Below are 64,481 nucleotides of genomic sequence, written 5' to 3' on the forward strand. Positions count from 1 at the left end.
CTGACTTTTTTTAAATGTGGACATATCGATCCCCCATATTCACTTGGGTCTGTCAGACTCAACAAAAAAAATTAAATGTGACTCCCATTGTATTAACTTAGTTGATACGGATGCACACATGTGAGAGTTTTTAAAATTGGACAAATTAGACTCAGGAATTGATATGTCCAGATTTTAAAGAGGTTAGGGACTTAAATGTATTTTTAAATTATAAGAGACTTAGATGTCTCAGAGATCGATTTTAACTATTTATTTTTAATTGATTATTTTGAGGTTGGGAATATGATTAATTATTATGACACGTGAATAGGGCTGAAATCATAAAAGCACAAAATGGTGGAGAGCAAATTAAAGTGGAAACAGAACAGATCAGAACCAAGAATATTTTTACCAGGCCTCTCCTTTTTCTTATTTTTATGCTCATTTACGTAGAAACAAAGTTGCCGCATAAGTCATAACATTCCCCCCGTCGTCAGTCAATTTTTTTATTATTTATCTTTTAACTAAATCATTAATTATTTGTACATATGCATGTATTGTATATATTTCATAAAATTGAACTGAGATGTTAGTTGAATATGCCAGCTATCCCAGTATGGCTTAAATTAAATTAAACCAGCTAGGTAGCCATAGCTTTAAGATTTAAAAGAAAATTTACTGCTTTTATATAACTATGGATTTATTATTCTATTGATCTAAATTTTACATAAATCAGGATTTGAAAGCTGTTTCCTTAGGTTTATTACGTGTCATTAGAAATGTTGATTGCTAGAAAGAACAACTTAAGTTGCAAGCATTACTCCTTAAGCTTGCTTTTATTATTATGATGAGGAGTAACACTAGTTAAGCTCGGTTTACTTGGCACGCAAGGAACCAGAGTGTTTGCATGAAATTTTGTTGTTGAAAGAGATGGATCGATATCTCTGCTGAGGACAAACACCATTCTCTGGGTTAGAGTTGTGCAATTCACAGCCACAGTTTTTATGGTATGGCCTGCGCTCAACATTCCTGTCCTTCGTTGATATGCTTCCTTCCATAACCCCCCGAACCATCATCATTTCAGACGCTCCACTCGCCATTCCTCTCAAACTTGTATTACTTGGAACAATGTCACTGACTAGTAAACCCCCTCCTAAAATCAGAATTGAAGGAGAGCATTGCCCTGGTGCGGTGGTGGAATGGTACCAACGTTCTGCATCAAAGGATCAAAGACACGATTTTGACCTGAGCTTGAAGGCGAAGAAACACCTCGTTTCGTTGGGTTGGACCTTTTCTTATTGCGACAAGAAAACTCGCTGGGAACTTCGTTACAAATCCCCTTCTGGTAAGACCTATATTTCTCTCAGAACTGCATGCAAAGCCTGCATTGAAGAGAAAAAGAAAGATTCTTCATCTAGTTCCAATTAATTGCAAGGATCACAGCAATCTCAATCCAAGGTAACCGGTGGTAGGCCTCGGAGACGCAAGAAACCGAGTGACGATGAAGATTGGACTCTTCCGGAGACGCAAGTATCCAATTTAGTAAGTCCTCGTTCTGGTGAAAGTCCTGATGCCGCAAGAAAAGTAAGGAGACGGAGTTCTTCTGATAATCGGAATCCAAGAACGATTCTTTCTTGGCTGATGGACAACAATGTGGTGGCGCAGGAGGCGTGGGTTTTCTGCCGTGGAGAATTGGTGAAGAGAGGGAAGCTGTTTCGTTCTGGTATTTTCTGCCATTGTTGTGATTCTTTATGGACACTCTCTCAATTCCAGGCTCATGCCGGTTGCAAAGGTCAACCTCCCTCTGCTAGTATCTTCTTGGAACAAGATAAAAGGTCTTTGCTGGATTGCCAGAAACAAGCATTGATGATGATCAAGGCTAACAACAATGGGGATAATGATCATCATCATGAAAATGATTCCATTTGTTCAATTTGTCTCCAGGGGGGTTTCATTCTTCTCTGTGATCACTGTCCGGCGTCATTCCACGCCGAATGTATTGGCCTTGATCATGTTCCCCCTGGTGATTGGTTCTGCCCTTCATGCTCTTGCAGACTTTGCAACCGTCCCAAATGCAGAGAGGAAAGTCATTTGGCTAACAATTTTATAGCTTGTTATCAGTGTCAACGCAGATTCCACATTGGATGTTTAGCTTCTAGAGGCTTTGCTTTTCTGAACATGGAAACCGATTGGTTTTGCAATGAAGATTGTCACAAGATATTTTTGACACTGAATAACATGTTGGGAAAACCAATTCCTGTGGGTGATGGTAATCTAACTTGGACATTGTTGACGAGCCTCAAGAAAAGCACTAATGACAATGATGACGATGGAACCATTACTGAAATGGAGAGCAAGCTAAATGTCGCACTTGGAATAATTCATGAGTGTTTTGTGCCCATCATAGATCCTGTATTTGGAAGAGACATTGCTGCAGATATTATGTTCAGCAGATATTCACGGCTGCCACGTATGAACTTTACAGGGTTCTACACTGTGATTCTAGAGAGGAATGATGAGGTGTTCTCTGTTGCAAACACAAGGATTTATGGCCAAAAGCTTGCAGAAGTGCCGCTTGTCGCGACGAGGGACCAGTATCGAAACCGGGGAATGTGTCGAATTCTGATGGATCAGCTTGAGAAGCTGTTGGTTAAGTTGGGTGTTGAGAGGTTGCTATTGCCTGCCGCTCCTTATTTAGTAGAAACTTGGACAAACTCATTTGGATTTGCAAAAATGACACACTCAGATCAGTATTACTGTGTAGGTTATCCTCTTGCAAATTTTCCAGACACAACATTGTGCCACAAATCATTGAAGCAACCTTTGATGCTGTATTGAGGTCTAAAACGATTGCATGGAGTTGGAAGTAGTGACCATGGTGTATGTTTAGTATTGCTTGTTGCATTCACTTTTTATATCTGATTTGCAGTGTGTTTTGTCAAATCCATTTGCTATTATATATGCTGTTTTTGCTTATTAGTAAACAACTTTTATAATGTTTGATTTATTTGCAATGTGTATTTAATTTCAACATGTATTTTATACTAGTAGTTGATTTTAGTGTACATGTAACAATTAAAAAAACTAATAATAGAGACTAATTACATTACTAGAGACAAATATGGTTTACTTTTGTCAATTTTAGATATGTAGTTAATATAATTGAAATCTCAGAAACTATTTTAAAATATGTTATCAATCTCAAAAGATTACTTTAGGACTTACTGATGGAATATGTAGCCTCTAATAACTATAGATTATGGGTATGTAACTCACAACATGATATTATACATGGAAAGGGTAAAAATAACTCTATCTTGATTTCAGTTTGGTACAAAACAAGTTGACGCACAATGTAATAATGTTTGCTCATGTCTCTCTTTAAATTTTAAATATGGTTTTGGAAAACGATATATGGGTGGTTCTCTTTATTGAGATTTGAGATATAACATATTGTAGCAATATCATTTTGTATTAGAATCAAGTGGTAAAGTAAGTTGGCGAAGAATTACAATTTTCAGATATATCTAAATTAAATGTACAAGTCATTTAAAATGTAGGTAGAAATAAAGACCTCGTGTGCATATACTCCTTGATTTTATATATTACTGTAAGGAGACAGGAGTAATGTAATCATCACAAACTTAATAAGAATACAAGTAAAAAGACAGCGTATTAGTATCTTTTAAATATTGTTCTTTATTCAATTTTTAAAAAAGAGAAAAAATAAAAAATAAATAACTTTTTTAATTTTTTAAATAATTGATACATAAAAATGTGTATTTAAATTAATTAAATAATAATAAATCTTTAAAAAAGTTAACTAAAAGCTAAATTTTAAAGGATAAGTAGTATTTTTCTATACTTGTCTCTTCTTAACATTTGTCCAAAGGAACTCTATATGCTTTATGGTTTATGCTACATAGCCATAATGGCCTAAGCGTACAATGTGTACAATGGACTAAATCATGGAATCTTTGGTCCATGAATAAAATGAACATCACCCATACTATCCAGAATAACCATCCGGATACCAGGGATAATAAATATCTCATGTCATAAAACCACTCATCCCAAAAGCTTAAGCTGATTTTGGGATTCACCAAGGATCGAACTCTTAACCTTTCGGATCTAGAACTCTAATACCATGTCATGAACCCACTCATCCCAAAAGTGTAACCTGACAGGACAATGTAACACTAATGGTCATATCTCTAATACTTCCTAAACCTCTATTGTACACATTGTACACTTAGGCCATTGGCTCCCTATACTTTCTCAATTATTTAAACGGATCATGAATATCATTCCTAATTTCTATCAATGTCTTGTCTTTGGAAGACTTAGCGCGCAAGGAACAATGATTCCATGAAATTTTCTTGTTGAAGGAGATGCATCTGTGGTGAGGGCAAGCATTGGAGCAAACACCGTGCAATGCACAGCCACAGTTTTTATGGTATGGCCTTCGTTCGACATCCATGTCTTGCATCGACATGCTTCCTTCATAGACACCCCCAAACATCATTTGAGAAGCTCCAGTTGCCATTACTATTCTTCCTTCCTATCTAACTTGTATCACAAGCAATACTGTGAAAAGAGTTAGTTAGGTGATGCTTCCATCTTTGTGTGTGTGTATAACTGTATATATAGATGAAGAAGAAATCAAGAGAATGAAAATGAAAATAATATTCTAGTGGTTAGGCCTATGTTCTTTTTATTGTAAACATTCGCTTTTTGTTACTTTTTATTATTATGACCTTAGCAGGGTATTGTTTTCTTTGAAGGCATAGTATTTTCCGAAGTTAGAAAAAATACTATAATATTGAGCCAGGGGCGGCATCTTCTGTGTGGCAATTGAACACTTTCTAAGTCAATATAATGTGTTAATTAGCAGTAACTTGGTTAATTTCAAACCTTATGCTTGATCCTCCCCTAATCAATTCCATGTGTCCAAAAAGGGGAATGAATGACAGATCATGATCTTGATGAGTTAGAAATAGGGATCTTCGAGATTGTGTTTGTATATAGGTTGAGTTATGCTGGTGTACACCAAATATCAGTCTTCAAAATCAACTACTAATATAAAATACATGTACAATAAAAATAAATTAAACTATATATATATATTTATACACAAATATATTGATTGTTGATTTTAGTGGCTGATTTTAGTGTACAAATAGCATTTTTGATATAGGTTTAAAATACTGAAATAAAATATAGAAATATAAAATTATATTTAATAAATGATATACAAATATAAATATTATACTTTTTTTTTTTTAACCAAAGATAGGAGACTCGAACCCGCAACCTCTTAATTGAGTATGGGGAGACTATGCCATTTGAGCTATTACTCATTGGCTAAAAATATTATACTTAGAGACACTAGAAAGACTACAAAAAATATAATTTATTTTTTTTATTATTTATATCAAATTTTTATCATTATATATTTTTTTATTTTTTTTATAAAATATAAAATAAATTAAAATTTTATAATTTATTTTTTTATATATTCAATTTATCATTAAATAAAATATAAAAATAATAATTTATATATATTTTTTTGTATTTTATTTTCAATATCATATCTTATCTTATTTTTAAAATTAAACGCATCCTTAAGTTATGCTCCATGGGCCATGGCTGTACATACGTGAACATGGAAGCATCTTAATTGAAAAGAGAGAGCATGAGAAAAGGGAGAGCATCAGAGTAATAATATTATATGAAGTTTAATTTTGATACATTGATAGTATAAAACGAATCATGCAATTATAACTGTTCTTTTGAATGACCATTTACACTATTAATATAAAAAATTATTAATATAACCTTATGTGATTAAATATATGTATGTGTAAACAATTTTACACTCAAAGTGCTTTAAAATTAAATTTTATTATATATACCTGAGAACTTTCTAAAAGAGCTTTTTTCGTTTTGTTCCTTTGTTTTATAATAATTGAAAAAGAATGAACATATAATATATGCATGCAGCATGCAAGCTAAGGGAGTTAAAATATGTTTAACTACACATAAACCAGAATTAATGCATCGAAGTTCATAGGTATCGTTTTCTGTCTTACTGTAAACTTCTATATATCCACATATAGTGTTCCCTTTACTACAAAATGGTAACGGTTTCACAACCTTCTTTGTATTTCAAAGTGTCTTCTAAACTCTATCCGTTTCCAAGTAAACGGACTTCACCACGTTAAACTTGTCAAATATTTTGTGATCTTGTGTGTTATTTCATGCAAGCTAAGGAATGATATGCTTGAAACTTGTTTAATCTTTTTGTGCAAATACAAGTATTCGTTGGAATAACTTTTTTTTTACTATAGTATTTTTTACTTCGAGAGATTAATAATTAATCTATTACGGATCTAAAATCTATTTAAAAATTTGTTACTGAACAATAATAAATTGGTAAATGAACAAAGTGACATTCCACGCTTATTATTTTTTATGTGTGAGAGAGGGAAGTGTATAATAAGAAGCTGTGAGCAGAAGTGTGTTTCACATTGGTATGGGATGTATAAATCGGATGCACCGATTTGTTTGTTTTATTTTTTTTTTTAAACAAACAATCACAAATCGGACGGTCCGATTTGTGATTTCGAAAATAAAAAAATTTTTAATGTTGAAATCGGACCGTCCGATTCTTATTTTCAAAAATAAAAAAAAATAAAAAATACAAAACGGACCCTCCGATTTGTAGTTTATTTTTTTTCCAAACAAATCGGACCCTCCGATTTGTAGTTTATTTTTTTCTTCAAACAAATCGGACCGTCCGATTTAAATAAAACACCGTATAAAAAAAAACACCTAATCTTCCAATAATAATGTATTACACATATATTTAATCAATATAAAAAAAAATTAGCCGACATTCCATCTCCAATACTTATTTAATTAAACTAATAAATTAACTCCTAAAATAGCTTAAGTTGATTAGTATTTGGAATTACTTATTATTATTGCAATCTGCCCTCCCTTCTCTGATCCTTTTTGACATCTGTGTTTGATTCTATTTTGACTTGGCAGCCAAGTTCTATAGCCAGCTGCCATCTGTTTATTCTGTGATCTCAACCTAAATTCTAAAATCATTATTAATAAATTTGTGTGGCCATAAAGCATGTTGGGGAAAGAATCGCCAGCAAGATATAACTATGATTTTTAGTCCTAAAATTGTTCCTCCAATTTAATTAGGAAGTAGGAACGATCGAAGGATTTTGTTTTGTTAGTATACTCAAAATTAAAGTAAAATTAAAGTAGTATTTTCAAGAATAATAAATTTATGGCAAATGTTAGTGTAATGTGGAGAAAGTATAAAATGTAATATATTTTAAAAAATAATTTATTATTAGACTCAATAAATAAATTAATTGATTATTATTTTAAATATGAATTATTGATATAAAAATATAATAAATTAAAAATTAAAATTTATTTAATTAATAAAAAAAATGTTTAAAGATGAACTTAAAATTATATTAGAAAATGATTTTTAAAATATAAATGAAAAAAATATTTGTTAGTTTCATTGTAGAAATATCCTCATTCATTGTTCCAACTTGGAAAGTGATCCAAAGCCACCATGCATGTGACATCCCATGTGGTCAATGTTCTGACAGAGTGATGATTCTTTCAAAGTTCAAACTCTAAATATATATAATGCCAGATTGCCAGCCATTTTGAATTCTCATCAATAACTAGAATAAACTAAGTAGCTAACTCATGTCTTGTACAATAAACAATTTATCAAGTTTGGGAATTGAATGAGTAGGTCCATTAATTCTATTTGCATAAATAAAGTATTCATGATTAGGTTTGATGCAGTTGGCCTGAGAAGACTACCAATAAATATGGAAGACTTGGATCAACCTCCTTGAATCATTCTTAATTTATAATTTTTATCGTATATAAATTTTATTATTTTGATTTAAAATATAATTAAAATATTTTATTATTTTACTAATTTCCTTTTGTTAGAGAATGTCTTTCTTAAAAAAAATTATTTTCTGAATTTTAATCACAATATTAATGATAGAAATATATGAAGGATTGAACTCTTAACCTTTCGAATTTAAAATTCTAATACCATATTATAATACCACTCATCCCAAAAACTTACACTAATAAAAAAAGGTAACACTAATGATTATATCTCTAATACTCCCTAAACCTCCATTATACGTACAAATATTCCATTCACTCCCGATACTTTCCCTTAAAAATATCATGCAAACTAATATCTACATGACAAAAATTGCTATACATATATAGAATATAAAATTTTAACATATAATTAATTTTTCAATGTGTTCATGCTATTTATTTGTTTTTGTATGCATAATCAAACTGATAAGAGTCCAGAGTATGAATTCCAACTTCCAACATTTTTTCTTCTTGAATCATGACTTCAAACGCATGCAGATTTGGGTGATGGTGATTGATAAAAAATCTAAAACTTGTAAGCATTATTACAAATATCTTAATTCGTTCTGGGTTTATGGATGTTCCATAGCTATTCATTAACTATATATATGCCATGATTCTGAGCTCAAGGGAACTTAAAAATGAAAATAAATACACACATATACATATACTAAAAAGGTTATACACAAAAGAAATTTGATTAATTAGCATAATTACAACTAACAATAATAAATAAATAAATAAATGGATCCATCTATTGTACAGAGACTATAGAGCATGATGAAAATCAAAATGGCCTATGTTACACACAAAGAATTGAAGATGAAAATCTTATCAAAAACCAACTAAGAGAACCAAAATTATTAACACAGACCTCTGAATAAAAGAAAAATCTTAGGATAGTAAATTAATGGGTCTCTTACCTTATAAACTCCTCACTCTTTCTTATTTTCTTTGATGTGGGACTAATTTCATACACTACTCACCCTCGCAACAGAAACTTTAATCAAACACAACACTACTAGTTTAGCTTCTATTCTTCTTCCTCATCCTCCTTAAATAAACTGAGTCGAGGCATGTCCCCAGAAGAAGAATGACTGGAAGAAGGAGAAGAAGAAGAAGGTGGAGTTGCCATGACCAAATTGCCTTCACTCCATGCCCTCCTCATAGGGTATGAAACTTTGTGACACCTTTGTAACACGTGGCTGCAGTGTTTTGTATTGTTATTGTTATGAAGAGCACAACCACAGTTACGGTGGTAAGGCCTCCTCTGAACGCAGTTGTCATACCCTGATATACAACCTTCATACACTGCCCTGAATACACCATCTGCTCCAGTAGTAGCCATTGATGATGGCGATGATAACAACGTGCACCCTGGCCTCCTTGTATTTCAAGTGCTTGGTTTATTATCCCTTAAATACAAGACCTATATATATATATATATATATATATGCCACACAATTTAAGTAGTGCAAGCCAGAATGGCAAATTAAAGTTAGTTGTGGGAACCGTGTATTGTGGGTCACTAGCCACACTTTTTGTTCTTCTTTATTTGGTTTTTCTTCTCTCTGTGATAAGAATTAAGAATCTACTTCACAGTTAACAGTTAGCAGACATCATTAAAACTCTCCACTCTTAAACCATACGTCTTAAAAGTATCAAGGATTTTTTTTTTTTTTATCTACCCTTTTTCTAGTATAAATTATAAGGGGTTAATTTTAATACATTTATATTACGAGAAATTATAAGGAGCAATACATATTCAGTACAATATAATGTATACAATGGGATTAATTTTAAATTAAAATTAAAGTATCGGATGTTTATTTAAAGCGATTTAATAGTAGGATATCAGATGTTTATTATCCCTGGTATTCGGATGGTTATTCCGGATAATATAGGTGTATTGTGTTTGATAAATTAGTAGTATTTTATTTTGGATGTTCGAAACTGTACGATAGCATATGGTTACTTCTTTTATTTGGGCCAAAGAATCAGCCAATTGTACACATTATATACTTATTCTATTTATTCTATTGGCTCCCAGCGATATTTTTATATTATATTTAGCTCATTTTTTAAATAATAAATTTGATATTATATAATTAAATATTTATATAAAAAATTATTTTATATTTTCAATATATGAAAATTAATTTATGTTTTATTTTTTAAAATAATGCGTAAATAAAGGAATTTTTTTTAAAAGTATTTTAAGATTTGATTTTAAAAAAATGAATTTTACAATAGAAAATAATGAGTTGACAAAAGTATTATTAGAACAATTAGTAATATTATGAGCAAGACGCACGTAATCTTAGGTTACCGGTTGCCTTCTTACATTTTGCCTTCCCCAAATAAAAACAATTTTTCATTAATTTGGAGATTTTGTTGTAATTTGGTTAACAAAAAATGAATTTGATCTCTTTCTGGCTATTGGCATGTGGAATTAGTGGATGGTCCGAGAAACAATGTTTGTTCTCATTCTCCAAGTAGCTGTGTTTGTGTTATACACGTTACGATCTTGGTTGCACTTTCAATGGCCGTAGTTTTAATTTTCTAATCCCCTTGTGTCTATGAATTTTGGCAACGCATGTCGGCACGTGGTTGTCACTATTTACTGACTCGTACTCAATTTTCTACACCTTGGTATTATCATAGGATTTTGTATGCTAGTTTAAGGGTGCAAAATATGATGCATGTCATACAACTGAGATTTGTTTGTTTGGAGGTACTATATTTTCTTATGCCAAAGCATATTAGAATTTATTATTTTTGTTATTATTTAATTATTAATTTAATTTTGTTAGTTTAATAATTTAATAATGTATTTCATTCTATATTTTTAAATAATAATAATTAATTAATAACCAACAAGTCAAAAACAATAAATAGTAATACTAAAGATTAATATATTTTGTGATTTATAGTTATCAATTAATTATTATTAATATTTTAAAAAGTGTGAAATTATATCTAATAGTATGGAATTACACATTTTTTTAACTAAATTTTAATAAAAATACTAGTCTCTAAAACTTTTTCAATAATAAATTCTAATGACTTTTAATATTTCTCTTCTGTTACTGATCATTGCTTCGTAACAAATAAATTAAAAAACCATGTTCTAAATCTTATGGGCATGTTAGGACCAAAGCACAAAGAATGTAATATATATATATAGTTGAAGTACAAATTTGAAATGGTAGAAAAACAATACCGTATAAAGTAGCACCCATGATTTTGGAGTCAATAGCCTTTAATTTACTCAAGTTTATTGTTATTGCTTCTTGTTGAGGAAGTAAAGAAGATTGGTTTGAATTATAATTTGTAGCCTTTTAGGGTAATACACGTTAAGTTAAAATGAAGAAAAATGGAGGGAATGCACTACTTGTAGCTAAAATATATGAATTTTGTCCCCTAATTCAACAACTTTCACCTGAAAAATTGGATGGCTTAATGGAATAAGGAAGAAGCGCATTGCACATGGCAGCTAAATGTGATAACTTATCAAGCTGGTGATAGACTCATAGACATAACTAAATATGGAGGATTTAGAAGAAGGCAGGAAAATTTGTGGCACGTTGTGTAATTATTTTCTTAGAGATTAATAATCTAAATGGCATGAGAATCTGTCACACCTACCAACCATTTACAAGTCACAATTGTTTGTAACATAGAGAGCATTCCAGCTATTAGTATTATTTTATATAGAAATGCTATATACATTTATATAGTTGTTTTATATATATATATCATGAAAATTTATTGTGTACTCTAAGAAACAAATGAGTATTCTTAGTTTATATTATTTACGTTATCAGTTTGCGATTACTTTCTATTTTATTAATATTTTTAAATTTTAAATTAAAAATAATACTAAATCTATAATATTGATATAAAAGACAATTAAACAAAAACACTGACTTGCACTTGCTCTCATAAAACTTAAGAATTTTTCCTTTTTTTTTTTTGGGTATATTACTTAAGAATTTCTTCTTTTTTTTTAAGAATTTCTGTATATGTATAATTTTTTTTTTAAGTAATACCAAAAAAAAAAGGGAAATTTTTTTCTTTTTTTTTGTTTATAATTTTGTTTTTGGTCATGCTCTATAGCTCGACTGGGCCTTCTTTTGTTTTCTTTTCTTAGTTGACTGGGCCTTCTTTTGTTTCAGTTATTATAATATGGGCCTCTGATAGGTCTATTTCTAAAATTGGGCCTCGCATCCAAGTAAAACTGGGCCTAGGTATTGAACTTGGATGAAATCTATCATGTGAGAGCCGAGAGGGCATATCTAATTGTGGATAGGAATATCCTTTCCGGTCGGGTCGGGTCAAATGGGAAAATTTGGGTGGGTAGATCTCACGTCCCGAGACGTATTCAACCACGTTTACTCCTCTTGCTTTCTTGATTCTTCACCGCCATTCACAGCCCCTAAACACAATCCTAACATTTCGTTTTTTGCACTCAAAGCATAGCAAAACAAATCAAAGCTGAAAGAAGAAGAAGAAGAAGGCATGGGAGGTGGAAGCAGAAATGGTGGTGGCGGTGGAAGGAGAAGATCCAACAACAACAATAGCGGCAGCAACACCAAGCACAAAAGCCATAAAAGAGGTTCAGCTGTTAAAGCTTCACTCTTTATCGAAGGGGGTTTCTTGTCCGATTGGAGTTCCCCACCTTCTTCTGCCCGCAATTCAGGTTCCCTCTTTACTCGAAAGTTTGAACGAAAACAAACAGCAGTGTCATTCCTTATTTATTTATTTATTTATTGGAGTTATTAACATATTAACATGAGCAATTACGCCGATTGATGGATAACTGATATGTGGAACCCTCTGTTGTGGGTGAAGAGGAATGATTTTGGGTGGAATCGGTTGCAGGTAGAAATGGTGGCTCCAACACCAAATCTGGGAGCCGAAATAGAACAGAAGCTTCCTCTGCTTCCAAAACTGGATCTGCAAACTATGCGGGAGCTGCTATTGGCTACAATTATCCTTCATCTGATGTTCAGGTTTGTCATGCTCTACAAAGCTCTTGCCTTTATGCTACATTAAATGTTTATTAGCCACGCTTATCATCTTTAATCTTTCAAGAGTTTAAATGTCAAAAAGTGCAGGAATAACAACTGATGTGAATTTAGTCAGCATACATTACTGTTTGATCTTTAATTTTTATTTTTTTTTCTTTATCAAATCCATGGTAGAAAACAATCTATATGTTGCCAGCTGAATAGGAATTTTATTGTTTACAAGTACCTTAGGTAGATGGGCTTTTGTGGAGCCATTTGCATTTCCACTTCTGCAATTATGTTTTTAGCTGTCACCCACCTTCAATCTAACTATGCATGCCGGCAGGACACTAATTAAGGTTTTGAATAGTTTTCCTCATATCATGTTACTCAAAGCTTTAATAGTTCTTCACAATCATCTGACGTAGGCAATAAAGTGAATTTTCTTTGATACAGTAAGAAAGCAAGCTGATTTACTCTACTTAATCAGATAGCTAATTCAAGCACTGAAGTATCCTGGAAAAAGTTAATCTCTGAATATACAAGTTGATAAATGGTTGCAAATTATATTACTTATCTATGTATGGCACATGTCTCATGTTAAATATGAATGTAATTTTCAAAGATCTGATGAAAATGTCAATAGTTTCCTGAAAGTAACTTTCATTTGTTGGTATACTACCAGGAGGTATCAGATGATGAGAATGGCACTGAAGATAGTAATTTACATCAGCTACAATCATTTACCTTTGTGGATGCCAATCAGAATCAAGTTATTGCTCATCTAGACCAAACACCTCCTTCAAAACCCCAGAATGTGGAATATGCTTATAGCTATGGTGCAGATTTTGTTTTGGGTGACACCTCTCATAGGGGGTTAGGGTTCCCCGCTCAGAATTCCAAAACTCCAACTGATGTTGGCACATCCTCCAAACAAATGCCAGCTTCAGTTTTAAATTCGTCATCCTTTGGTTCTGACGATGTTATTTACCATGAGCTAAATACTCAGATGACAGAAAACTCTCCATCAAAAGCTTCTGCTGAGAGAAATTCTGGATTTCTGTCAATTGGAGGCCTTAAGTTATACACTGAGGACATCTCTGACAATGGAAGTGATGAAGATAATGATGAAGAGTTATCAGACCAGGACAGCTCTGAATCTTCTGAGATGGAAGAATTAGTTGAATCCTCTGAAAGCAGTGATTCTGAGGACTCTTCTGATAATAATTCAGACATTGATGAAGAGGTTGCAGAAGATTATTTGGAAGGAGTTGGCGGCAGCGACAACATCCTGGATGCCAAATGGTTGCTTAAACCTGTTTTGGATGGATCTGAGGATGATAGTTCTTCTAGCAGTTGCTATGATGAGGCTTTGCAGAAGATGGGTGGAATTGCCCTTCAAGAAGCTTCTATAGAGTATGGAATGCAGGTCAAACCATGGAAGAAAAGATCTGCACGTCATGGGCCTGTAGATTTGGACAACTTAATGCTGATAAAGGATCCAAGAACAGCTTCTGGTGGAAAGAAACATGCTTCTCGGCTACCCCACTCTTGGCCTTCACAGGCCCAAAAGAGTAAAGCTTCCAAGAGAATCCATGGTATCACTTTTCTGCGCCACCTCTATCAAGTTTCAGATGATATTCTTTTAATTTAAGCTTTTAATGTAAAGTAAATCTCTTCTATTGTTGCATTTACATTCTAGTTTTTCAACCTCTAAAACATTGGATTTCTCGGTCATATTGTTGTACTCCTGAATCTCATTGCATTAGTATGTTGAATTACCTGTTCTTTTTAAATCAGTGATTTGAATTTTGGAATATATGATGGGATTGTTGATTAACAAATCTGAAACTTGTGTGCTTGACATACATATACATTGTCGTATTTGAGTTTGATGCTTGAGCTATGGAATTTTATTAATACTATGACAAATTGCTTGGAGGTGGTTTTTTATTTTTTATTTTTTTTAATAGCTAAGTTAGTGGAAGAACTTTCAGTATGATGACATATTGATTTATTACAGCCATTTTCTTTTGCTAATGCACATTCGTTACAGGTGAGAAAAAGAAACTTCGCAAAGAAAGGATTGCTGCCAAGCGTAGGAGCAGAATGCTGCTCCGTGGGGTTGACCTTGAGAAAATTAATTCGGTATGGAATAAAAAAAATTAAATTATTTTCATGTTAAATCATATCTTAGTATATCAGTGTGATAACCCTTTTTTTTGGTGTGTGGATTCCAGAAATTAGAACAGATTGTGTTGGAGGAAGTGGATATGTTCTCTTTTCAACCTATGCATTCTCGGGATTGTGCACAGGTAATGCACCTTTCCTGTTGGTTTCCTTATACTGGTCTTTCCAATGCGTGTCCTAAATTATATGACCTAAAAGCACCTAAAAGCATTGTTATTAAGATGAATACCATGAATTATGGATCACTAGAGAAGGATGCACGGGTATGATAAGTTTAATGAAAAATATTTAATATTAAAATATTATTAGATTAAGTAGTTAATATAAACTTTTTATATTAAATTAAATTATAAGAATAAAAATGTTATTTTACTTTTTAGAAAAATGGCAAGAATATATAAAGTAAAATAAAAAATATGATTTAATTACAATAAATACATTATAGTATAATTATATAATGAAGTTGTGAACAAAATAATTTAATATTAAAGTCCCATATAAAAAAAAGTTTATGAATCAACAACACAAACACTAAAAAATCTAAAGCTAAGATACAATCCAGTTTGCATTACAATAATAAACTTGATTTTTATTGCCAATGAGTAATAGCTCAAATGGCATAGTCTCCCCATACTCAATTAAGAGGTTGCGGGTTCGAATCTCCTATCTTTGGTAAAAAAAAAAAACTTAGATTTTTATTTTTTTCAAATCTTGAAAACTATACAAAATAATTCCATAATTTTCATTATTTTTTAATTTTCACATTTGTTCCAAAACTCTTATGTACCAAATTCATTGTTCTTTTTTAATTTTTCTCCTTTTTAAGGGAAAAAAATACTTTTGAAAGCTTCAATATCAAAAACTAAAATGCTGAAAAACAGTTGCAAGTAAAAAATGAATAAAAATAAACAATTAGATTCAACCAAACAAAATTGCTATAACATAAAAATGATTATCCTTCCTTGATCCTCAATATGACTACTTGGACATAAAAATATGAGATTAATTTTCATCAATTTTTTCCTTCAAAAATTTCTCACACATCAAGACAACATTATTATCAAGGCCAATGATTTTTCATAATGAGAATGGTTAAGTCAAAACTTAATATGATATAAACCAAAATTGAATCATATGAGAAGTTGAGAAATATTCCATCCATAATGCAACACTATCCGATTTTTGTCTTCTCTCACCCTATGTCAATCAAGCTAATAGGGTCTGTTTTTTCCGAAAATTAACTTCCTATTATTAGTTACTATTTTTTTTCATTGAAAAAAGGTCTAAAACCATGGATTCAAAGCACTTGCCAAAAGGTACGCAGAGAGTGAAAAGTAATTTCACAAACTGATATGTGCATAACAACTTTCATTCAAAAAGCCGCAAGATACCAAAATTATTATAAAAGATTGACATGAGTATCATACCAGAAGGAAGGTGAGAATGAAATTTGAGTTTGTGATTTATATAAGAACATATAAATTATGTTTACCAACTACCGTATTCCATAAAGAAAAGGATTTAACCATCGGGCTTCATTACTTCAAAGAAACATGTTTATAGTTTGCCCAATGGCCACAACAAAAAATCGTTTCATTGGTGTCTACTACTGCAAAAAAAACTCTTAACAGTAAATTGAAAATTAGTTTAAATAAATTAGCAACTGAAAATATAAATTAATAGCTAACAATAACCAGAATATTGTGCACTTAAAAAGCCTGTTTCTTCTGTTAACCTTCCACTCTTAGGGTTTGTGGTGCTTCAGTCATAAATTACCAAGATATGTCATATTTACTTCCCATCAAAAGCATAAGAAAAAGAAAAATTTGTAAGTTGTTGAGAGGATCTGCTTTCCCAGATATTACCTTGATAACCTCCTGTGATTGCAAGAATACTCAAATTAGTCATATTATGGAAACCTGAAAGAAATATGGTTGAATAACATACTGCTCAAGGATTTCCCCAATAATAGAAGTCTAGAGGCTGAGCCCAAATGAGCATCACAGAAATTGAAGGAAGTCCGAAGACTCTGAAAAATGTAAATCTGCAAGAGAGGTTATGAAGTCATTGACTCCTCAAGTTGTATTCTGCTAATAGTTTCCTCCATATTTTATATTCTATTGTAACAACATTAATTCAAAATAAGATGCACTCAATATTAAGCACAGAAAGAAGAACATAATCATATAGTTAATTAAACAAAAAGCTCTAAATAGAGCAGAATCTAATTCAAAGGTAGAAAACAAAAGCTCTAAATAGAGCAGTTAATTAAACACGCTTGAAAACCAAATTTAAAGGCAATTCAAAACAGAATTAAATAGGTAAAATGTACATAATTACAAACCACCTTGAAAACTGAAAATATTTTAGGGTGAATGCCTGACCCATGATACCAAGTAACAGCTTTCATCTAAACTTAATATATTTCCCTAAATAAATAAATAAATAACATTCTAAGCATTGATGGGGAAATGTCAAGACCAATATGTGATGTCCATTCTTTGAAAGTGTCTCACTATTAATAATAGAACCACATCAGTGAGAGAATAGAAGAAGGAACTACTAACAGAAATATGAAATTTTTAAAGTAAGCTTTGAAGGTAACAAAGCTTAAATCTTGGTGGTATCCCATAATTTGTTCCACAATTTTTTTCAAATGGATCGTGGGGAAAAAAAGAAATTAACCCTATTTTAGAACGGAAAAGACTCAAAAATCGAGAATTGAAACTACCAGCCTGAAGACTGAAGAACATAGCTAAACTTGAGAGGAAGGAAGAGAGATAAGGTAATAATAAGCAGAAGAATAATAATAAGCAAAAGCAAAGAACAAATTTAAGCAATTGAACAAAAAGAGAACTAATAAAAACACAATAGAGTGGGTGGATGCAAACCTTCCACAGTAGCTACACAGCAACAACTTCTTTTGCCTTAGTTCTTAAATTACTCTGAAAATACAAAAGCCAGGACATCAAATGCTAAAGGAAAAATGAATACTTCATGCTGCATTACTTTGAAATCTGATTTGGTTTTGTATATTGGATGTAAATTGAATATAAGAGGGAAAGAGGTTAATGAAGTTTAAGCAAAATGCAAATAGAATCCCGGCAAAAACAATGAGGTTCTGGATTTTCTGCATCAACAGCTCCACACCAGACAAAGACGCCTCTGCACAACAACAATAACATTTCAAATCTTCCTGAAATTAGAAGGTGAAGAAGGTGAAGGAGAAGAACCGAAGAAGAGGAGGAAGAGATAAAACTGAAAACAAAGAATGGAGAGAATTCCCTTTTTTTATTTTGATTTTGAATTCAAAATTTGAATGTTGAAATTTCAGGTTGTGTACATGTAAAGCAATCGGAAAAAAAGAGGATAAAAAACTCAGGCACAATGTTCAGAAGGGTAGTGAAAATGTGGAATGAGGATGGTCTGATAATGGGGTGTTATTGTAATAAAGATCATATATAAAAAGTTTGAAAAAAATCTTGAGGATGGCATGTGGGAATTCCACTAACGCATAAACCTTCTTTTAAAGGATTGTTATAGGATTATATCTTGTGTGACTTTCTTGTAGTGCTTGGTACATCTCAGCTGGAATTTTTCGTTAAAAGATTTGGGGACTGTAAGAAGAATAATTAAGTGGTTCCACGCTTGAATCATGATTATTGTTACTGCTTTTGGGAATTCATTATAGTGACATAAGAAGTTTGGAACTTTCGATTAGTTAGGAGTTTGGCATGGAAAAATTGATGAAGTCATGATCTCCTGTCAAATACAAATATTTCTGCCTTTTAAGGATTCATTTGTTACTTTGCCACACTGATGGTTGTCTGAGAATGGTATTCTTGCTTGAATAAAACATGTATAGTTCTTGATTTTTAAATCCATATGTTTGCAATGGACCTACAGTTGGCCTTTATTGTTGTGTGATATGACTTTTCATTGTTTCTCTTGATACTTATTGCTCCTGACTCCCGTGTTGCTCTATTTTCTCAATGATTAAAGGTGCAACGGTTAGCATCAATCTATCAGCTGCGGAGTAGCAGCCAGGGTTCTGGGAAAAAAAGGTGACAGTGATGTTCCCATATTTATACAATGAAATCTGCATATTAACATAAATATTCTGGATTTGTGGTTTCAGATTTGTGACGGTGATGCGAACACAGTCGACATCCATGCCATCTTCAACTGGAAGACAGCGCCTGGAAAAGGTTCTGTAATGTTACTGATTTTATCATGAAATTTATTATATATGCATTGTATATCCCAATGTGGGACTTACGCTGTTTCTCCTCCTTTCAAGCCTGTCATTAAGATGCAGAGTGGCCCATCCTCCTCTCATTTTTCTGCTACTCTTGCTGCATAATAGGATTGATACTTAGAAAGATTAGAGACGAAGCTTTTGATCTTTTCAATCATTGGACAGAATTTTCAAGAAAAGCATATTTTTTAATTCACAATATTACATATTTGGAATTAATTTTGATTTCTTTAGTTGAGATTGACTTCTGTATGTACTTCAGCTGATGGGAGTTGATGACGAAGATGCTGATTTTGCTGTCACTGACTATACAAATAACAAGTCTGCAAGTGGAGATAGAAGACTAGGAAAGAAAAATGCTAAAAGGAATGATATCAGATTGCAAGGACTTCAATCTGCTCAGAACAACTCATCCAAGTCCTCTGCCAACCGAGGAAGCGGAAAAATGAAGGACAAGAAGGGCAGTAGAGAAAGGGGTTCCTATGCTAATCAACCTGTCTCGTTTGTGTCGAGTGGTGCAATCCATTCAGAAGCGATGCAGGTTACAGCTGTTAGCTCCGAAGAGACTGATGGTACTTTCAAGAAGGGCGTCATCACCAGCTCTGTTAACGTAGGTTCTTTCGAGGCTCACACTACCGGTTTTGGTTCCAAAATGATGGCGAAAATGGGATATACTGAGGGTGGCGGATTGGGTAAAAATGGTCAAGGTGTGGCACAACCCATAGAGGTTATCCAAAGGCCTAAATCACTCGGTTTGGGTGTGGAGTTCTCCAGCAAACCCGCCGAGGTGGCAGCCGCTGCTGAGCCATCTAGGAGCAAGTCTTCAAGAATCGGCACCAAGCCATCAAGGAACAAGTCTTCAAGCATTGGTGTCTTTGAGAAGCATACCAAAGGCTTTGGGTCAAAAATGATGGCAAAGATGGGCTTCATTGAAGGCATGGGATTAGGTAGAGAATCACAAGGTATTACTGCCCCACTGGGTGCTGTTAGGCTACCAAAGTCCCGAGGGCTAGGTGCCACCAAAACTTAATTTTTATTTTTTATTGTCATTTGTTTTCTATGTTCCTATCTAAATTGTATATTAGCCTTAAACTTATGATTTAAAAGCTTTACTATTTTCTGGAACGGAATGGAATAACGATTATAAATTAGAACCTGGTTATACATTGATGGATTAGTTTCTTCATTCATTTAATTTAATCCTTTTTCTATCCATTTGATGAGGACATATTTCTTTATTCAGTTGAGATAAATAACATCATAAATCATAATCATCAGACCCATTGAGATCCTGAAATAGGAAGAATCTAGGATCCAACTCGAGGAAAATGTGAGTTGGTGAGATCACATCGTTTCTCGATTCATGAAAGCTATGAGTCACCAAGAAAATTATATGCCAATTAAGACATTCTCTTACAAACCTTTAATTCATTGATGATTTGGTTAATCTCTCATTATCATACAGCCTGTAATGTCCTGCAACAACTCCACTCAAACCTCTCTGATTATACGAGTGACTAATTTTTAGTGTACATGTAGCATGATCGATATTTTAAATCACTTTAATAATCTTAGCAAACATTTTTAAAATATTCATGCACAAAATCTTTATTTTATACTAGTAAATTGGTCAATAAGAAAAGGGTAGATTAGATCTGAATTGGTTCTCCTTTTATTGGTGTAGAAGCAATATATAAGTATATATTATATCACATTTTCGCATATGCCAAAGTCAAAACTCGCACTTATTTCCATGTTCATGTTCTGGTATTATGCCATTTAGATCTAAAACTCTAAACTAAAACAGTTACCGGCATGCCGAAGAATGCCAACCCTTTAAAAGTTACATATAATTTACTGTTACTTCAGCGTCACTTTAGAAATGAAATTCAATTTGCATGCTCTAAATGAGAATTCAAAACTTCATAAACTACACTTAATTACATGATTAGCCATTGAAAACCGTTGACATAATAAAACTAACATGGCGAAAATGAATGATTAAATATCAAGTCACTTGGGGTGTTTGCTTTTATGGTCAAACATACATTAAAAAAGGAAGTACAAATAACTTAACTTTGTGGAAAAGTACACTAAATAACTCACTTTATTCGCGGTGAAATAAATGTGGACCAAACAAGCTACTACTAAATAATAATTCCTAGCGATGGTTGAGGTTGAAGCAGTAAGGCATGAAGGTTAAAGAAAAAAGTAGTATTAAATAACGTCGGTGACAAAAATATACAGTTTTTGCAATCAAGTCTGGCTAACATGCATTGGAACGACAACGAGAAAAATGTCGTTTTGTAAGTGAAATGGACTCAATGTTTTGGTTTTTTCCCTTCTACTAAGTGAACTATCAACTATGTGTTATTTTTAATTTTTGTTTTTTATATATGACCATGTGATAAAAAAAATAAACCGACAAAACCGTGATAAGAGTCACTAGTCACTACTCTAGAGCAATGGAATATTCTCGTATATGAAAATTCCACAAAATTTTACTACACGTTGAAAAAAAAATTTATAAAAATAGAATGACTGGAATTTAATTATGAATTTAAATTTATCTTAATAATAATATTATTTTATTGCTTACTTCATTACAAAATCAGTTATATTGACCAAAAGAAACAAATTAAATTAATAACCAACTTGGGTTGATCGAGTGGTCAGCTCACTCGTCCGCTTAAACAAGTGTTGGGAGTTCAAATCCCACCTTGTGCATGCAACAACTCATTGGCCAACAGCAGACCCGAGCTCAGATTCGTGACGAATTAATCTTTAACTTGTCAAGTTGGGGGATACCGTTTGAGTAAACAAAAAAAAAAGAAACAAATTAAATTAAATTTAAAGACTTCAATTTCAATCACACCAAAACTTCTAAAATAAATAAAGAAAGGATAGAATGGTCATTTTGAGAGGACCATGAGTCCTGATGAGAGAGCAGTGAAACTGTGAAAGAGAAGCTCCCTGGAAATGAGAAGCAACCATATAAATGTGCAGAGTCGCCAACTTCAACGCCTTCCTAACATCGTCTCGCGTTTCTTCCTCGCTCCAATTTCTAGATTCTCTTCGTCTCGAAGATCTCGTTTCATGTTTTGAAACTCAGATCTTCTCGTTACCTATCAGGTGAGTGAGAAATTCTCATTACACCTTGCGCTTATTCCATTTATTTCCATTTACATTTCGTCTTTTGGATTGTGTAGCTAGTATATATGCTTTGCATCTGCATTTGCATTCACACTGTACTGAGAATCTAGTTAGAAAATACAACTTGATATTTTGTGTTTTTTTATTTTGGTTTTTCAATTGACATTTCCCCCATGGGGTCTTTCAGATCTGACACAAATTTCTAATGAGTCGTCCAAAAATGGAGTCTTTTCGTGAATTTAGTTTGTGGGTATTGGCTTTCTGCTTGGTATTCCAATTGGGGTATGGATTCTACCTCCCTGGGAGTTATCCACACAAGTATGGTGTAGGTGATGAGTTGTCGGTTAAGGTGAATTCTCTTACTTCAATTGACACAGAGATGCCCTTTAGCTATTACAGCTTGCCATTTTGCAAGCCTGAGGGTGGTGTCAAGGATAGTGCTGAGAATCTCGGTGAGCTCCTCATGGGGGATCGGATCGAAAACTCACCTTATAAGTTCAAGATGTACACCAATGAGTCTGAGATTTTCCTGTGTCAGGTTGATAAGTTGTCTGATGAACAGTTCAAGATCTTGACAAAGAGGATTGATGAAATGTATCAGGTGAATCTGATACTTGATAACTTGCCTGCTATCAGGTTTACAAAGAAGGATGAGTACTTTTTGAGGTGGACTGGATACCCTGTTGGTATCAAGATTCAGGATGTGTATTATCTGTTTAACCATCTCAAGTTCAATGTTCTTGTCCATAAGTATGAGGAACCTAATGTCGCTCGTGTCATGGGGACGGGCGATGCGGCCGAGATGATCCCGCCAGTGGGTAAGGAGGGATCTGACAAGCCTGGATACATGGTTGTTGGGTTTGAGGTGATACCTTGCAGCATTATGCATAATGCTGATTCAGTTAAGAACTTGAAGATGTATGGCAAGTATCCATCACCTGTCAAGTGTGATCCAGCCACTGTGGGTATGCCTATCAAGGAAGGGCAGCCAGTTGCGTTTACTTATGAGGTTACCTTTGAGGAGAGTGACATCAAGTGGCCGTCTAGATGGGATGCCTACTTGAAGATGGAGGGAGCCAAAGTGCACTGGTTCTCTATCCTCAATTCGCTTATGGTGATCACTTTCCTTGCTGGTATTGTTCTTGTGATCTTCCTGAGGACTGTTAGGAGGGATCTGACCCGATATGAGGAGTTGGATAAGGAGGCTCAAGCACAGATGAATGAGGAGTTATCTGGTTGGAAGCTTGTTGTGGGGGATGTGTTTCGTGCTCCGTCAAATCCTGCTTTGTTGTGTATAATGGTTGGGGATGGAGTTCAGATTCTTGGGATGGCTGTTGTGACAATATTGTTTGCTGCACTTGGATTCATGTCACCAGCTTCTCGTGGAACACTTATCACAGGTATGATATTTTTCTACCTGATACTTGGTATTGCTGCTGGTTATGTTGCAGTTCGGCTATGGAGGACAATTGGCTGCGGCGATCAGAAGGGCTGGGCTTCAGTTGCTTTTAAGGCCGCATGTTTCTTCCCCGGTATTGCGTTTTTTATCCTCACAATCTTGAACTTCCTGTTGTGGGGAAGCCACAGCACTGGAGCCATTCCATTTTCACTATATGTTATACTGCTCTTGCTTTGGTTTTGCATTTCTGTCCCCCTCAGCCTTGTTGGTGGGTACTTTGGGGCAAGGGCACCTCACCTTGAGTACCCGGTTCGAACCAATCAAATTCCACGAGAAATTCCCCAGCAGAGGTACCCATCATGGCTTTTGGTTCTCGGCGCGGGCACCCTTCCATTTGGCACCCTCTTTATTGAGCTATTCTTCATCATGTCCAGTATCTGGATGGGACGCGTTTACTATGTCTTTGGCTTCCTCTTCATTGTTTTGATCCTTTTGGTGGTGGTTTGTGCTGAGGTTTCACTTGTTCTAACCTACATGCACCTCTGTGTGGAGGACTGGAAGTGGTGGTGGAAGTCATTCTTCGCCTCTGGTTCCGTTGCCATTTACATCTTTTTGTACTCCATAAACTATCTCGTATTTGATCTAAAGAGTTTGAGTGGACCTGTATCAGCAACCCTTTACTTGGGGTATTCACTCCTCATGGTTCTGGCAATCATGTTCACCACAGGAACAGTTGGGTTCCTCTCTTCATTCTGGTTTGTGTATTACTTGTTCTCTTCGGTCAAGTTGGATTGAAGACCTTAACACAAGGTTCAAAGTTTAGCCCTGCAGAGAGGAGTTATCCTTGAAAATGTTCAGTTTATATGTTACTTTATTTCAGTTCATTTTGTTAGGGAAATTAGTATATTTTTACAACGGAATAATTTTATCAAGTTTTGCCTAATTCATTGTTAGATATTATATCAATGCATGATAAGTTTCTTTCCATTCAGAAGTATATACTACTATACTTTGATTGTTGAGGTTGGGGATGTAATTCTGATTTTTCACTTTTTATTTTTGATATTGGGCTGACAATAGTGTTTTTTCGGATTATGTGCTGTTGGGATGTAATTTCAAATGTGGTACCATTTGATTTGAGATTGAGAAATCGGACTCCCAGAGTCTAGGAGGTGCAGAAATCGGACCCGATCTTTTTATGTCTGAGATATAGAAATAGGAGAGATGTCTGAAATTGGACTTTTCGATTTCTGTTTCAAAAAAAATAAAAAATTTGAAATACAGAAATCAGATTTTCAGATTTTGGTTTTTCTCGCAATTTTAAAAAAATACAAAAAATTACAATGTTAGAGTAAGCATATCTCACTTCCATAAAAAGGAAAAATTAGCCTCTTCATGTCTAGCATGCAAAATTACAATACTGTTTTATTCACTTGATTTTGGTTTGCATTTACATTACTGCTCTCGTTAACCGTTGAGTTTGACAGTTTATAATAAGTCTACTTTATTAAATCGTTGAGTTTGACAGTTTATAATAAGTCTACCTTATTAAATCATTCATCAACACGTCAGCAATACTATATTTTGGCCTAATTTTGATTTCCTATTGCCTTCAATACGGTGTGCTCATAAAGTCTTGTATCACATTTAATGCTTGCTGTACTCTTTAGTTCTTGACTTCTTGGAGTCTACTGGGCATTGCTTATTAATGTTGTTTCTAATGGCATAAGTTTTGTTTTGTATGCTCTCACGCCTCTCAGTGCATAAAATGCATTGGTTGGTAGGTTTAGAATGTGTTGTTTTCCTATCAAAAGTTTTCATTTTTGGAAATCTTAACCCACCAGAATAAAAAGGATGTGATAAACCTACCACGAAAAACTGTTATGCACATGCTAACCTTGTCACCGCCAATCTAGGAACATACGAATTTAATTTGGGAGCCAGATAAAGACGTCTAAAATTTATATTTTTTAGTAATTAAAATTTAACATATATAATCGATTAAATCATGTTATTTTTGTCAAAATTAGGTCAGATAAATTAATTTAACCGAAAAAATAGTAAATTAAATCTTAAATTGATCTAAATTAATATTATTTTTTTATAGAAAATAATTACAATATCCTTATTATAAGAAATGACTAAAATACTCCTATTATATATATTAATTTTGAGAATTTTAAATTCTAACTCTTTATTTTTCTGCCATCATAGGATTAGGATTTAGAATTTTCAAAATTAATATATATATATATATATATATATATATATTTAGTCATTTTCTGTATTATAGTTATGTTTTATAAAAAATAATATTAATTTAGACTGAAATCACCATTTTTTTTGTCAAATTAATTTGTCTAGCCTAATTTTGACAAAAATAACATGATTTAATTGATTATATGTGTTAAATTTTAATTACTAAAAAATATTTTTAAAAAAAATATTTTAGATGTCTTTATCTAAATAATTCCATCTAATTTAGATAGTTGTTACTAAAAAAACAGAAGCAGGTACAATGACCTGTTAAAAAAGAAAAACCGTATATTCCTAATTCTATTTTGGGTTCAGCGCTATCCCTTGCATCCTCAACAAACTTAGAAATTAGAATCTATACAAAGCTACTGTTCTAGTATATGCACATAAGAAAAGTGGCCTTTGGATTAATAGATTCTGATACATATTAAAAGTAGCCAAATTGAAAACGTTATCAAAATGAGAATTTGATACGTGCAGGGGAAAATGAGAGAATTCATCAGGAAAGTCCATAAATTTAATATTTGATGACTAGATGTATTGATGAACTTGTTGAATACAAAAGGAAAAAGAGAAATGGAATCTTTTAGAATTCTTAAAATAAGAAAATACATGAACAATAAAAAATATTTCCTTAAAATAAAAACCAAATAACTAAGCATAAAATTATGCTATCTTGTTTTTTACCTTAAAAACAGACATTTTTTTGAAGAATATTACACACATAAGTTTGTTCAAAGCATTTTATTATTTTGCTCAATATAAATTAAATAAAACATTAGAAAGTTATTTTTCAAGTAACTTTTTTGTTTGAATTTAAAATTTTCAATTGAAAATAATAACGTTTTGAATATTATTTACTATAACAGCCTAACAGGACAGTTTTTTTTGGCTTCAACCACTTAATTAAAGAAGATTTTATTACAACAAAATATCGGTCATCGAAAGCACAGCATCTTTTCACACAAGTCAACGAGTTAATAACTTACATAATAACTCAATTAATGATTTCGCAATCAAAATAGTTGTCTTTGTTGGATAAAACTCTTTGGTTCTTATCTACAGGAATTTCCTTATTTTATAAAATTCAAGCAGCATGAGTATGAAAGACCTTCATTCATTGAAAAAAAGTATTGTTCATTTCTCTCTGAGAGAAGAAGACTCTCAAGAGAGGTGAAGAAATGGCAGGTGGATCTTTTGCAACAGATTCTGTGGCTAAGGAGAGGGCACAACAATATAAGGGAAGGGTCACACTTTATGTCATCATAACATGCATTGTTGCTGCCACTGGAGGCTCTCTCTTTGGCTATGATATTGGAATTTCAGGTTCTTCCATAATCAAAATCTAAATAATAGTTCTCATCATTTCATAGTTTTAATTGCCCTTAGGTTCAGTTTCTTCTAGAATCCATTATCTAAATCAAAATTTAGATACTTTTTCTTGTTTCAACACATGGGGACATCAAATTTATGCTGCAGAAATGAGATTGTGACTTGCAGACTCAGGATTGCAAAAAATTTCATGTGGTTCCCTATCTGCACTCTTGATTATTATTAATTTTCTAATCTGCAGCATGTGAAGCTCCTCTCATTCCAATAATTATCTAGGTTAGTGTATCAAAGCATTAACTATCATCCAATATTTTCAAAAGACTAGATTTGTTTGACAAATTAATTCAATCATCAATTAGGCTCCGTTTCTATTTGACATGTAAGCAATTCTGTCAACTTCTATTATCCAATTGAGAGAGGCAGAGAGAAAAAAATGTATGAAGAATTCTAACTAATGCATCTGAACAAATCAAGGCTTATGTAGAAATCATGACAGGCCAACACTGTTATGCTATTTCTTTGATAGCCATTTGGATTTTGGACCTGTAAAATATTCTCTTTCCCTCTTGAATGGTTCATATTCTTCTTCATTTTATAAATTAGATTATGTAAATAAGCATGATTTTCAGTCACATAAAGAAGACTTCTCTGATGCATGCTGGTTAACAGGAGGAGTTACTTCTATGGATGACTTTCTTCAGAAATTCTTCCCTGATGTATACAAGCAGAAAATGCACGCACACGAAAACAACTACTGCAAGTTTAACAGTCAGGCGCTTGCTGCATTTACCTCTTCTCTGTACATTGCTGGTTTAGTTGCATCCTTGATAGCATCTCCGGTTACTAGGAAGTATGGACGCCGTATGAGTATCATTTGTGGCGGTATGAGCTTTCTTGTTGGATCAGCTTTAAATGCGGCAGCTGCTAATCTGGTAATGCTTATCATAGGCCGGATTATGCTCGGTGTTGGCATTGGATTTGGAAATCAGGTAGTAAAATTATTCAACTTGTGAATTGTGATTGATTCTTGATTTCTTGTGCAAATACTAGCTTTGTTGAATTACATCATTGGGGTGCTTAGAAAACAGCAACCATATGATTCCAATTCAAAGCAAGATTTAGCCAATACCAACATAAAATGGCTTTGAAAAGTGGGTAAGTTCAAATATTAATTATCTTAATCTCTATGAAAGTCCATGAAAGTTCATGGAAGAGAGTTAGTGTGATGGAACATGAGTAATGACATAACATTCTAAACATGTTCCTAACACCCTCTTAAGTACTTCGAGTGTCATCAAATCTTAAATCAATCAATTCTTCCACTGTTTAGTAATTAGGAGGATGTTTAAGAGAATAAACCATTTACTAATAGAACATATAATGGTTATCGAAATTGTTTCTGAATTAGAAGATAATATTGTATCTTAGGGCTTACATTGTCTATCTTCCTGGTATTTCGAAGGCTGTTCCACTTTATTTGTCAGAGATGGCGCCAACCCATCTTCGAGGAGGCCTTAACATGATGTTTCAAGTAGCAACCACTTTTGGGATTTTCACAGCCAATATGGTCAATTATGGAACACAGAATATTAAACCATGGGGGTGGAGGCTATCTCTTGGCCTGGCTGCAGTACCAGCAATTTTGATGACTGGGGGAGGTATATGTCTTCCTGACACTCCAAACAGCTTAGTAAATAGAGGATTGACAGAAAAAGCAAGGAAGCTACTTGAAAAGATCAGAGGAACAGATGATGTTGATGCAGAGTTCCAAGATATGGTCGATGCTAGCGAGTTGGCCAGCTCAATAAAGCACCCCTTCAGGAACATCCTTGAAAAGAGATACAGGCCAGAGTTGGTAATGGCAATCTTCATGCCTACATTCCAGATCCTAACTGGCATTAACTCCATTCTATTTTATGCTCCAGTGCTATTTCAAACCATGGGGTTTGGCAGAACAGCATCTCTCTACTCCTCAGCCTTGACAGGAGGAGTTCTTGCTTCCTCAACATTCATATCAATAGCAACAGTGGATAGACTTGGGAGGAGACCCCTACTCATCAGTGGTGGAATACAAATGATTACATGTCAGGTAATCAAATATCTGGCAAATATCTGTCTAGTCTAAATTCCCATTATGCTCTCAATGAAACTAGGATACAGTCCGCTAAAGTGCAGGTTGCAGTCTATATAACAAAGTGCAATATCTAAATTCTAAACCATCAATGAAAAGATCAATAGTTGCAAATTCTATTGGTAGTTATAAATGTAGTTTTATTACATGATCCAGAGAACTAACAATAGCAGCTGAAACAATGCATTATTCAAGTAGTTAAGATAGCAGCATATACTTGATAACGGTATCGCCAAGTGATGATCATAACAAATGTTTTACTTGAGTATACTTTGATTTTTCACATGAGCAGGTTATAGTTGCCATAATCTTGGGGGTCAAGTTTGGAGACAACAGAGAACTGTCCAAAGGCTTCTCAATATTAGTTGTAGTTGTGATCTGCTTGTTTGTTCTGGCATTCGGATGGTCATGGGGCCCACTTGGGTGGACAGTCCCAAGCGAGATATTTCCATTGGAGATCCGATCAGCAGGGCAGAGCATCACAGTTTCTGTGAACCTCCTCTTCACATTCATAATTGCTCAGGCATTTCTGTCCCTCCTCTGTTCATTCAAGTTCGGGATCTTCCTGTTCTTTGCTGCCTGGATTACCATTATGACCTTATTTGTCTCTGTTTTCCTACCTGAAACCAAGGGCATCCCCATTGAAGAGATGACATTCATGTGGAGAAGACACTGGTTCTGGAAAAGGGTCCTGCCTGCTGCAGCGTAAATATGACCATTTCTTTCAAACCAACGAAGCTTAAATTTATAGTGATGTAAACAAGTAAAGCGCAAAACTAGAGCGCTATTTAGTTGAACATAAAAGGCGAAATCGCGAAGTGGTAGATTGGTGAACATCGAAGTAAAAGGAGAATTCTGAATAGGCTGTTGAAAGTGCTTGATTTCTTGGCCGAGTCACAAAATAAACATTCGAATTCTACCATAAAAATTGGAATCAGAATAACAACAATCTGCAGAATGCAAGGAGATTTTATTGAATTACACTATGAAATTCTATAGCTACATAGGTAATAATAGAAGGAGAACACCACAATACAACCAACCTCCTAACATTTTTGAAGAAGAGAAAAAAGAAATTAAACGAACACACAGGTAGGGACAACCTAAATCCAAATTCTAGATCAGACGCACATTACGATACTATAGGAATGTACAAGAGAATCATACTTTCGCTCAACCCTTGCAAATTCAACTTGTAGAACTAACACTAGCTAATTGACTAATCACCTATTGAGTATCATCATCGAACATTACATTTCGTTTCCATCCCTATGATAGGTAACCTTCGCTTTGCTTTGCTTTTAACACTTTCTTCATTTCCTCGCCCTCAACGGCTTGTCCTCTTGAAAAAATAAAGGAAGCGCGTCGAGACATCTACGCAGGAAGAAAAGTAAAGTCAAACTGCAAACAAACAACTAATCCACCGAATACAGCACCGCATCGCAGATCCTATCTTTGATTATTCCAGATCAAGGCCAAGTAACCGCCTTAGATCGCTCGTGGCAGCACCGTTCTTCCCTAAAAATGCGGGAACCGGAACGGAGCTCGGAGGCGGAGACGCAACAAACGCCGATCCGGCGTAGATCACATCCTTCGGAACCGGAACCATAATCTGCCTCTGCACCATAACCGGATCCGGACCTAACCGATTTGTGGATCCCAACAACAGATCCAAATTATCAACGCTCTTAGCCCGAGCCTCTATGTGTCTATTCTCCGGGATCCATTTCTCGCCTCTCTTGAGGATCTTGACTTGGCCAGATACAAGGCTCGCGGCGGCCGGAACTTTCTTTGCCGGTCGATCGCCAGACCGGTGGCGAATGGTGTGATGGTTGTTCACCGGACTTCGCTTCCGGCGGCGGTTCTGGTGAGAGGAGAAATTGACGTTAGGGTTAGGGTTGTTAGAACATCTTGGAGATCTAACGTGTGAGGTGGCAAGGGCCAAAGCGTCGTTGCGAAATCGCCCTTGAAGGCAATCGTGGGAACGAAGAATTGCTGTTCCCATTTCCAACAGAATGGAGAGAGAAAGAATGAAAAGAAAATGAAAATGAAAATGAAAATAGTTCGTACGGAATTAGTTAGGGATAGCAAAACGGGAGTTTCTATTATGAGTAGGGTGGAAACGGACTTCGGAGAATTTATAGTGGAGATAACGAAACTGTTTATTCGCGTTTGCATGAACCGAGGCAACCGACCTTGCTGGCGGGGTGTGGTGGGTTTGCTTGGGTGTTTGGCAATTTGACAGGTTCAATGTTTTATTAACGGGCTTGTTCTTTAACTCAAATTACTATCCTACCCTGTTCTTGACCCAATTTATGGACACGTGTCAAGAATATGACCAAGGACGGTTAGGCGGTTCGGGTATAGGGTTATCCTTTGCGTGGGAACGTGGACAAACAGCTGTGTTTATCTTCTTTTACGTTTTTTTTTATTGGGCCTCTTAATCCTTTTCTTTACAGTGTCAAAAATCTACCGAAGCCCATTGCTCATTCATTTGGGCTGCTTAAAAAAAAATCCCGTCCAAAAAATAATAATAATAATAATAATAATAAACAATTCCCAGTCCAAAAATAAATAAATAAATAAACAATTTGTTAAAAAAGGAGAGACAAGTTTGTCTTCCTCTATCTTTTTCTTTTTGTCTTTAATTTTAAACCACCACAAATTTTTTTATTTTGTGAAAGTTGCTTTACATAAAATCCTTTGAATTTGATGTAATTATATTATCAAAAATTCTATTTAATTACCCAAATCCTACACAAACAAAATAACTACACTCATTACCTATTTATTATTATTATTATTATTTTCTTTTTTTAATTATCTCCAATTCTCTCTCTATATATATTAATATCACTTAGTAGTATACTTTTTTAGTAGAAGTTGTCTAAGTAACCAATCTCATTAAGTAATTAATTGCACTGGATTCGCTCCATACATTAAAGAAAAGTAATGGATTGATTGAGACATATGGTTCATTTGCAAAATGAGTCGTCTGTGTATAGTGTATATACTTAAGGAAATAACTTCCGTAGGAACTAAGAAGATTGCTTAAGAACGAAGATTTGATTATATATATAGACATAGGATATAAATTGACCGATCACATATAATGCAGGAAGTCTTAATAGCTTTAAAAAAGAAGGGGAAAAAATAACTTGGACGAGAAATATACCTGTACATTTTTTTTATCAAATGGATTAGATAATTTTTAATTTTAATCATTATAAATTTATCCATATTATATACACATACAATATTTAAGAATTTCATTCACTACTTAGCCTAGCTAAATTTTAAATCCAAATATATACATCTCTTTATTATTCAATAATATAATAATTAGGAGATTAGCAATAGTAAAAATAGAATTAATTAGAACAATAAATATTCATATCTTAACTTACATAATATAAGTTTAATCTGCTTCATTTTTGTCATGTAAACTACGTTTAATATTGAGTCTGTTAAGATCGGTCTAATAGCATCAAATCCTAAAATATAAATGAACTTTTAAATTTAGCATATCAAGCCATATATGCCTCCCGCTTATGTATTTGGTAATTTATTAGATAGTTTGCTATTTTGGATTTGACGAAATAGCATTTATGAAATGACATAGACAATTTTTGACTAACAAACTTTACTTGTTTAACTTTGACTAATAAATTTCAATTTTGTACAGTTAAATGATTAAATAATTACAAATCATCAAATAAAAATTAAAAGAAAATAAGTTAACAGTTTAGTTACTAATTTAATGTATGAATAAATTGTGAATTTATTGCTAGCAAACTATAATTTAAATGACATATAACCACTTACAAATTGTGAATTCAAATCAAACTTCTATCTTAAAAAAAACTGTCAACTTATTATTTTTAAAAATTATTTTTTCTATAAAATGATCTATGAAAGAAAGAAATCACATTTTGAATCTCGAAAACATATTTTTCTTAAAGATAGTAATTGGGTTATGGTACGTGTACACTAAAATTAGCCACCAAAATTAACCATCAGTATAAAATACATACTAAAATATAAATATATATTAAAAATAAATTAAATCACATATATATTTATATACAAATACATTAGTGACTGATTTTAATGTACAAAGAATATTTCTCATAGTAATTTTAAAAAGTTGCACAAAATATAAAGAGACATTCAAATAATAGTGACTTTATATATAGATCCATTTTTAATGAGATTTTTGTGTTTATTAAAAATAAGATACTTTTAATCTTTAAAATTTTAGTAATTTTTACTTTAAGTGACTTTTTTTTTGTGGCAATTTAGCTTTAATCGAGTGACAAAAATAAAAAAAATAATCTAGAAATTAATATTTTTTAACCTTCTAAATAATTTTTTAAACGTTTCAATAAAAAGTTTGCTTAAATGCCATTCGTCACTTGTATAAAGAGTGGTACACTTTGATCTATTATGGTTATAAAGCCATTTGTATAAATTAAGTTTTTGCTTTATTATTTTTAATTATTGTTATTTTTTTTAAAGTTACTAGTGAAATTCGAATTGAAGACTTTTAAATAAGTACGAAAAAATTATGTCATTTAAGTTATAGTCTACTATTTTTAATTATTGTCATTATTATTATTATTATTAATTCCTGCAATGCATTGACTAACCCAAAGTACCAAAATATAAATATTTATATGAGGAGGAGAAAAAGACAGGAAAGAAGCATAAGGAGTCACCGTCCAAATGTCCAAGTAGAAAGAACAATGGAGAGAGAATCATGGAGCATGGCGTGTCCAGCGCATTGACCATGCGATTACTGAGTAGTAGATGAGAAGATATGACAAACCATCTTCGACTTTGACGCTCTGCTCAACTGTGGGACCCAACCTTGCTGCGTGTGCCAACAAGGTTCTTCAACGGAAAAAAAATAAAGGCTGATTAATTTTCAGAAGAAAAAAAAAAAAACAATTAATCGAAGTTGAAATCAGTGCCAAAGATCTGTTGTTGTAGGAGTTGGTTCTATACAGTCACCGCTGCTGGATTTGATGGAGGCAGCTGCTTCGGCGTTGAACAAGTCCGGTAGCGGAGGTTCGGAGCGGAGCAGCAGCGATGAGAAAGGGATGTTCGAGTATTTCGGTTGGGTTTATCACCTTGGAGTTAATTCCATTGGTCACGAGTACTGTCACCTCCGATTCCTTTTCATTAGGGGCAAGAATGTCTTCATGTACAAGCGTGATCCTCACGATAACCCTGGCATTGTAATGCTCCCGCTCCCTTTTCTGCTGCTTATGCTTTGTTTTCTTTTGTGTACTCTGTACTTCCTTGTTGAGACTTTGTAATCTTTAGTCAATGCTGCTGCTCATTTTTGGATGGAGAAATTGAAAATTCATGGTGTTTAATTATGCTGATTGTGTATTGCAAAATGTTTAACAACTCTTGAAGCTTATGATTGATTTGTGTATTTAGCTAAAAGAAACTTGCAAGAGTCACTTGAAATAGATTACAACTAGGATCAGCACCGGCTTTTGGCATTAGAGGGTGTGGAACTTTCGTAGCTTGAATTTGTGAGTGAAATTCTAGAGTTGACTCGTGTGCTGGATTACAAGGATAAATGGAGCATGTTTGACTAGTTAAGAATTTGAGCTTCTGTCATCAATTGCACATTTTCATGGGAACACCCAACTGACTAGGTGAACCATATGCTAGTAATTCGTAGACCACTTAACTACAATGAACCTACTCAGGTTCCCATGTCTTTTTGTTGATGTTGTTTAATCCTACCAGTTGAGCCAGCCCTTGTTGCTCCTCACATTTTTATTTGCTAATGAAATTTCGTTTTGTTTGATAGATTACAACGAATTAGTGATTTCAGTTGAACATGCATATAGGTTGGTTTCAATGATCTTTTATGAATTTATATAGATTAGTATTTTCACACGCACCCAATTTCATTGCCTACTTTCCACCTTTCTTCAATTTCGTCCCCCATTTTTTGCCTGTTTCTTGATGTTGAAATTATTCTTTGTCCAGAAACCCATCAGGCAGGGAGTTGTTGGGCCCACACTAATGGTGGAGGAGCTAGGCCGTCGGAAGGTCAACAATGGGGTAAGTTCATATGCATTTGTTTGCTTAAGCTGATTTGACATTGGTTCTGAAGGAACATACTCTGTGAGGTTCATTTTACTACGATTTTATTATGTGGTTTTCATGGATATGAATTACTACCTTGTAAATTTGGTAGAAGCTAAATACTTTTTGTTTTTTCCCCAGGATGTTTACGTTTTAAGGTTTTACAACAGATTAGATGAGGCCAAAAAGGGAGAAGTAAGTTGTAATTTTGAATTCTAGTAATTGTTGGTCCTACTTGCTATGGAACATATGTTTTAACAAGTATAGCAGCTTTTTGTAACAATTTTTTTTGGGGGCTAAGTTATACGATTTGGAGAAAACATGATTTAGTTGCTTTCATACTATTATATAAAAAAAGTAGACACCACCCGTACCAAAGCTCTATGTATCATAACTTATTTCACCTATAACTGGTGTAAATTACTTTACTCCCAGTTTTTTCAGGTGGACTGCTACTCAGCTAGTGTAATTTGTTAATATCCTGGAAAAAATAAGTGCCTGATCCATTGTAAATTTGTAATAAGCTTGATGTAGGCTTCAGGGATTCAAAACCCATTGGAATTTCATTAAGACAAAGAAGAAAATACAAGAAAAAAGGAGAATAAGCGATCCTCCTCACAGTATAGAAATAAGATTATATAATGTATATCTTTTGTAGATTGCTTGTGCTTCAGCTGGCGAAGCTCGGGGATGGATAGAAGCATTTGATCATGCCAAACAACAGGTATAAGAAAGAAACAAGACGGTTACAGTTTTAACCCAAAGATTTCATTGACAACCCAAGTCTAATGGAGGCAGGAAATTATTTCTGTGGCAGGGTTTGTATAAGAGTTCCTCTTATGAACTTTTCAAACATATAAATTTTCCTTGCCTATGAAGGTTTTGGGAGTGTCTGCCTTGCTAGTTAAAAGAATTTATATATCAAGCAACTATGTTGGTATTTACCATATTTTTCATGTGTTTTGAATTTACTGGAGATATGCCCTCTGCAGGCTGAGTATGAGCTGTCAAAAGGAGGCAGTGCTAGGGACAAACTAAACATGGAGGCCGAGTATGATTTTTCCTCACTTGAAATTCACTCTACTGATATTTGATAGAATTAACAGTTGTTGAATTTTCTATTCAGCAAGCTGTATTAATGATTAATAATGAATTTGTATCATAAATATTAGCATAGGATTCCTTTTGCTTCTTTGATCTTTCAATGTCTGACCTTTTCAGTTTTTGTTATAAAATATTGGAATTATGATGGTTATAAATACTTTCAAGTTTCAAGTCATTCAGTTAGGCATACAGTTCAAGTTAACATATTCATGGTCATCAATTATGCTTAATGAAATATCTGCATGTTGGGATCATTATTTGGTGGCATGTCTTAAAGGTTTCCTTGTATTGGATGATTTACCATAAAAACTGAGTTACTGATTATTTCACTGCTCTTTATGTTGTGAAGGATCAACCTTGAAGGACATCGGCCTAGAGTGAGGCGGTATGCCCGTGGATTGAGAAAGCTTATAAGAATTGGCCAAGGTAAAAAAAGATGCACGGTTTTGTGAATAATATTCACGATGTGTGCTTCTGAATCACTAGCTACATAATTGAATTGATAAGTTTTGTATTGCATGGCATATTACATGTTTTGAAGGTTATCATAGTGTAATAGGGCATCTATTTTTGTTTCTTATTTCAAAAAGAGAGACATCTTTTTCAGTGTTGATATGCACCAGAAGTTTTGCAATTGTGAAAGTATGATTCAAGACTAATAGTGGTTGTATATTTTACTCGGAATCCATGTGCTTCTCTCGTTTCTCTTCATATACAGTTAAAATGACACTTGCTCTTTCATTCTGAAAGGCCCGGAGACATTGTTACGCCAATCATCGAAGTTGGCAGTTAGGCCAGATGCTTTTGAAGGAGATAGTGGAGATGCATTGGAAGCACACAAGTGGAAATGTGTGCTTACCACAGCTGGTACTTTTTCTTGTCCCTCAAACTTCTAGTAAGGCATACTTTGGCTGCTCTAATACTGATTTCTTCCTTCAGTGATCTATTAATATTGATCAAATTCTTTAATTGGAAGACATCCAGAAGCTGTAAGAAAGTTCTCATTTGAACAAGTATAAATTGTTGTAATTAAAGGCCCTCTATAATCTATAATGGTAACACCAACTTTGGGGTTTGAGCGGAGGATGATTTGGATGCCAGGGTCCTCTGGATTACAATCCAGCAATTAATTCAATGAGTAAATTAGGTGAAATTTTGGAGGGACTATCCTGCGCTCCTGTAGCCTCTCACTGAAATTGTCGTTCATCTGGAATAGAAAAATAAAATCTTGTTGCATTAAGTTCTTATCAAAAGGTCAAAAGCTGTCATTAATTGCAAGGTAGCAACTTAATTTCCTTGAAGTGTTACAAATTGCATCTACCATAAGGGCTTTTATTAATTATAGGTGTTTCATTTATTATAGGCATCATATGTCGGGTTGTTACATCCCTTGAATCCTAAAGGTTATAACCAAATAAAACCATGACATCTTTGTGCTTTTGGTGCACGATTTGGTTGTTTGACTTGTAAATGATGACGCTTCTGCTTATGGTTATTCCTACTTATTTCTTGTTCATTTTAGTTATAAGAGAAAATATTATAGTTGAATCTATTGTTATTCCTCTTGATGCCTTTGGTTTGTGGTTTCAGGTATAAGAATCTTCGAGGATGTTTCTGATCGCAAGGTATGTAAAGCATTCATTTATTTGGGGAGGGGTGTAAATGCCCGTCAATGATAATTAACAACATATTTTTGGGAAACTAGGGAACCCTAGCTTTGCCTTCACGTTTGTATTCTAACAGGAGTTTCGAGTATAATACTTGTTGCTGATTCTTATAATATCAAATACTTGATTCTCAGCTGGAATCTGGCTGTTTCAAAAGAAACTACAGAACCCGGATTCTTAAGATTAGGAACAATATTATGAATGTTTTATTGTGAATCAAATAGATCTCTCATCTAAAGCCTGGTATTAATATACTTTTGATATTGCAAAAGGAACTTGCTCCGATTTAAGAATTAAGTCACATGTGCAGTTGTTCCACGTCAAATATTGATTTCTTCTTTGTGATCTAGCATTTGGTTAGTCTTAGAAACTTCTTGCTCTTAATAACTTTTGATGTCATTACTTGACCAAATTGGGATGCCCTTGATTTCTTCTGGTAATAGAATTGTCAACGATAATCTAGTACTCTGTTTTCTCTTTATAGTTGTAACAGAGTTATCATCACATTTTCACAAAGTAATTTTTACCTTTTTATTCTTTTAGCCATCGGCAATAGGGTACATTTCACGCATATTGATGTCCCTTATATGGAAAAAATTCAATGGATTTTGTGTTCCAGGCTGTAAATAGTATTATATTGTCAATAAAAGCCTTGACCATGTCTCTTTGTAACCTGAAAATTTCCCTTTCATAACAATGAGCCATCTGACATTCCTTTCTTAGTTGTGTAAATGTATAAGTTGTTTGAACGTGCTTTCTATGTAGCTTTGGTAATCTGATTTCTTCTTCTTCTTTTATTTTTTTATTATTTTCTTGCTTTCACATTTAAACCAATTGAAATTTCATGTGTTAATTCACTTTTGGTAGGACAGAAAAATAAATCTGATTCCTTTTGTTTGACATTCATTTTGTTCTTTGCAGAATGGTAAGGGCGTTCTTGCAAAGTCCGTTGGTGTTATTGATGCAACTGCTGATACAGTTTTTGAGGTGATTTTGAACACTGACCAACGGCAAAGATATGAGTAAGTTGCCTATAGAATGTGTGGAGAGTCTTGACAACATGTTGGCAAATTAGTCTCCCTTGTAATTTTTGTTTTCTGCAGGTGGGATATTTTGATGTGTGACTTGGAGCTGGTGGAATCTTATGATGGACACTACGATGTTGTTTATGGGACATATGATCCTAAGTATCTATCCCGGTAATCATTTAGTGTTAATCTTTTGAAATTTCAAACATTGAAATTTCTGTTTCTAGATCCCCCAACCCCCCTTTTTTTAGGGTCTTGCTAACATGTGTCCTAAGAACACTTTTGAAAGCACCATAAAAGAAAATGTTTTACCAAAAGTTATTGAAAAGATAACTTCTTTACATTTCCAATGAATTGAATACATTAAAAACTTAAAAAAGTTTTTATTACTCTACTATTAACTTGTGCTTTTAAGGCACAACAAAATTAAATCTTTGTTTTATTTTTTTTTTTAAATATTCTTACTAATCTGTTTAACTTTTTATATTCCTCCTTTAAAATAAAAGTTCTTATCACTGCCTAATTTGATTTCCTGGTGACTGATACTTCAATTTTGTTAGATTCCTTAAATTCTAGAAACTTCATATCATAATTTGCTAATAAAAACTTCATATCATAATTTGCTAACTTTATTTATTTATTTGTCAATCTAGGCTGCAGTTCACTTTGATGAATTCATGTGCTAACTAACATCACATTTCTTCCTTATTAATCTTTTTCAATCAGTGAACAGAAAGCAAGTTTTACTATAATTTTTTTTTAACTTAATCATGTTTTACTTAAAATCTGCATTCATGATTGCTCAGGTGGCATTCAAAGCAGGATTTTGTCTTCTCTAGGCAATGGTTTCGTGGACAAGATGGAGCATATAGTAAGAATACGGATACTGTGATCATGTGCTTAAGCTCTTTTTGTGCTCAAGAGTCAAGAGTTAATTTATTTACTTTTGTTGTTAGTTTTAAATTTTGATGTTATCACGTCTTTTCACTTGCCTGAGGAATTTTCGAGAGACTAAGACTTTTGCAAGATATGTATTAAAAATTAAAATGCATCAATGCTCCAGAAATGTTATTTCTTATTTTATGCTTTCATGAATCATGATGACTAATTTTATGTAAACATGTTACAGTTCCTTAGCACAGAGGTTTTGTATTACTATGGTGGTTGTAATCTTGATTAACATTGAGCATCAGCGATGATTCTTGCATTTTTTTGGAAACCTTGTTTTTTTGACTTACCTGGACAATATATGCTGAAGTCTTCAATGTATTTAATTCATGCAGCTATTTTACAATTTCCGGCGATACATAAGAAAAAGCCTCAAAGATCTGGATATCGACGTGCAAAAATTAATCGTAAGATAGAAACTGCATATTTGTTCCTTTCTGAATAGTTTATCTTGCTTATGGTAGAAACTCTCTTAATCTTCTGCTACTGTCAGAACTTTATGGGAATCCTCTGACAAGGGGGAAGAAAGAGTATAGTAGAAAATATACCTCTGACTTCTGTACTTTTTAGGCCCCTGATCATTGTTCTTCAATGTGTTGTATTATGAATGCAGCATCTGCATGGGAAATTAGAAATTTGCACACACCTATGGGGTTGAATAGCCCAAGATGTCTCGTTACCCATACTTTGGAGGTTGACTCTAGTTCCTGGCATCAATGGAAGAAAAGCCAGTGCTCAAAATTTGAGAGGACTGTTCCTTATGCATTATTATCCCAAGTGGCAGGTAAAGTGTTCAAATTATTGTTAACATCTAATATCTCTGGTACAACAATGGCACTAAGATTTGAATCTATAGTTATGATCTTTTGCAAACTACCAAAACCTCTCATCACCAGTCCACTCTTTATGGCTCCCTACTGCTTGGATTGTCTAGAATCACTATGACTAAGAATCCAATTATCATAATTAGTGGTCCAAACTAATCATTTAGCTTTGTTGCTCACTCTTTCAGGAAAACAATTTAGAAAGTTACATGCTATGAGCTATTAGCATGCTTTGTATAATTCAACAAATTGTTTGTGAATAATCTTCTGGATGCATTTAATATTGTTCTTAATTATTATTGATTTAGGTCTAAAGGAATATATCACTGCCAATCCAATACTACATCAAGAATATGCCACCACAATTGTACATCCCAAAAGCTCTGATGGTTCCATTTCCAGTGGTGAATATGAGGATGAAGTGCAAGATGAGTTTTATGATGCAATTGCTGCTGAATCATCATCGTCAGATGAAGAAAGTGATGATGATGATGATAAAAATTATGAAAAGGTTTCCTACTTTAGTTGATTATACCTTTCAACTGTAGAAGTAGTATGCAGCAGCAATAAGTCCTGTTTGTATGTGATTGATTAGTAATAGAACAGAAAGTATTTTTTTTTAGTTTTTACATATTTTGACACTGTATTCAATTTGTCAGGGGCCAAGAGTCAAACTAAAGAATGTATCATGGGCCATCACAACCTTAGCTTTGAAGCGAACTGCAGGTCAGCTTTTTCTTTGTTTTTTGTTATTTGCTAGGTCCTTTTTGTAGGCAATTTGGCATAAGCAACTAGTTAACCTTTATGCAAACTCTAAATTTTCAATTTTCTTCTCTGCATTCAGAATTTCATTCTTATGTAATTATGGCATGCAGCTCCTGTTCTGAGTGAAGAATTGGATCCCCATGTTACACCTGTCAGTATTAACCCAAGTGATTTGCGTGGTTCTTTACACGAAGGAAAGGATGACAATGACACAAATTGTTGGACTTCTCCTAGTGGAAAAGGATTTATGATCAGGGGAAAGAACTATCTTAAAGATAATTCTAAGGTGAGTTGACCATTTAAGTTGGTTGGTTACAGTGGGAAAGGAACTTTCGTATGTCTACATGGATGATAAGTAATGCTGTTATTGTGTACATGTGCTTCATTGTCCTTAAGCTTTCTACCTATAGATGTCCTTTCAGTGGAGGGGCATCCGGGCATGCATATTGATCATGTAAACTCTAATCAATTATGTGAATTCAAATATATCTTTCAACTTAAAGAACTATACATATTTTAAAATATATCTTTATCTGCTTGTGCATAGTTTTGTTGTATATTTTTTGGTTTTGGCTGAATATTATGGACATGGAAATTTATGACGCAGGTAGTTGGAGGAGATCCGCTTTTGAGGCTCATAGCAGTTGATTGGTTCACAGTCGAACAATCTGTAGACAAAATTGCTCTGCATCCTAGATGTCTGGTTCAGGTAAAACGAAGTTTTTATTAAGTAGAGATGGAGAAGAGATGTTTGATTTGTTTGGGCATGCTGATAAATCTTTCTGCTAAGATACTAAACTATCAATTAACTTGTTCTCATATGTTCCTCCTTTTGAATTGCAGTCGGAAGCTGGGAAAAAGCTTCCATTTATCCTTGTCATTAATCTTCAGGTATGGATATTATTTTTTTCCTTTTTTATTGCAAAGTGAAATCCATTTAATGCAGAAGTGTTCAAGAAACTGTGTTAAAAAAAGCCATTATTAGGTACCATGAAACTATATGACTATTGTGAATCTCCCACATCCCCAGCTATACGTACCATGAAAGTATCTATAGCTGATAATCCATAATTTTAAGCCAATGTCATTGAATGCAGAATTGATTAACTTTAAAAGTATGGTGTTTATAGTGGAATATGTTTGATGCCTTCACTGGCTTTCCTGTTGAATAACTCAGGAAGCATTAATGTAGTGCTTGATTTTTCTGAAATGGTGTTCAATTGGGATCATAAATTTGTGTATGCTTATAAATCAGTTTCTCAAGAAGATTTCTTTTGCTTTCATCGACATCAGGTTCCTGCTAAACCGAACTATAGTCTGGTTCTGTATTTTGCGGCTGACAGACCTATAAATAAAGATTCTCTATTGGCTAAGTTTGTAAATGGAAGTGATGCATTTCGGGACTCAAGATTCAAACTTATTCCAAGCATAGTTGAGGTGCGTGGTTCACTGTAAAATGTTATATACCCTGTTTGATGCTTGGTAGTGTTGAGCAGCTAGCTGTTTTCAATGGATGCAGGGATATTGGATGGTTAAGAGAGCCGTTGGAACAAAAGCTTGCTTGTTAGGGAAAGCTGTGACATGTAAATACTTTAGACAAGATAATTTTTTGGAGGTAAGGCCAGCCTTAGCATTTTCTCCTCTATGACCACTGGACTTAGATGATGATTTGATGATCATTAATTTGGCTGTGGCATTGGCATGTCAAGTTAAGAAGTGAAAATTAGTTTAATGTTGGTTCTCAAAATTATGGAAAAATGTTGAGTTAAACATTCTGCTTTATTCATATGTTCATATGTGTACTGTGTGGTCACTGTTATAATTGTTTTGTCTTGTGTGCCCATGAAGTTCTTATGCTATTTTACGTAGAAAACATTGTTACACACTCTTATCTCAAGAAGAGAGACACACAATTCAACATTCTTGTTGAAATTGATCTCTGGCATTGATGTAATTTTGCTTCCATTTTCATATTTTGCCTAGTCACTTCCAAAAGTAATTTTCTGTATCATGCAGATTGATGTGGACATTGGATCGTCCTCTGTGGCTAGGGGTGTCATCGGCCTTGTTCTGGGATATGTTACCAACATTGTTGTTGACCTAGCAATTTTGATTGAGGTTGGTTGTGCCTTTATTTTTTATTTTTAAATTTTATCCTAAATTCGTAACATAACTTCGAAGAAAGATTAAAGGAAGTTGAATACTATTAATTCGTAATATAATATCTAATAATTAATTGCCATCCATCTAAATATAAAACTATATTCGTAATATATTATCCTTGTGATAGAAATAAGCAGAAAATCGAGATTTTATGTTAAATCGAAAGAGTATATTAAACTTGTAAAACATAAAATTATCCAACTTAGTAAAAATTTTACATTCAAAATCATGATATTGAAAGATTTTAAGAGTTAATTTAAGATTTTAGCTATTATCAAATAGATAACACTTGCAATAATATCATTTTATTTATCAATTGATTTGCAGGCGAAGGAGGAGGAGGAGTTGCCAGAGTATATTCTTGGAACTGTTAGATTAAATCGTTTGAAACCTGAAACTGCAGTACCATTGGAGGTTTAAGGCCTTGGAGTAGATATATAATAGTTTGAATGAATTGTGGAGATACTTTAGTCTCTTTTATTATTATTTTTTCTCCTCTCTGTCACTACGCTAGCTAAAGTGTGAAATTTTATTTTATTTTATTTTTTTGAATTAAAAGATAATTCATTAAGGAGCTGATACAACTCATACAAGTCTGAATATACATTCAATTATAGGACAAGAATGAAAAGCTATTGTTTGTTAAAATATATGCAATATGCATGACTTTGTTTGCTTCTAGCAGGAATGAAAGCAAGAAGAGAAATTAGCCAGAGACTTAGTTTTAAAAAACTAATATACATTTCCATTTAAATTTTTGTTTCTCAAATTCTCGATCTTAGACTAATCAGAAAGTTAATGAAATATTATACATATTTTCTATCATCATTCTATTAATAAATTATGTATAACATTAACAGACCATATTTTTAAATGGTATTTTACTCTTTCTTTACTAATGACCTTGGATAAGTATATGTTACAAATATTGTTATTAACCCAGCCATTTACATGGAAGAAATATTTTCAGCTATTTGTTTCGAATTATTTTGACACCGTACTAAATCAAATATTCTCAATACGATTTACTTTGATTTGTTATGGGGTTAAGCATGGATAGCGGGTATCCGATTATCCGTCCGAACTCGAACCGAATCAACTAAATTGGTTCTGAAATCAACGGGTAATCGGGTCCAACTCGAACCAAATCGATAACTTTTGTTAGTGATTGGTTCGGGTATCGGTTTTGGGGGTGCGGAACCCGAACCAACTCGCGAACTCGATCATATATTAATTAATTAAAATATATATATATATATGTGTGGCTTTTCCATTAGACAATGATTATTCATTATTAATATGTTTTGATTTTAATGAGTTTAGTTTTTAATTTATTTGGTGATTAATATGTTTGGATTATTTCTATTGATGTTACATGTTTATTGTACTTGTTGAATCTTTAAGATAAAAATTTAGTTTTTTTTTTTATGAATTTCAAAGTCATCGGGTACCCAATTACCCGAATCGAACCAATCCGTTCTTAATCAGTTTGGTTTTATTCAGGTACATGTATAAAAAAATACAAATCCAAACCAAACCGAGTCGTGCTCACCCCTAATTTGTTCTCTATCCTAGTAAGTCAAACGTAATTATTTCGATTTATATTTATGTTACAAACATTATTATTGACTTAGCAATTTTGACTGAGGTTGGTTGTGTTTTTATTTTTTATTTTATTTTATTTTTAAATTTGTTCTAAATTCGTAACATATGGAGACAAAGTATCACTTCAAAAAAAGTACAAAAAAAAATTAAATACTATTAATATGTAATATAATATCTGATAATTAATTATCATCTATCTAAATATAAAACTATTGGTAACATGTTATCCTTGTAATGGAAATAAGCATAAACTTAAAATTTTATATAAAATCGAAAAAGTGCATTAAACTTGTAAACACACAAAATTATCTAACTTAGTAAAAATTTTATATTTAAGATTAGGATATTGAAAAATTTTAAAAGTTAATTTAAAATTTTAACTACTATCAAATAGATAATGCTTGCAATAAATTGCAAGGATTTCATTTTATTTATCAATTGAAATCTAAATTTGCCATACCATTAGATGTTTAAGGTCTTGAAGTAGATATATAGTAATTTGAGTGAATTGTTTTAAGATACTTTAGTTTATTTTATTATTATTTTTCTTTTTTCTGTCATTATGTTAAAGTTTAAAATTTTATTTCATTTTTTCTTTTATTAAAAAGCTGATACGTACTCAGAAGTCTATAAATTCAATAAAAAATAAAAATAAAAAATTATGATTTATTCTGAATTCTCGTACGTTACTTTATTTATAAAAAAGTTATTGTTTATTTTAAACCTAATAGGCTAATACTGATATATATTCTAAACTCAGAAATTAATCTATAGATCCAATTAAAGGACAAAAATAAAAATTTATTGATATAAACAAAATTATCTAACTTAGGGGTAGATATAAACTTTGAGTTGTCAGCTGTTGTTTGGTGGTTATTGTTTAATTTAACGCTCCAACTTGTTGTGTTGAGCTCTCTTTACTTCAAAAAAAAGTTATTGTTTATTCTAAACCTAATACGTATTTTGAACTCAAAAGTCTATAGATCTAATCAAAGGACAAAAATAAAAAAGGTATTATTTATTCTGAACTCTGATTATAAAAAGTTATTGTTTATTCTGAACCTGATACTGATATGTACTCTAAATTCGAAAGTCTATAGATCCAATAAAAGGACAAAAATAAAAATTTATTAATTATTCTGACTCAGGTACGTTACTTTATTTATAAAATAATTATTGTTTATTCTGAACCTGATAAAAGTTTATAGATCCAATTGAAGGATAAAAATAAAAAATTATTATTTATTCTTAACTCTAATATGGTTACTTTATTCATAAAAAGTTATTATTTATTATGAACCTGATATGTATGAAGTCTATAGATCTATTCAAAGGACAAAAATAAAAAGTTATTATTTATTTTGAACTCTGATACGATTACTTTATTTATAAAATAGTTATTGTTTATTCTGAATATATTCTGAATTATTCTAAATTCTGATCCTAATTTCACCTGCTGATCAATGATCGTCTGTTGTCCATAAATCTAAGTCTGAGTTCTGGTCAATTTGGGTCATTGTGCCCTAATTACGCTTCATCTCAACGGATAAGGGTCCATGTGTGGAGAGTTTCTTTAGACACAGTAGTATCCAGTATGTCTTCTTTTATGTTCTATCCAATCTAATATCACCTGAAAAAAAGTATAATTCTAATTTTAAGGTTAGGTTTGTTGATTCCAATTCCACCTGCTAATTAATGACTGTTTTCTGTCTATAAATCTAAGTCTGAATTCTGGTTAGTTTGGGTGACTATGTCCTCATCTCAATAGGTAAGGACCCACGTGTGGAGAGTTTCTTTAAGTACAGTAGTATCCAGTATGTCTTCTTTTAGGTTCTTTCCAATCCAATATCACTTGAAAAAAAAATTATTAATATAATTTTGAGGTTAGTTTTGATGATCCCAATTCCACCTGCTGATCAATGTCTGTGTGTTGTCCATAAATCTAAGTCTAGTCTGAATTCTGGTCAGTTTGGGTGACTGTGTGCCAATTACACTTCATCTCAACAGGTAAGGGTTCACGTGTAGAGAGTTTTGTTAATCACAGTGGTATCCAGTATGTCTTCTTTCAGGTTGAAAAAAAATATAATTCTAATTTTGAGGTTAGATTTGTTGATCCCAATTTCACATGTTGATTAATGACGGTCTGCTGTCCATAAATTTAAGTTTGAATTCTGGTCAGTTTGGGTTACTGTGTTCCAATTACACTTCATCTCAGCAGGTAAGGGAACACGTGTGGAGAGTTTCTTTAAGTACAGTGGTATCCAGTATGTCTTCTTTCAAGTTCTATCCAATCCAATATCACCTGAAAAAAAAGTATAATTCTAATTTTGAGGTTAGGTTTGCTAATTCCAATTTCACCTGCTGATCGATGACTGTTTACTGTCCATAAATCTAAGTCTGAGTTCTGGTCAGTTTGGGTGACTGTACTCCAATTACACTTCATCTCAACACGTAAGGCCCACGTATGGAGAGTTTCTTTAAGCAAAGTGGTATCCAATACGTCTTTTTTCTTTTTTCAAGTTCTATCCAATCCACGTGTGAGTGACTGTGCCCCAATATATGGGAGTCTTGAATGAGTCTGCTAGTTATCTTCCTAGAAAAGAAGCACTCCGCCTTACTTTATTCTTTACTGCTGAATTTTGACTTTGTTTAAAAAAAATTATTGCTTATTCTAAACTCTGATTTGTTTATAAAAAATTATTGTTTATTCTAAATTTTGATTGGTTACTTTGTTTACTTTTAGCCAAAAAAAAGTTAGTCAATGAGTTAATTTTAAAAAATTAATGTATATTTTTATTTTAGTTTTTATTTCTGAAATTTTTTATTTTAGATTAATTAAAAAGTTAATAAAATATTATACATATTTTATATCATCATTATATTAATAAATTATATATTATATTAACAAAAAATATTTTTTGAATGGTATTTTATTTTTTTTAATGACCAGTTAATAAGTCATAACACATAAAATAAAAAGTTATTATTTAATATGAACTTGATACGTACTCTGAACTCAGAACTTTATTTATATAATCAAATGATAAAAATAAAAAGCTATTGTTTATTCTGAACCTGATATTGATATATGAATTTGGATTCTCTAAATTTTGAATTTTTACTTTAGAGAAAAAAGTGTAATCTCTCACCCTTAAATGATTTCTCTCTCATATTTTCTCTTGGTTCTACCTATAAAATAAATTATGAGAGATTACACCTTACCCTCTGAAGTGAAATTCAAACTTATACTCTGAACTCAAAGAAGTCAAACTTATAAAAATTTATTGATTATTCTAAATTCTGATACGTTACTTTCTTTATAAAATAACTCTTGTTTATTCTGAACCTGATAGAAGTCTATTGATCTACTTAAAGGACAAAAACAAAAAAAATTATTATTTATTCTGAATTCTAATACGATTATTTTGTTTATAAAAAGTTATGATTTATTCTAAACCTAATAGGTACTCTAAACTCAGAGGTCTATAGATCTAATCAAAGGACAAAAATAAAAAGCTATGGTTTATTCTAAATTCTGATTATAAAAGGTTATTGTTTATTCTGAACCTAATTCTGATATATAATCTGAACTTAGAAGTCGATAGATCAAATCAAAGGACAAAAATAAAAATTTATTAATTATTTTAAACTCTAGTATGTTACTTTATTTATAAAATAACTATTATTTATTCTGAACCTGATAGAAGTCTATAAATCCAATCAAAAGACAAAAAGAAAAAGAAAAAATTTATGGTGTAGATTTCTTTCTACACCTGTATGTCTTTATTGTCAACACTATTATAAGACAAGTGTCCAGAAAGAAAATATGATTGAAAACATTTTCTTAATTTGAAGTTCCTATATAAATTATGTTGAGGCTCACGACACGTAATGATTAAATATTTTGACCAATTAATTTTGTTCATTATGACTAATTTATAGAGATGATACTGGACTGATTAAAATTTTTTTTTGTAATGGCCCAATAGCTCATTTACAAATTAAACTGTATCGTACATCATAACCAAAATAACCTTTTCACATTTTATATTTCAAATCATCCTTCAACTATAATAATAATAATAATAATAATAATAATAATGTGCATAAAAAAAGATGATCAGATATTTATTAAAATAAATATTGCCACTTTTATATATTAACCAATTAATAAAAATCAATTAAGACTATTATGGATATTTAGTATTAGATATATTATGATATCATTTATTTATATAATTATTTAGCTCATTTTTCTTGCCACTTTGGTTACAATTTTTTTTATATTTGTATTTTTTATTTTTTAACTTTAATTCATTCGTACCCTAACCCTAACTCTAATCCTACTCCATATTTTAAGCCTAACCCTGACCGTAACCTTAACTCTGACCCTAACCTTAATCCTGACCTTAACTTTGACCATAACCTTAAATGCTAACTCTAACCCTAAATGCTACCTCTAACCCTAACCTTAACTCTAAATGATAACCCTAACCCTAACCCTTAGGGTTAAGGTTAGGGTTAGAGTTAAAGTTAGAGATAGGATTAGAGTTAGCATTTAAGGTTAGGATTAAGGTTAAGGTTATGGATAAGGTTAGAGTTTGGATTAGGGTTAGGATTAGCTAGATTTAAGGTTAGGGTTAGGGTTAGGGTTAGGGTCAGTATTTATGGTTAGGGTTAGGATTAGCATTTAAGGTTAGGGTTAACGTTAGCTTTAGGGTTTACATTTAGGGTTAGGGTTAGAGTTAGGATTAGCATGTAGGGTTAGGGTTAGGATTAGAGTTAGCATTTAGGGTTAGGGTTAGAGTTAGGGTTAGGGTTAGGGTTAGCATTTTGTATTAGGGTTAGGATTAAGGTTAGGGTTAAGTTTAGAGTTAGGGTTAGGATTATGGTTAAGATTAGGGTTAGCATTTAGGGTTAAGGTTAGGGTTTGCATTTAGAGTTAAGAGGTTAGGGTTAGGGTTAGGGTTAGTGTTTGGGTTAGGGTTAGAGTTAGGTTTAAGGTTGGAGTTAGCATTTAGGGTTAGGGTTCTCTTATTATACTGACCTGGTTGATACGAATGTACACGTGAGAGAGTTTTTAAAAGGTTTAATTATTCTGTTGGTCCCTATAGTTTCACCAAATTTTTAATTAGGTCCATATACTTTTTTTCCTTTCAATTGGATCCCTACACTACTATAATTTTGTAATTAAGTCCTTCATAGTGTAAAAAATATTAGAGTTAACTGAATATTTATTCGCAAATTGAAGGTATTTATAATTAAAAACTTAATTAAATCTTTGACCACATGCATTCTGGTAAAAATATTATGTTAATTTTAACATTTTTAACATGAAAATGACGTAATTACAAAATTAAAAGTAGTGTAGGAACCCAATTGAATAGAAAAAAAGTATAGGGATCTAATTAAAAATTTAGTGAAATTATAGAGACCAACAGAGTAATTAAACCTTTTTAAAATAAGACAAATTAGACTCGGATAAATATATCCAAATTTTGAAGAGGACAAGAATTTAAATATTTTAAATTTTTAAAATTTAAATATCTGCAGATTAAAAGGTTAGAAATCAATTTATAATTTTTTATTAAATTTTTTATATTTTTAATAAAAAAAATTATTTTATTATCTTAACATAGATGCTTTTAGAACATATTATAAATAAGTTTTAAAAAAAATTATACTGTTCTTGCTTCTATATGAATAAAAATTATCTTTAATATATTTTTTTTTTGTTAATATTTTGAATAGAATAAATTCAAACCTGCATATATATTTGAGTTTTGTTGCAAGTATTTATGAGTAAATAAAGCATATAATAATAAAAATCAAGAAAATGAATGCGAGAAGTAAAAAAGAAGACACACGATTTAATGCTTAAAAAATAAATAGAGTTTTAAAATTCTGTAAGTAAAAGAAAGAATGAAAGTTTGCATTTAAAATTTTAAAAGCTCTTAAATGTGAAGAAAGAGAAAATATTTTTTTTATCAGTTTTTGTTTTATTTTGAGCTAAATCCAGTAATATTTTAGTATTGGATCATTAAAATACATTTTTTTATGTTGTCGCGAACCCATTTTAAGTTGGAATTAAATTTTTTTATTTAAAATTATAGTGGGTTAAAATTAAAAATTGTAGCGACAGTAATAAATCAAAGAAAAAAAATATAATTTTATGATTTTTTATTTGAAATTTATTTGGATTAAGAATTTTTGGTTTTATTATTTTCGTTTTGGGCTATTTTATTTTGAAATTGATATTGAACTATTATAATAAAAACATAAAAGGTAAAAAAAACTAATAAAATAAGAAATTTTTTTACAATTAATTTTAAAAGACTAAAATATTATTTAAAATTAAGATTATTTAATTTGAATTAAAAATACAATTTAATTTTAAAAAAGTAACATATATTTTTATTTAATTTTTAAAATACACAAATGCCCTTTTCAAATTAAAGTTGTTTAATTGTTTTAAATATTAAAAATTTATATTTGAATTTAGAATAATAAAATTATCACTTTTGAGGATTAATTTTAAAATATATATTTAAAGATTAATTAACAAAATAAAGAAATCTTTTTAATATTAATGTGTTTAAAAGGCATTTAAAATATTCTATTTAGAATATATGTTGAAAAGATTGAAATGCTCTTTTGGAATAAGTGTTATTTAATGGAATTAAGATGTTGAAAATTAAATTTGATTTTAAATAACTAAAATATAATTTTAATAAGATGTTAAAACAAGTTGAAACGAATGCTAAAAAGATAAAATAAACTAAAAAAATTTAGCAAATTACGTCGTCAAACTTACAAAATTTTTATCGAGATTGAATGAGACGAACCAGCCATCAAATTAGAATTTTTTTTTAATAAAATACTAGTGATATATACACATACAAATAAAATTATGATTTACAAACACGCGCCTTTCTCTTTTTTCGATTATTTGTTTCATTTATTTTATTTTCTATTTTTTATTAGTTTTTTTAGCATTTCCACATATATGTGGTCTTGTTTCTTAAATAAATATTTTTTTTTATCACAAAACTATGTTTTTGTTTGTGTTATATTGTATTGTAAATATTGTTATTGTTTTAAAGTTGTTAGTTGTTGAAAATTAATTTAAAATTAATATTTTTTATTATTTATAGTAATTTGAGAATAGATATTATGATAAATAATTTTATTGACGTTGAAAATTTAGAAGATTGTGAAAAAATTGTGTTTAAATAAGATTGAATTTTTATTTTTTATAATTTTTATTAGATTAGTTTTAATTAATATTTTTTCTTAAATAGAGAGTTAAATATACTAGTCTATTGAGACAAGCTAATATTAACGAAAATGAGACAAGCTAATATTTTAAATTTGTTTTACTTTGATAGGTGGAATCAACCTGCTTTGTCTTTAAGTAAATATTAACGAAAATGAATCTGTTTCGCCATTCCTAATTTTAGGTAACTATAAGATGAAAAAAATATTCGATATACAATTAAAGTTTTTGTGTTATTAAATTAGAATGATTCGATTTATTATTGATACAACATATACATGATAAATCGAATAAAACTATATCAATGTCCTAAAACTGAATTGGATTATATGTATGTCTCATTTACAACTCTATGTAAATTAAATATAATTGATTCGATTTACCATATATATGTTGTACCAATAGTAAAGCAAATCAATTTGATTTATATGTAAATATGGTGGTAAATCGAACCAATTAGCACTACAAATTTTTTGCTTATTTGTGGCAGTTTTTTTTTTTATTTGTAGAGGTTTATAACCCCTCCCCCTCACCAAATGGTTTGCGGGAGTTTCTAAAACTCCCAAAATTTGAGGTGCCACGAAATCTTTTCTGAGAATTTTTAAAAACCTTCACAATCTATTCAGTAGGAAATTTTATATGTGTTTAGTGGAGGTTTTATACTAGACTTTTATGATAATTTTAAATCACTTTTATGACAATTTAAACCCTCACAAATTAATTTTTTAATTTAACAAAAATTAATTATTTTTTGAAATTTTTAAACCTTCACAAATTCTGTAATAATTTATTTATTTTTAATTTTAAATCATTTATTAATTTTATTTTATTTACATATTTTTAAATTAAAAATTTATTTTTTAATATCAAAATTTAAAAATTAAATCTTTTATAATACAATTCTTCGTATACCACAAAACTCCATATATAAAAATTCTCAATTCCTCATGCTTCGTTTTTGGTCAAGAATACATTTATCTAATAACCAATTATATGAGATACAAATTAAAAACCCATCAGCAGCATAACATCCTTTTTTCTGGAATAGAGGACAATAAAATCTTTACAAGTAAACAAATAATAGTTGAAAAAGGCTAATTCTTCACCACCCAAAAATATAAAAGCCCAATAAGATCCGGCAAACTACATCTCATGAACCTAATAATATTATGATGAAATATTAAAATAAAGTACTATGAGAAAATTATCTATATTCGATTTATATAGAGTTATAAATAAGATATGCATATAACCCAATTTAATTTAGAATATTGTTATAATTTTGACATAAATTTATTTTATATGTGTGAATTACTCTTTAATTTAATTTTAAAATTAGTTTAATTATAAAAAGATAAAAATATACCATTTTTAAAATTAGAGTTTAATTATTTTAAAGACTATATATTTATATTTAAATTTAAAAAGATAAATTATCTCTTTTAAAAATTAACTTTAAAATTCTATAATATTCATTTAAATATTAATAAAAAAGCAAAATGTCTTTTTAATATTAATGTTGTTTAAATACATTAAAAAATTAGAAATTTAATTTTAATATAAAAAATTAAAATATTCTATTTAAGATTAATCTTGAAAAGTCAAAATACCTTTTAGGATTAATGTCATTTAATGAATTTAGAATACTAAAATTTAAGTCTGATTTTAAAGGATTAAAATACACTTTTAGATCATTTTAAAATAAAAAAAAATAGCAACTATATAATTAAGTTTATTTTATTGAATTAGAAAGAAAAAATTGGTTTCGATTTTAATAAATTGAGATATAATACTAAATTTAAGTTTGATTTTAAAGGACTAAAATACACTTTTAGGTAATTTTAAAATAAAAAATAGCAACTATATAATTAAGTTTGTTTTATTGAATCAAAAAGAAAAAATTGGATTTGATTTTAATATATAAATTGAAATATAATTATTAATATTAAATTTAAACAATAAAAATTATTTTAGAATTAAGTTTATTTAAATAAATTAAAAAATATAATTTTAAATTGAAATCTCTATCGAAGTTAATTTATGAAATTAAATTGATATCATCTTAGAAATACAGTATTACGTTGATAGAGAATCAATAAAATTTTGGTACTTATATAATTATGTTGATGAAATAATTAAAAATAATATAAAATTTTAATTAAACTAATATTAAGTATTAGAGAAACAAAATTTATTTTTAGCTTCAAATCACTATTTATAACATATGATCTCATAAATATTTTTATAGAATCTAAAATAAAATAAAATTAAAATTAATATTAAAAATGCTCTCATAATTAATTATAAGCATTTAACAATATATACAATCAAATACAAATAATCAAAATAATCAAGTTAATTATAATATTTAAATAATTTTACGTCAAAATATTTAAAGTATTTTTAATTGTCTAAAATATCATGTAAATAACCAACTTATTGAATTAAATTTAGATTATAGGATATAATTGGTAAATTTATTTTAATCATTATATATCTTATTCATAATTGTATTTTATTGGAAATATATTTTTAAAGTTATCATTAATGTGTTTGCAGTTTACATAAACAAATTTGAAAAGATTGTTGCCGCCATTCTCTTCATAGAGTGTTCGTGTAGTTAACTAATGTAGTGTTTGTTTTGAGGTACTGAGACTGAGACACAGTATCGTGTTTGCTAGTTCAGAGACTGGTACTAAAATTTCTGTCTCTGTCTCTAAAATTTCAGTATTTCAGTACCTCCAAAAAATAGGGACACAGGGGACTGAAATTTTTAGAGATAGAGACTAAAACTTTAATAACATTTTATACCCAAAATACTTTCATTTCAATTAATTAATTCCAATTTTACCCTTTGTACAAATTAAATCAGAGTTTCATTCTTATTTCAATTCCTGTCTCCCATTTTGCACCAAACAGAATACTGAAATTTATTTCAATCCCTGTCTCTTAGTCTCTGTCTCTCAATCTCAGTCTTTCCGTCTCTGTCTCTCCACCAAACACTACCTAAGTGTTGCAAGTCAACAATATAATACAGGTGCCATAAGCTCAAAATAAAGTAGTGCATGTAACAACACGTAGCTATTTATTTTATCTTTCTTTTCTTTCTCGGAATTGTCGATGAATTATTTTTCTTCTTGTGCAGTGTTATTTTGTTGATTCAAAGCATGCATGTCTCGTCTTTTAATTTTTTAGTTACTTTCTCATATTCTCATCAGCCACATCATCAATATTATTTGTTAACTAGCATATATTATTATTATTATTATTATTATTATATTATTATTATTATTATTATTATTATGTGTGAAAAAAATTCAATTCCATCCATAAAAAAAAACACAAAAAAAAGAAAAAGCAGAAAAAAAAATAGAAATGCATCATCTCAATTTTTTTTAATAATTAAAGGAGTAAAGTGTGATCTCTTACCATTAATTTATAAATAAAACTAAAAATAAATATAAATAAGAGAACAATAAAAAACTAAAGATCACACTTTACACTCTCAATTTTTTTTAACAATTGAAAAGATTCATTAAAAAAAAAAAACAGAAGAAGTTTGGCTAATATAGGCCTATATTCCTCAAGACAAAAACGAAGGCTCAAGACAAAAATTGCTTCTGTGACATCCAATCAACAAACATGCAAATTAAACCTGCTGCATGTATTATGAATTTATGATCATGATTAAGTAATACACTACAAAAGAAAAGTAACAAGATATAATAGCAAGAGAAGAAGAAGAACGTCAATAATAAAATTATCCACTAAATGAAGGTATAAAGCATCAACGGTCACTTTTTAATATATCAAAAGTTTTTAAATAAATGAAGAAATGAATTAGAAGATATGGGAGTACAATCATATCAAATATCTTTCATGCTCTATAAATTCTTAAAATTAAAAGCATCACAAGCAAAGGACTAAAGGAGAGGGCCAAAAATTAGAAAATACATAAAAGCAAAAGAACTTAAGAAGCGAATTTTTTTTACTACTTAACAAATATTTTTGCAGAGAATATCACAGTTAATACAAAAAAATAAGTTAGAGAAGAAAAATAATACTTTAAAAACTGAAGCAAAATAAACATGTTCAATATTAGGTATATTTTAAATTTCTGAACGCAAATTTTTTTTTCAATTTTTTTCTCATATTATCATGTAATATTCATAAAAAAAAAGTCATCAGGTCACCCATAAAAAAAAAAGATTTAGTTAATATATGCCTTAAAGATAGATAATATATTTATCAATAATAAAATTTTTTAAATATTTTTATTTAATGACTACAAAATAAATGCATTGAAAATTTAAACGAGAAAATAATAAATAGGTTATTGATTTTTTGATCCACGAACATTTAAGTTTTTTAGAATTTGAAAATACATTTAAGTCTTTATCATTTTCAAAGCTTGGACATATCAATTTCTCATGTTCACTTGGGTCTGTCATATTCAATGAAAAAATTAAATGTAACTCTCATTGTATTGACCTAGTTGATACAAATATACACGTAAAAAAGTTTTTAAAATGAGACAAATTAGACTTAGGAATCAATATGTCTAAATTTTGAAAAGGTCAATAACTTAAATATATTTTAAAATTTTTAAAAATTTAAATATCTGCTGATAAAAAAATTTTTGTTTTATAATTTTAATATGTGCCTTTAGAATATATGATAGATAAACTCTAAAAAAAATTATACTACTCTTGCTTTTATATCAATAAAAATTACCTTCAATATCTTTTTTTTTGTTAATATTTTAAATAGAATAAGTTCAGACATATATATATATATATATATATATGAGTTGTGTTGCAAGTATTTATGAGTAAATAAGGCATAGAGTAATAAAAATAAAAAAATGAATGCATATGAACTAAGAGAAATGAAGAAGAGTGTTACGGGTGTCAAAAATCCCCGGGAAGTGGGGATCTCCGCGGGGACCGTTCCGAATGGGGCCTGTTTGTGGGGAATTTTTTCCGTGGGGATGGGGATGGGGATCAAAATTTCCTCGAGACAGGCGCGGGGACCCGAGCGGGGATCCCCGCCCCATCTCCGATAATTCCCCGAATGTTTGAAATTTCTTAAATAACCTTACTTTATTTCTAACATAGGTGGATTTTTTAGTAATTTTACCAATTAAAAAAACCCTAACCCTATTATTCAGTCTTCTCTACTCACTGTGTTGTATAATTTTGATTTTCTCTCTTTTTATGTATCTAAAGCAATTAAACATATAGTGTTTATAATTTTGAAATAGTTAGGGTTTGATTTTGAAATAGTTGCTTGATTTTCTCTCCTTCTATGTATCTAAAGCAATTATGATTTCTCTTGCTGACCATCAAAGAATACTTAATGTTAAAGACTATATCTTATCGCTTTTTTTTAGAATGGAAGTTGTATTTTAAGATTTTATTTTATGGATTATAATTTGCTATGTTGTATTTCTGGACTTATAATCTTGAATAAGATATGTTTGTGTGCTTGTAATAGTATTTTGTAGTTTGTTTTTTATTTTTTTTTGATATTTTTTACTATAATTTTCATATGAATGTTAAATATAAGGGGATGGGGAATGGGACCCCGCGGGGAATATGGGGAACGCGGGGAATGGAGATGGGGACAATTATCCCCCATGACGGGAATCGGGGCGGGGATGGGAATTAATTCTGGGGGCGGGGACGGGGAGCAGGGAGGCATCCCCCGCCCCCGCCCCGCCCCGCCCCATTGACATCCCTAAAGAGTGTATATATCAAGTTATCAACAGCGAAGTAAAGATAATAAATATATTTATGGAATGTAAAAGAAAGAGTATAATGTGTGCAGCTATACAAATAAAAGGTAAATGGTTAAATTAATTTTTAAAAAATTACTTATTTTTAAATTGATTTTTAAAATTTTTTTTAATTAAATTCGTCTTTTAAAAAATTTAAATTAATTTTATTAGTTTTTTATTATTTTTTTATTAATGATGTCAAAATTTATTAATGTAGTATATTTAAAATACACTTAGAATTTTAATTGACTATTAACATAATAAATTTAAGAAGTTAGATCAAATTAAAATCTAATTGAGAAAAGAATTTAAGACATTGAAATCTCTTAATTTAAAATTGATTTGATCTAATTTCATAAACTAATCATATTAATAGTCAATTATAATTACTAGATATATGTTGTAATATTATTTAACATATTACATTAATAAATTTTGATATTGTTAGCCATAAAAATGATAAAAAGAGTAACATGACTAATTTAAAATTTTTAAAAAATAAATTTAATTAAAAAAATTTTCAAAAACTATTTTAAAAAACAAATAATCTTTTAAAAAGATTAATTTTACAATCTACTCCACGCACAAATTTAAAAAGATCGTTGCCATTCTTTTGATAATGTATCCGTGTAGTTTAAGTATTATTGCACAACAATACAAATGTCATAAACTCATAATAAACCAGTGCATATAGATCACGTATTTATTTTTCTTTCTTTTCTTTCTTGAATTATCGTTCAATTATTCTTCTTGTATCTTGTGCTGTGTAATTTATTTGTTCCAACTTTCAAAGCATGCATGATGCATCTCTCTTTTCAATTTTCCTGTTAGTTTCCTAGACTCCCTTGTTTGTCATTTAGCATATAAATTATTATTATTATTATTATTTGTGACGGTACCTTGAAATTTGGATTACTATAAGAACAACGGATTTTGATGACATTTTGACCAGTTTGTATTTTTTTTTTTTTTTTGTGAGTTAACATAAATGAATAAAATAATTAAAAAATGGGTCAGAAGTAAATAAATAACAAGCTCCAGTTTATAATTAAACAATACATTTTTTTCTACTATTTATTAGGGATATCACTGCGTTTAGTTTAATTTTTCTCATAGATATATTATGTTCGTTCAAAAAAAAAAAAAAACAGTTTCTTAAATTTTTGCCCTTATTTGTTATACTTGTTTTCAGTTTTAATTAAACCATAAATCAAGATCATTTCTCTATCTTGATAAAAAAGTTGACGTAGAACGTTATTTATTTGACATTATGGATTCGTTCAGGAAGTTTAAAAAGTTACTTTTTTTAGTTTTAGATTTATAAAAAATAATAGTATTAATATGTGGTATAATTTTAAAATTAAATTATAATTTTTTAAGAAGTTATTTAAGTATTTATATAAAAATAAAAAATATATCTTCTTTTATAATAAAAAATTTTTTTATTATATTTTTTTAAATAAATACTTTTAAAATTAAAAAACTAAATACAAAATAACTTATTTATAAATTATTTTTGATATAAACATTTATTATTTAAACTATTTTAAAAAAAATTAATTAAACTGTTTACACAAACAAACTAAAACTATATCATGCCATTAGGCAAGCTAACTTATAAGAAATATGTTTTTAATCAATTTGCCAATTTTATCATTAAATAAAAATTATAAGATGAATTTAATTATTATTCTTATTAGCAACTAATTTGAAAAAAATATTTTATGCTATTAAATTTTAATTATGTTACAATAAATCGTAATTAGAATAAATAAATTTTAATTTTTTTATTAAAATGTAAATTCATTATTTAATTATTTACATGCATAAAGCTTAGGACTTATTAATTTAGTACTTTTTTTTTATCCGTTAATCGCTTAATTTTACAACTTTTGCATAACCTTATTGTTTTGCTACCATAATAAGTTGAATATCCATATAGCTCAGATATATCAAGTTATCTGTAAAAATGAATGCATATGAAGTAAGAAAAATAAAGGAGAAGAGTGTATATATCAATGTTATCAACAGAGAAGTAAAGATAATAAATATATTTATGGAATGTAAAAGAAAGAGTATAATGTGGAGTTAATACTCAATTTAATTTCTGAATTTACACGTGAGTCTTAATTTAGTTTCTGATTTTAATTGCTTCTATTTAATTTCCAAATTTTATAAACGTGCCTTATATTAGTCTCTGAGACGATTTTTAGTATAAAAATGTTAATGAAGCGCTGTAATAGACTATCAGATATCACGTTAAAACTTGTAAAATGATGTAGTTTTGGTTTTGGCATTTAAATAATTCAAAAAGAGCATCATATAACTTATTTTGTTAGGTAAAATTTTAATAAACACTATTTACGATGTTGTTTTGGGTTATTTGAGTGCCAAAACTAAAACGACATCATTTTATAAGGTTTAGTGTGACATCTGGTTGTTTACGACAATGTTCTGTTAACGTTTGTACATTGAAAATTGTTTCAAGGACTAATATGAAATATGTTCACAAAATTTGAGGACTAAATAAAGGCAATTGAAACTTTAGGGACTAAATTATGGCTTGCATACAAGTTCAGGAACCAAATTAAGTATTATCTCTATAATGTGTGCAGCTACACAAATAAAAGATAAATGGTCAAATTAATTTTTAAAAAATTACTTATTTTTTAAATTAATCTTTAAAAAAAATTAATTAAATTTGTTTTTCAAAAATTTTTAATTAATCTTGTTAATTCTTTTATTATTTTTTTATTGATGATGTCAAAATTTACTAATATAATACATTAAGTACACTACAAAACATATTTAAAATTTTAATTTATTATTAACATAATAAATTTATGAAATTAGAACAAATCAAAATTTAATTGAAAAAAGAATTTGTGACATTAAAATTTCTTAATTTGAGATTGATTTGACTAATTTTATAAACTAATAATATTAATAGTCAATTACAACTATTATAGATATATGTTGTGATATTATTTAACATACTACATTAATAAATTCTAATGTTGTTAGCCATAAAAATAACAAAAAAAACATAACTAATTTAAAATCTTTAAAAAATAAATTTAATTAAAAAAATTTTCAAAGACCTTTTAAAAAATAAATAATCTTTCAAAAAAGACTAATTTTACAATTTATTCCACGCACAAACTTAAAAAAGATCGTTCCATTCCTTTGATAGAGTGTTACGTGTAGTGATGTATTGAACAAAAATACAGGTGTCATAAACTCATAATAAATCACTGCATGTTGAGCACGTATTAATTTTTTCTTTCTTTTCTTCCTTGAATTATCCTTCAATTATTCCTCTTGTAGCTTGTGCCGTCTAATTTATTTGTTCCAACTTTCAAAGCATGCATCTCTCTTTTCAATTTCTCTGTTAGTTTCCTAGACTCCCTTATTTGTCATTTAGCATATAAATTATTATTATTTGTGACGGTACCTTGGAATTTGGGATTACTATAAGAACAACGGATTTTGATGACATTTTGACCCGTTTGTTCTTTTTTATTCTTTTTATTTTTTTTGAGTTAACATAAATGAATAAAATAATTAAAAAAGGGGTCAGGGGTAAATAAATAACCAGCTCCAGTTTATAATTAAACAATACATTTTTTCTACTATTTATTAGGGATATCTCTGCGTTTAGTTTAATTTTTCTCATAGATATATTATGTTCGTTCAAAAAAAAAAAAAAAACCAGTTTCTTAAATTTTTACCCTTATTTGTTATTCTTGTGTAAACAATATCCTTTCGTTGCAATTTGTAAAAAAAAACAAAAAAACAAAAAATATAAATACTATTTAAATCATAATAATTCGTATAATATATTAGAAAGGTAACCGTTTTAAATGAATGTGTTAAGATAACTTTTTTATTTTATGAATTAATTTTTGTTATTAAGTTAAATACACTCAATTTTAATCTTTTATTTGATTCAAGATAGTTGTACTGTCTAGCAATTGTCCAAGTATGATAAAGAACGTGAAGTAATCAAATAACAATTAATTGATTTCTCAATTTTAAATTAACTTGTTTTCAGTTTTAATTAAACCATAAATCAAGATCATTTCTCTATCTTGATAAAAAAAGTTGACGTAGAACGTTATTTTACATTATGGATTCGTTCAGGAAGTTTAAAAAGTTACTTTTTTTAGTTTTAGATTTATAAAAAAATAATAGTATTAATATGTGATATATTTTTAAATTAAATTATAATTTTTTAAGAAATTATTTAAGTATTTATAGAAAAATTAAAAAAAATATTTTTTCTCATAACAAAAATTTTTTTTATTATATTTTTTTAAATAAATACTTTTAAAATTAAAAAATTAAATACAAAATAATTTATTTATAAATTACTTTTGATATAGACATTTATTATTTAAGTTATTTTAAAAAAAAATTAATTAAACTGTTTACCAAATTGAAACTATATCATGCCATTAGACAAGCTAACTTGTAGGAAATATGTTTTTAATCAATTTGCCAATTTTATCATTAAATAAAAATTATAAGATGAATTTAATTGTTATCCTTATTAGCAACTAATTTGAAAAAAATATTTGCCAATGAATTATAACTCAAATGACATAGTTTCCCCATATTCAATTAAGAGATTACGAATTTGCGGGTTCGAATCTCCTATCTTTGGTAAAAAAAATTTTAAAAAAATATTTTATGCTATTAAATTTTTATTATGTGCAATAAATCGTAATTAGAATAAATAAATTTTATTTTTTTATTAAAATGTAAATTCATTATATAATTGTTTACATGCATAAAGCTTAGGACTTATTAATTTAGTACCTTTTTTTATCCGTTAATCGCTTAATTTTACAACTTGCATAACCTTATTGTTTTGCAACCCAAAATAAGTTGAATATCCTTATAACTCAGATATTTTATGAACTATAGTATTATTAATGATATGCTTGGTTTGATCATATAAGTAAATTAATTATTTAAGTTTTTTATTTGTAAATATATATAAAAGAATTTGTCTAAATGAAAGAGATATATAATGATGTGAGTTTTGTAATTCTTAACTAAAATTACGAACCAACAATATACGATAATAATCAATTTATATTTCAACAAAGCAGTTAAAATTTAATTATTCTAATTATAAGTTATTAAATATAATATTAAAATTTAATAGCATAAAATATTTTAAATTGAAATTACAGTCGACTACTTTTTTATCTTTCTGTTTCAGTTCCACATATCTTTTTCGTCAAACGTTACATTTTTAGCTAATGATCACTTTTTTTTATTTTGAATTATACAGTTTGTATATTTTTAACTTTAAGTCTATGCTATAGATGTTAAAGATACACGTTTTGTCTTTGTCATTTAACTTCTTCCTTAATTGATATAGAATATGGGTATAAGCAATACACCCAAAGACTAAAAATGACTAATGAAAGACCTCTTTTCACTCCAAACTTTTTTCGAAATTTTATCACGAACACTTTTCATTGGATACTTGCTATATACTAAAATATGAACCGTTGTTGTGATATACATGAGTATGCTTTCT

The 64,481-nt window shown here is 30.5% G+C and overlaps 6 protein-coding genes across 15 annotated transcripts in view; 5 read left to right on the top strand and 1 right to left on the bottom strand.

Annotated features, from left to right (window-relative positions):
* LOC112723377 (increased DNA methylation 1) overlaps positions 1-3,099 on the top strand; it is a 4,584-nt gene extending 1,485 nt beyond the window's left edge. For 6 of the 7 annotated variants that reach the window (XM_072207744.1, XM_072207745.1, XM_072207746.1 and 3 more), the window contains 3 exons: positions 878-986; positions 1,064-1,324; positions 1,415-3,099. In XM_072207744.1, coding sequence (XP_072063845.1) covers positions 1,108-1,324; positions 1,415-2,817 — 1,620 coding nt within the window. In that variant the 5' untranslated portion in view covers positions 878-986; positions 1,064-1,107 and the 3' untranslated portion in view covers positions 2,818-3,099. Of the gene's footprint in view, positions 1,325-1,414 lie in introns of all 7 variants that reach the window. The other variant, XM_029290355.2, reaches the window with a different exon arrangement.
* A 9,131-nt stretch (positions 3,100-12,230) lies between these two features.
* On the top strand, positions 12,231-20,563 carry LOC112723379 (uncharacterized). Its single transcript, XM_025774738.3, has 8 exons — positions 12,231-12,628; positions 12,811-12,941; positions 13,624-14,536; positions 14,995-15,086; positions 15,179-15,253; positions 19,131-19,192; positions 19,267-19,336; positions 19,649-20,563. The coding sequence occupies exons 1-8, from the start codon at positions 12,448-12,450 to the stop codon at positions 20,414-20,416; spliced, it is 2,292 nt and encodes a 763-aa protein (XP_025630523.1). The 5' UTR covers positions 12,231-12,447; the 3' UTR covers positions 20,417-20,563.
* A 1,694-nt stretch (positions 20,564-22,257) lies between these two features.
* Positions 22,258-24,925, top strand: LOC112723380 (transmembrane 9 superfamily member 11). Its single transcript, XM_025774739.2, has 2 exons — positions 22,258-22,518; positions 22,727-24,925. The coding sequence occupies exon 2, from the start codon at positions 22,745-22,747 to the stop codon at positions 24,731-24,733; it is 1,989 nt and encodes a 662-aa protein (XP_025630524.1). The 5' UTR covers positions 22,258-22,518; positions 22,727-22,744; the 3' UTR covers positions 24,734-24,925.
* A 1,857-nt stretch (positions 24,926-26,782) lies between these two features.
* On the top strand, positions 26,783-31,770 carry LOC112723381 (sugar transport protein 7). The gene is made up of 4 exons (XM_025774740.3): positions 26,783-27,520; positions 28,196-28,515; positions 28,989-29,615; positions 29,950-31,770. Exons 1-4 carry the CDS (start codon positions 27,376-27,378, stop codon positions 30,364-30,366), a joined length of 1,509 nt encoding a protein of 502 aa, XP_025630525.1. The 5' UTR covers positions 26,783-27,375; the 3' UTR covers positions 30,367-31,770.
* LOC112723383 (uncharacterized) lies at positions 30,609-31,662 on the bottom strand. Its single transcript, XM_025774741.3, has one exon. The coding sequence runs from the start codon at positions 31,660-31,662 to the stop codon at positions 31,117-31,119; it is 546 nt and encodes a 181-aa protein (XP_025630526.1). The 3' UTR covers positions 30,609-31,116.
* Positions 31,771-34,308: 2,538 nt separating the features above from the next.
* LOC112723384 (protein ENHANCED DISEASE RESISTANCE 2-like) lies at positions 34,309-44,982 on the top strand. 4 transcript variants are annotated; one of them, XM_072207961.1, is made up of 23 exons: positions 34,338-35,329; positions 35,488-35,527; positions 35,670-35,744; positions 35,910-35,963; positions 36,427-36,492; positions 36,761-36,819; positions 37,222-37,298; positions 37,623-37,739; positions 38,463-38,497; positions 39,461-39,561; positions 39,643-39,738; positions 40,374-40,438; positions 40,851-40,922; positions 41,129-41,299; positions 41,648-41,850; positions 41,999-42,065; positions 42,215-42,390; positions 42,712-42,813; positions 42,948-42,995; positions 43,398-43,541; positions 43,624-43,719; positions 44,121-44,222; positions 44,595-44,982. In XM_072207961.1, the coding sequence occupies exons 3-23, from the start codon at positions 35,706-35,708 to the stop codon at positions 44,685-44,687; spliced, it is 1,983 nt and encodes a 660-aa protein (XP_072064062.1). In that variant the 5' UTR covers positions 34,338-35,329; positions 35,488-35,527; positions 35,670-35,705; the 3' UTR covers positions 44,688-44,982. The 4 variants fall into 4 exon arrangements, with proteins under 4 accessions (XP_025630527.1, XP_072064062.1, XP_025630528.1 ...); XM_025774743.3 differs by having other exon boundaries at positions 34,353-34,897; XM_072207960.1 differs by lacking the exon at positions 35,488-35,527 and having other exon boundaries at positions 34,353-34,547; positions 34,650-34,897.
* The last annotated feature ends 19,499 nt before the right edge of the window (positions 44,983-64,481 follow it).

The sequence above is a fragment of the Arachis hypogaea genome, chromosome 11, assembly GCF_003086295.3.
Source record: "Arachis hypogaea cultivar Tifrunner chromosome 11, arahy.Tifrunner.gnm2.J5K5, whole genome shotgun sequence".
Classification (NCBI taxonomy): domain Eukaryota; kingdom Viridiplantae; phylum Streptophyta; class Magnoliopsida; order Fabales; family Fabaceae; genus Arachis; species Arachis hypogaea.

What these genes read in the sequence shown, in the direction of transcription:
- LOC112723381 (XM_025774740.3), top strand. Translation starts at nt 27,376, where the DNA reads ATGGCAGGTGGATCTTTTGCAACAGATTCTGTGGCTAAGGAGAGGGCA. An exon ending in CTATGATATTGGAATTTCAG is followed by an intron (nt 27,521 to 28,195) that starts GTTCTTCCATAA and finishes GCTGGTTAACAG; the next exon opens with GAGGAGTTACTTCTATGGAT. An exon ending in TACAAATGATTACATGTCAG is followed by an intron (nt 29,616 to 29,949) that starts GTAATCAAATAT and finishes TCACATGAGCAG; the next exon opens with GTTATAGTTGCCATAATCTT.
- LOC112723383 (XM_025774741.3), bottom strand. Translation starts at nt 31,662, where the DNA reads ATGGGAACAGCAATTCTTCGTTCCCACGATTGCCTTCAAGGGCGATTT.
- LOC112723379 (XM_025774738.3), top strand. Translation starts at nt 12,448, where the DNA reads ATGGGAGGTGGAAGCAGAAATGGTGGTGGCGGTGGAAGGAGAAGATCC. An exon ending in ACCTTGAGAAAATTAATTCG is followed by an intron (nt 15,087 to 15,178) that starts GTATGGAATAAA and finishes TGTGGATTCCAG; the next exon opens with AAATTAGAACAGATTGTGTT. An exon ending in CAGGGTTCTGGGAAAAAAAG is followed by an intron (nt 19,193 to 19,266) that starts GTGACAGTGATG and finishes TTGTGGTTTCAG; the next exon opens with ATTTGTGACGGTGATGCGAA.
- LOC112723384 (XM_025774742.2), top strand. Translation starts at nt 34,685, where the DNA reads ATGGAGGCAGCTGCTTCGGCGTTGAACAAGTCCGGTAGCGGAGGTTCG. An exon ending in AGGATGTTTCTGATCGCAAG is followed by an intron (nt 38,498 to 39,460) that starts GTATGTAAAGCA and finishes TGTTCTTTGCAG; the next exon opens with AATGGTAAGGGCGTTCTTGC. An exon ending in ATCCTAGATGTCTGGTTCAG is followed by an intron (nt 42,814 to 42,947) that starts GTAAAACGAAGT and finishes TTTGAATTGCAG; the next exon opens with TCGGAAGCTGGGAAAAAGCT.
- LOC112723380 (XM_025774739.2), top strand. Translation starts at nt 22,745, where the DNA reads ATGAGTCGTCCAAAAATGGAGTCTTTTCGTGAATTTAGTTTGTGGGTA.